The 69129-nt window shown below is 47.7% G+C and overlaps 6 protein-coding genes across 11 annotated transcripts in view; 3 read left to right on the top strand and 3 right to left on the bottom strand.

Moving 5' to 3' along the window:
- The window catches only part of PIGT (phosphatidylinositol glycan anchor biosynthesis class T), a 9895-nt gene extending 5456 nt beyond the window's left edge, over window positions 1–4439 (bottom strand). The window contains exons 1-7 of one of the 2 annotated variants that reach the window (XM_064573251.1): window positions 4205–4439; window positions 3478–3655; window positions 1533–1660; window positions 1127–1227; window positions 896–982; window positions 273–360; window positions 66–163 (exon numbers count right to left, since the gene is read on the bottom strand). In XM_064573251.1, the coding sequence (XP_064429321.1) occupies window positions 66–163; window positions 273–360; window positions 896–982; window positions 1127–1227; window positions 1533–1660; window positions 3478–3655; window positions 4205–4391 (867 nt within the window). In that variant the 5' untranslated portion in view covers window positions 4392–4439. The remainder of the gene's footprint in view (window positions 1–65; window positions 164–272; window positions 361–895; window positions 983–1126; window positions 1228–1532; window positions 1661–3477; window positions 3656–4204) is intronic. The other variant, XM_045885838.3, reaches the window with a different exon arrangement.
- Window positions 4440–10276: 5837 nt separating this feature from the next.
- On the bottom strand, window positions 10277–12402 carry DBNDD2 (dysbindin domain containing 2). The gene is made up of 3 exons (XM_045885837.3): window positions 12264–12402; window positions 11923–12060; window positions 10277–10943 (listed from the first exon to the last, which is right to left on the bottom strand). Exons 1-3 carry the CDS (start codon window positions 12400–12402, stop codon window positions 10738–10740), a joined length of 483 nt encoding a protein of 160 aa, XP_045741793.1. The 3' UTR covers window positions 10277–10737.
- On the bottom strand, window positions 12274–50970 carry SYS1 (SYS1 golgi trafficking protein). Of its 4 annotated transcripts, none has more exons than XM_054510128.2 (5): window positions 50892–50962; window positions 50062–50443; window positions 49609–49848; window positions 47926–47993; window positions 12274–12410 (listed from the first exon to the last, which is right to left on the bottom strand). In XM_054510128.2, the coding sequence occupies exons 3-5, from the start codon at window positions 49768–49770 to the stop codon at window positions 12404–12406; spliced, it is 237 nt and encodes a 78-aa protein (XP_054366103.1). In that variant the 5' UTR covers window positions 49771–49848; window positions 50062–50443; window positions 50892–50962; the 3' UTR covers window positions 12274–12403. The 4 variants fall into 4 exon arrangements, with proteins under 4 accessions (XP_054366103.1, XP_064429323.1, XP_054366102.1 ...); XM_064573253.1 differs by lacking the exon at window positions 12274–12410 and adding an exon at window positions 41094–42222; XM_054510127.2 differs by lacking the exon at window positions 12274–12410 and adding an exon at window positions 44001–44183 and having other exon boundaries at window positions 50892–50970.
- Window positions 12697–16645, top strand: LOC123852113 (translation initiation factor IF-2). Its single transcript, XM_064573504.1, has 5 exons — window positions 12697–12704; window positions 13409–13498; window positions 13770–14623; window positions 15026–15164; window positions 16074–16645. Coding segments are annotated over exons 1-5 (1092 nt in total). The 3' UTR covers window positions 16075–16645.
- TP53TG5 (TP53 target 5) lies at window positions 37575–39050 on the top strand. The gene is made up of 2 exons (XM_064573503.1): window positions 37575–37600; window positions 38356–39050. The coding sequence occupies exons 1-2, from the start codon at window positions 37575–37577 to the stop codon at window positions 38963–38965; spliced, it is 636 nt and encodes a 211-aa protein (XP_064429573.1). The 3' UTR covers window positions 38966–39050.
- A 13494-nt stretch (window positions 50971–64464) lies between the features above and the next one.
- SDC4 (syndecan 4) overlaps window positions 64465–69129 on the top strand; it is a 19883-nt gene continuing 15218 nt past the window's right edge. For both annotated transcript variants that reach the window (XM_045885833.3, XM_064573250.1), the window contains exon 1: window positions 64465–64604. In XM_045885833.3, coding sequence (XP_045741789.1) covers window positions 64536–64604 — 69 coding nt within the window. In that variant the 5' untranslated portion in view covers window positions 64465–64535. The remainder of the gene's footprint in view (window positions 64605–69129) is intronic.

The following is a 69129-nucleotide window of genomic DNA, read 5'->3' as shown; positions in this document are numbered from 1 at the left end:
AAGTGAGCAGAGGCGCAGGCTGGCCTTGGATGGAGGGTGACGATTGTGACTGGAGACCCGGGTACCTGGTTGTAGCTGGTGATGTCCACATAGACTCGGCTCTCTGAAGCCAGGGGACAGGGCTCTGTAAGGGTTCGGGAGAACATCCGGAAGAGGGACCAGTCTGAGGAGCAGAGAGGAGGTTGAGCGGGGGTGAGGACTAGGCCTGGTCTGCAGAGACAGGGCGGGACCAGTGATGGTAGGTAGCCAGCGAGGTGCCCAAGGCAGCCTACCTTTCTTCCCCTGTGCTGTGACGAAGGCATCGTATACCACGGAAAGGGTCTGCCTCAGCTCCCAAGAGATGCTGGTACAGCGCGCATTCTACCGCGAGGGCCAGACAGCAGCAGTCAGGACGCATCAGTCCCCACCCCCACACACCGCCGCAGGGACGCCCACCTGGGCGCCATCCCTCGTCTGCCATGGACCTTCCCACCCATCCACTTGCTCCCGTTCAGTACTGAGTACACGACCCTGTGCCCGCGGCGGTATGTGTACCAGCCGGAGAAACCGTCACCAACACCCGCAGGAACTGAGACTACTGTGACTCTCACTTGACAGAGGAGGAAATCAGGCTCGGGGAAATGAAACGACTTGCTCAAGGTCATGCCAGCTGAGCGACTAAGCTGGCAGTCACACGCACAGCTAGTGTTCTTCACGACGCTCCATGACACAGATTTACTGAACACCTGCCAGAAAACCGCTCCGTTTCCTTGGTGTGTGGCCAACGCCCCAAATAATCAGCATCCCAGCTAACACTTACTACCGGCACAGCGCAAAACACAGCAGGCTACGTGCTTTATCTGCACGTTCCCTCGGAGGCCCCGGGTGGCACCCGCCCCCACTCCCCATGACTTACTCTGCACACAGGACGGATATGCACTGCCTGGGAGTGGTAGCTGGTGTGGAATAAGCGATCGGCCTTCAGCAGCACAGACAGGCCTGCCTGGAGGAAGCAGGAAGAGATAAAAGGTCAGTGCCCTTCACTGTGGGACACGTGCACAGGAGGCCTGGCAGTCAGGCAGGGAAGGGCAGGCGCTGATGCCATTCTCGCGGGCTCCTGCGCACATTCGGAGCACTCTGGCCTCACCTTGGAGCTACAGGGCAAGAGCTTCTTCCACGGGGTGAGGTTCTCCGTGCAGACGACCTCTCGTGGCAACACAGCGTAGCGCAGGAAAGAATGATCAGTGCCTGAGGGAGACACGAGTCTGTCTGGGGTGGGCCCTGAGGCCCCACTCTTCAAAGATGGGGTGACTCCCTCCTGCTCGCCATGCAACTCTCCAGTACCACCACCCTAGAGGTCCTGGCGGGGGTGGGACCCTCCCTCCTTGGGAGAAGGCACCGCCGAGACAGCATGGTCTCAGGAAGCCTTCCTCCGGGGCCTGCACACCCAGGGGATTTAGGATCCAGCCCAGCTGAAGGAGCAGGAAGCTGAAGAGAAAGGAGGCAAAAGTTCGGGCAAGAGGAAGAAGGACAGGGCCATGGGGCTATCTCACCATTGGCCAGCCCCAGGGGTTTGAAGGAGGCAGTGGGAGTGACCGTGTTGGTAGAGTCGATGAAGTTCAGAGAGGCGCAGAAGATCCCCGAGAGGACATTACTGAGCTCCTTCCAAGATTTATCCACGCTGGATGGAGACACAAACCCACTCACTGGCGCGGGGCTCCCTCCCTCCAAGCCCGCACTTGGCTGCCAAACCGACAGCCTGGCTAGCTGATGGAGCTGCCATGGTACCACTGCCCTGCTCAGCTGCCTCCTGGGTCTCACCCTACCCACCCCTTCCTCCTCACTCTCTTCTGGACATGCCGGCATCCCCACAGGTCTCTGCTCAGGCGATCCCTCTTCCTCCTGGCGATGCCCTACTCACCCCTCTCCGCCCACCTTCAAAGAGGCTCCCTCCTCCAGAAAGCCTTTCCTGCCCTCAACCACAGCCTCGTCCTGTGCTGCCACGGTTCTGACTCTCTGAGCCTCTCATGAGGGCCCTCCTGGGACATGGCTGGGGAGCGGCAGCCTCTTGTTCTGAGCCTCTCTTCTCCTCAACTAGGCTGGGACAATCTGGGGACAGGGAACACGTCTGGGTCACCTATATACACCCCACAACACCATGTAAAGTGCCCCACAATTTCAGAGGCTGAGATCAGCCCGCTGATCCACTCTGAGGTGTGCCCAGCTGGGCAAAAGGACATACTTCCCTGTGAACACCCTGGGCATGAAAGTAAGTCCTGCCTCCACCCTCAAAGTAGGAAGTCCTACATCCATAAAGGCTCACTGAACAAGGAAAAACAACCATTCTAGGACCCTATAAAAACATTGAATTAAATTAGAAAAATATCACAACAGATTTGCTCTCTATATTAAGAACAGAAAGCATAAAACCAAAATTCTAAACACCAGCTCCACGTTACAGGCAATTACGAGCTGAGGGGAGACAGTGACAGCAAGGTGTGGGGGAGGGGGGAAGCAAGGGAGTGAGAGTTCAGGCAAAAAACAAAGGCTTGGCAAATGTCGAAGTCGCTGCTTGAGGCTCATCTGATATCATTTCAGTGTTGTCCTGGGGTTCTTCGATAATCCTCTGTGCGGTGCTTTTCAGTTGCTCCAATCGTTGAGCCTCACGTAAAGACTGCAAAGTTGAAGCCTGAAAGCTCTACCCAAGCCATAATCATGTTTCATGTAGTGTGCACAACACTGACCCACATAGCATTTCTTACACTTTGAAATTACTTGCTGATATTTAAATTTGCCAATTTTCACACTAAAATCCAGATTTCTGGCATCTCTTGAAAATGAGAGTATCTGATGACGGTAGGCCTCTATTCCCCCAGGGCCACAGTCCCCTGAGGGTGAGTGGCAGCTGTCCTCTCAAGCTGTCTAGCCTGCCATAGTCCCCACCACTCCCTATTAATCCCCCCTTTTAAAATCATGTTTGTGCGACTGGTTTCTCACAGTGGGATTGAGAGGAAATTGTGGTACAGCAGCCGTACCTAAACTGGTCCATCTCCCAAACAAAAGCTATTCCTGTAATGCTGAGATCTGGGATCCTGTAGGTCAATTCTAGCCCACAGATGTTTTGTTTGGCCTTCATGGTATCATCACTATCATTACCGTTATTATTATTATGTGAGTGAACGTCTTTTAAAAGGTCATCTAGTTTGCCGCAGACTTCTGCCTTACATCCAAGCAAGCTTCAAATTATTTGTTACCTGTCTCTGTGGATACATGCATGTGCTACCTCAGGTCTGGAAGTATCAGGGGAAGTGAAAAATACCGAAGTAAAGAATGCCACCCAGTGGCAATATCATTTATTACTTCCAATGCCACCTTTACCCCCCATGGAATTGCTGTCTGCTGGAACTGCTGCCCCCTAGGAGCAGTGGCACGAAGACTACACTGGCCACTGCCACATTCCCTCCATGGCCTGCAACAGGACTCAGGGTGGGCACTCACTCAGTGACGGAGTCTTGGAACCAGACCCAGAGCTCTGCACCTGATGGGGCCTGCAGGAAAGGTGGCCCCCAGTACCGAGTCCTCCAGAAGCCTTGCGTGAATGACAAGTGCAGCTCTCGTAGAGAATACTTGGAGATCAACTGCCCCAGGGCTTTGGGAAATAGCCTATAATGAGACACTGGAAGAGGGGAGTAGGTAAGTGAAGATCCTGGAGGACGGGTTCTCAGCCACCCCAAAGCAGCAACAGACCCCAAGCTCTGGGGCCGGAGAGATCTGAATGCAGGACCAAACTGCCAGTCACTAGCGATGTGATCTTGACCAAGTGCCTTTTTCTCTCTACATCTCCAACTTCTTCCTCACTATTTCTTACAGAACTTAGCTCTGTGCCTAGCACCCAGGATAAATGACAACGGCCAACAGCATCATCATCGGTGGTGTCGACAGAGGGCTTTAACTCAAGGATTAGAGTGGCAGCCTGGACCTGCGGAAAGAGCCCCTGGTCTAGGCGTCTGGAGGAGTCATTGCCCCTCCCCCGGCCTTAGTTTCACCACCAGTACAATGGGGTTCTTCAGTAACTATCCCATCCTTCCCCAAAGAGCTAGTTTGTCGAGCCCCCAGCCCAGGGTCCAGAACCCCTCCAAGGGACCAGGCTCCGCCCCCAGGGCTTGCCTCCACGCCCCCTCCCAGCGGGTGCCACAGTCGTCTTTCTCCACTCTCATCCTCTCACCTTCTTCCCGCTGCAGGTCCGAATCCCAGCGCGTGCGGAACTGGAATGTGGCGGCTACGTCCCCCGAAGGCAGCGGGGTGATAACGAGCTCCTCCCGCAGGGTGTCGCGTGGGGGCTCTGCATGCCCCCTGCCCACGGGCCCCAGGAGCAGCAGCACGAGCACAGCAAGCGGCAAGGCCGCCGCCATGCCAGCGGCTACTTCCGCCTCCCAGCTGTGCCCGCCCCCACGAAAGCTGGCCTCCAATAGGAAGAGCGTATGAGAAATGATTTCCGGTGCCATCCCGGAACTCGGGGTGAGGTTACCAGAGGGACGGCCGGGCTGGGTCCTTTAAGGCGGGTGGGTTTGCGGGAGCGCGGGAGGGCAAGAAGGGCGGTGGACGTCTGGCACGACTGGGGGCTGGAGTGAGGACCTCCCTCCCCGCCACTTTGGGGTACTCGTGTTCATTAGAATGTGCGTAATAATACCGAGCGCTGCCACTGCCGCTGTGCCTATGGAATAGTTGAGGACTGAAAAAGTCTTTTGCGAGGTCACATGACAGGGCTCGTGCGTGCGTCTTCCTCGGCTTCTGGTGCGTCCGTTTGCTCAGTCCTAAGCCTGGTGCAGAGCTTTCCTGTAAAACCCCCAAATAACTGGCCCCTTTATTATGAAAAATGTCAAACATCAGCAAAGTTGAAAGAATGAACACCTGTTACCCCATCACCTAGACTCCTCCATTAACATTTTACTATACTTGCTTTACCACATTTTGGTCTGTAAGTCCCTCAGTTCCTCTTATGTTTTGATACATGTCAAGGTAAATTGCAGATATAAGTGCACTTCTCCCCTAAATTTTTCAGCATGCATGTCATTCAATGAAGCTTAATATTTGTTTAGATTTTGGTGTAAAACTTACAAAGAAATGCACAACTCTGAAGTGCACATTCACGGAGTCTGACAAAAGCATACACCTGTGTAACCCAAACTTCTATCAAGATATAGAACATTCCAAAAACCCCAGAAAGTTGGTTAATGCCCCTTGCCAGCCAATCCCTGCCCCCTCCTACTTTCAGAGGCAACCACTATTCTGATTTTTCTCCACAATATAATCTGTTCTAGAGATTCATGTAAGTGAAACCATCATATCGTATGTATATTTTCTTGTGTAAGAGTTCTTTCACAGGAAGAATGTTTCTGAGAATCATCTATTTGTTCGCATGTATCAGCAGTTTGTTTTTATTGCTGTGTGGTTTCACATTGTATGAATATACCTTACTTTATCCATTCTCCTAGTGATGAACACCTGAACTCTTTCACGTCTTTGGCTGTTATGAAGTAGGTTGCTGTATAAGTTATTTTGTAGACATATGTTTATTTCCTTTGCGTAAATATTTAGGAGTGGTCAAAGGTCATAGGTAATGTTTAACTTTTTAAGTAACTGCCAGATCTTTTTCCAAAATGTATCATTTTATACTTGCACCAACAATATATGAGAGTTCTGGTTGATCCACATCCTGCTCAACATTTGTTTTTAATTTGGGAGGACTTTTTAGCTTTAGCCATATGGTATATGTAGTGGTATCTTACTGTGGTTTTATTTTGCATTTCCCTGTTACCTGATGATGTTGAGCATTTTTTCATATGCTTATTGGCCATACATACATTTTCTCTTGTGAAGAGTGTTAAAATCTTTTTGTACCCCCCCCCAACTTTTATATTGGCTTGTTTGCCTTTTTATTATTGAGTTGTAGGAGTTCCGATGTTAAATTCCTGCTTTGGTTTTTCCAGCTGCCCTATGAGGAACACATTCATTAAGGATTTTGCTTGTAGTCTCTCGGTAAAACTCACAACCATACTTCTACGAAGAGCCAAATATGGTGCCTGCCAAGATATACCCCAACCAACCAGAGAGGAAGTGTCAAAAACATGTCTTTCTGTCATTATGCCCTCATTCTACTTCCATCTAGTGTTCTTCTCCCATTAGACATGGAATAAAGGCCACAAGTTTAGATGTCAGACAAATCCCCACACCAGCTTTTAATCCACAGGAGCATGAGCAACCTGAGGGTCACTTTTCTTCTTCTGTAAAATGGATAAACCTACTTTCAGGGTGGTTGTTAAGGATTAGAAATTATTTTTATGTAGGATCTAGAATGTATTAAGTGCTTAATAATATTGATCATCATTGACTCAATTCTTGGATGTAGGGTCTATGATCTCCATTTTACAGATGAGAAAACAGGTACAGAAACTGAAATATTGCCTAAGATCACAGTGAGTCATGAAGCCAAGACTAGAGTTCACACCATCAACCTCAAAAAAAAAAAAAAAAAAATAGAGGAGCTACCATCATTATGATTATTTTATATTTCTATGCTTTGTCTCCTTTTGAAATTGCCTGTCCCCATCCTTGAAGACCCAGCCACCTCCAGGAGACTTACCTTCTCCCTCTCTAGTGTGCTACGGTCTTCTGTTTTCTGCTACAGCCTGTGTTCTCTTTCCATTATCTGTGGCCACATCTGCTCCTGGAAGAGCTCCTGGTCACCTTGGTATCCTTGTTGCCTCGGCAAGGAGGCTAGCACGCACGAGGTGCTCAGCAATGTCCGAACAAATAAGTCACAGCACAGTTGATACTGTCCCCACACCGCCATGCTGTTCAGTGTCGGGTTCTGTGCATTCTTTAGGGACTGCTACAGTGTGCACCTTCCAGGGAATCATCTCCTGAGTTGTGGTCCCTCCTATTTCCTCCACAGCACAGGATTCTACAGGATTAGTCTGTCTTCTTCCCTCTTCCCCAGAGTCTGTGACAAGTCTGCAAGAGACAGAAGGAGCCACGCTGTGGCTTGGAGACTGAAAGCGGGGCTGCTTGCCTCGGAGCTGCCTCCAAATCATCCTCTCCTCTCCAGGGGCACTCCGTGGCCTCTAGAAACCGTCAGCTGGAGATGCTGGCTCTGAAGGCTCGCCAAGCCCCTGTGGTTTGGCAGAAGAAGAGCTCATTGTCCAACCAGGAAGTGGTCCTGGAGTCTCAGCTGACCCTAGACCTTTCGAGGCAAGGCTGGGGCTCATAGCAGCTGAACTGGAGGCTCCCCAGAGGCTCACACACAATTCTGCCTCTCCAGAAGACTGGCAGGGAAAATGCCCCAAGCCCCACAGATCTTAGCATCACGTGCCTGGAGTACTAAGAGATTTGTTGACATATTGACAGCAACCAAGCTAGTCTAGCTTCCCATCATTGGCTCCGAGGGGAGTAGGGTGATCCTGGGAGCTGAGAAGCCATGTATAGCAGAGCCACGGAGCTCATAGGCTGCATCCCAGGTGCAGGTTCAGCCACAGTGAGACAGGTATTTGAGCTTTGCTACTCCAAAGGCAGGGAGAGGGCACAAGGACAGAGCCAGGTCCTTTGTGTGCAGCAAAGTCATAAGCACCCCAGAAAAACTGCAAAATTTCACATGAGACTGAGCCCCAGCCCAGTTTAGTAGATGATCTCAACTTGGACACAGAGGCTTTTAGACAAAAGGAGCACAAAACTCCCACAAGTTTCTCACCAGCGCTAGGAAAAGCCCTTAAGAGCTGTCACTTACAATGGCCTCCTGCAGGGGTGGAACCAGGCTGGGACTATGGGAAGACTGCAGGCCTGTCACTCACTCAGCCTGGGTGGCACAAAGAACTTTGGGATTTAGGCTGAAGGCCATTGATCCCATGGTGGTGTTTGATGTACAAAGAGAGGTGGAATGGTTTCTTTTTTCTGATGTGAGAAATGACTTGATGCCCCTTAAGGTTGGGTCCTAGAACCCTCCTTTTCCTTCCACTCCCCCTCCCTCCCTGGGAAGGCACACTTACTCACTTACCACCTACACATTGGTAGCTCCATCTATTTATTTCCCAGCCTAATCCTCTCTAAATCCAACACATGTGGGTCCTAGTGCCCTCACCATGGCCAAAACCAAACTTGTGACCTTCTTCCCAAACCTGGATCTCCCCTACATTCCACATCATCCTGTTGCACAAGGGAGAAACAATGGTGGCACCCCTGACCCCTTCCTCTCTCTCACCTACCTGTCAAATCTTTTGGAAACTGTCTCCTAAATCTCTCCTCATTCCTTCCACCTTTCTACATCCCGTCCACCTCCACGCTAGTCCACTACCCCGCTATGTAGTGTGGTTCTTGGTTCCCAGGCATCCATACTGGTGCTCTCCAGTGAACAGTCCACAAGGAGCCTCTCTCCCCCCACCCCCCATACCCCCCTTACTCCTTACTCCCCTCCTTGACCCCTTCTTATCCTTCCGGGCTCAGGTCAGATGCCACTTCCTCAAGGGAAATGCCCCCGTGACTGCTCTTAATAGGCTATGAACTCCTTCCTTGAACTGGTCATAGTCGCAATTTTGCATCTGGGTCCCCACTAGACTAGACTCCCATAAAAGCAGCACTTTTTTTTTCCCACTCTACATTCCTTGTTCAGTGTCTTACACATGTTAAACACTGACATTTAATTTAATAAATATTTATTGAATGAATGTCATTTTTTTTTTATACCCTGCCTCAACCCAGTCAAGCTGATCACTACCATTATCTCTTGCATGGAGTATTGTGTTAGGTGTCTGTCCTGAGCCTGTCCTCCTCCAGTATATTCCCCACACTGTGGCCAGAATTACCTTTTTAGCAAGCAAATGCAACCACTTGTAATCCTTCATTACTCCCCATAAAATTCAGATTCATTAACATGGCCCCTAACATGTCAACTGCCAGTTACCTATCCAAAGACTATTGTCCTCTTGTTCCTTAGAAACATAACCCTGGTTTTTATCAAGACAGCAGTGTGCTCTACTAAAGGACCACCCCAGCCTCTCCAGTAGCCACGGTGCTTCTGAGAGGTTTGAAAGGTAGTACGGAAATCAGATGCACTGGTAATGCAGTGACTTGAAAAGGTTACTGTCTTTCCAGAGGCCAGAATTTTCTTTCTTCCAGATAATGTTGTGTCTCTATGTCTATAAAATATCTGTAAGTGAAACCTTTCTCGGGTTAGCACGCTCTGGTCAGTGAGATGAAAGTGGACACGACTGGTTAGAACTTCCAAGGGCACTTCCTGAAGTGGAAACAGACAGCAGGCTGTGCTTTGCCTGTCCCCAGTTTCTAGGATATGATAGGCGGGGCTTCAACGGCCACCTCAGACAGGAGCGATCAATGGGAATTCGAGCCACGTGGCTGGGATGGCTGAGCAAAAAGAGCCAAAAAGGACCCAGGCGCCCAATAACTTCGGAGCAGCCACATGGTCCTGCACTTCAGACGTCTTTTATTTTTTTTATTTTTTTATTTTTTTTTTTAAGATTTTATTTATTTATTTATTTATTAGAGAGCGAGCGAGAGAGAAACAGCATGAGAGAGGAGAGGGTCAGAGGGAGAAGCAGGCTCCCTGCTGAGCCGGGAGCCCGATGTGGGACTCGATCCCAGGACCCTGGGATCATGACCTGAGCCGAAGGCAGTCGCTTAACCAACTGAGCCACCCAGGCGCCCTCAGACGTCTTTTATATGAGGAAATAAATTTTTATCTTTAGTCTCTGACCTTTTACTAGCAGCTGAATCGAAACTTGATACAGGCTTCCAAGTATTTCATGACTAACCTTTGTCAGTCTTACCTCTCTCACCTTCCTCTCGTCCCCAGATCCAACAGTTCAGCCCAGCTGAATGTTCCTTAGTCCCTCAGAGCTATTTCTCTCCATTTACAGTCTTCCCAAGCTGCTCTTGCTGCTTGAATTACAGCCCCCACTTGGCAAACTCCTACTCAGCCTCTGGATCTCAGCTTAAAAATCAGTTCTTTGGTGGCCACATGAGCTATTTTCTGATACCAGAGTTGTTCCTCATCATGCTACTGATTACACCGTGAACCGTGGTATTTACTTGGTTTTCTCCTCCAGAGACAGTCAAGTACCAAAGGCAGGGATGCAGCCTGTCTTGTTCAGAACTGTACTCCAAACGCCCAGCACACGTATTCAAGAGCTATTTCCTGAAGAGATGGAGCACATGAGAGATGGGGGGATGGTGTCGGTTAGATATAGTGGGTCTGAGATCTCTACAACGTGACACACGAAGGGGAGCGGTTGGTAGATTATTATTTATTATTTATACCGTGCCCTGTTCCCAAACAGGATGTAGGGGAGCAGGATGGCTGGAGTACCACTGCACGGGGAGTGCTACAGAGTTCACGTCCACTTAGAGACACTGGTTTAGGAGACTCTATCAGAAGACTGCGGAGAGTCTGGGGGAGGGAGGGGTGCTAAGAAAAGCAGTTGCATCTTGTCCTGCCTCATCTTCCATCTCCTCGCCTATAAGCCCTACCTTGGGAGGAAGCCAAAAACTGGTGGGAGGGTTGTAGCAGGAAAGGTTAGCAGTAAAGCAGGAGGGTTAATTCCCAGAGAGGTATGCCATCCCACTGTCCTTGCCTCCCGCTGGTGCCTACTGCAAGTAAAGAGTCTGGTCTTCTCCAAAGGGCTCTGGCTGGGCCTAGGGTCTCCTGTGGAGAAGAGCCAGCTCAGTCAGTCTGTAGAGGGAGGCCCACTGCTAGCTGCAAGCTCCAGGCTCTGCCCCTCCATCAGCCCCATCCTCTTCCTCATCAGACTGTGCCAAGGGCGTGTCTGCCCCGCCGTCACTGGGATTTGGGCTGTGCAGGTTGGTGGAGTCGTCAGAAGATGAGGAGGAGGTGCGGGACACAGTCCTGTCTGGCGTGGGCATTGGCAGGCTCAACTCCTCCGGGTGGTCATCCAGCCCTGCCCAGAAAAGAAGAGTTGGTCAGGGCCACAAACAGGGCTTCTGGGGACTCTCGGAGATGGTCCGGCCAGGAGAGGCTGAACCCCAGAGAAGGGCAGGGGAGTGACCAGTCACTGAGCCAGTCCACAAAGAGCCAGGTCTCCTGACTGCCAGTTCCTTTCACTTCACTACACCATGTCTGGGCCCTAGACTCAGGTCAATCAATTCAAGAGTTCAAGCTCTACCTACGTCACTTACTTGGTCCTGAGTGGCTCTGGGCAAGTCATTTTCTCCCTCAAGGACTGAATCTTCTCTAAAAATGGGATAGGCACCTACATTCCAGAAGGGTTTTGAGGATAAAATCAATCGAAGAATGATTATAAAATGTCTGGCATGCAGTAGGCCATCAATAAACAGCGGCAGCTTTAAATAAGAGAATATCTATTTTATGAGCTAAACATATGGGCTTTGGAATGAGACAGCCATGGTTTGAACCCAGCTCTTCCACTTTCAGGCTGTGTGACAACTTCTGAGTCTAATTTCCTCCTTTATAAAATCAGGATACTACCGCCTGCCCTAGTAGGACATTGTAAGGATTGAGTTAATTGAGCACAGTATTAGCAACCTTAAAAAAAAAAAAGTGCTCAGTAAATATTCATATGAAGAGGACTAAAACGGCTTAAGTTATCTAATATAAAAATTTATATTGTATATGATTTTAATTACATGAATTAATCACATTAATTTCACAAACACAAAATTAACAAAGGCTAAGGGGGGCTGAGGCATTCCCAGAATTTTAGATTGGAGATCTGTCACCCAGTTCCCCTCGGGGTCAACTTCCCTAAAATCAGAACAGACAGCTGTTTCATTCATAGAAATACCCATTTCCAACCCCTACATGTATACTTCTCCAGCCCTGCCTTGCAGCCTCACTTCAGAGCCTGCCACCCAGTTCTGGCTAACTGGTGCCCAAGTCCCCCAAGCCAAGGGCCATACCAGATGTCTGGGAGGCTGGTGGAGAGTCCTCACAAGGCAAGAACACATCTGCTCCATCCTGGTCTCCAAGGTCAATAAGTTCTACCTGCTCCAGTGCATCCACATTCACTTCCATGGATGAGATACTCCCTATGGGGGCTGAAGATCAAGAAGGGGGCAAGTCAGGAGGACGCAGGCCAGAGCCCCCAGAGCCCCTAGGATGGTCAAAGATATGTGTCAGGTCCAGAGACAGAAGTTTTGAGGGCCAAAAAAATAAGGGGAAGAGGCTCCCATGATTCAGGACCTACGAGACCTACCCCCCCACCCCACTCCAGGCCCTCTCCCCAGGACTCAGAGCTTACGTCTCTGCGACTCGAGATGCAGGTGGGACAGGGGGAAGACAAACTCCGTCTCCGGCTGTAAAATTTCCTCAAAGAATTTCTGCCGCTCCCGAAGACGGAGCTGCTGGCGCTCCAGGGCTGCCCGAGGATTTGGGTCCATGTCAGCTCCTGGGAGGTGGCAGGGCAAGTAGAGCTATGAAGTTGAGAGGGAACACAACGGGGGCCTGGGCTTGGGGAGCCCCTCTGCAGCCAGCATCCTGGCGTTGCAGCCTGGACACCACCGGACTTGGCCACCTCCTTCCCTTCCTTGAAACAAAGTCTGTTACTACAAACTTCAAGTCTCAGAGAGAGGCAGGGCTGAGCCTGGCTCCACAAAGGGGATGCTGGTTCCAGGCACGGCAAAAGAAGCTCCTCTGTATTCAGGGAACGGGGCCAATAGCCAAGACTCAGTATCATGCCCTGGTGAGAGGGGTTGGAGGGATTGGTCCAGCCCAAAAGAAGGAGGCACTTCTAACGGACCCAGCCACCCCTCGGAAGGCCATGGAAGACGGTGGGATGGGGACCTCAGGGTGCTCAAGTGCTGTAACTCTGGTTCATGCCCAGCCTTCAAAACCCAAAGACTAAAACACCCCCTCTCCCCCACATACCCTATCATCACCATCCCCTCCAAACCCTGCTCTTAAGTTAAAGACCTGACTTCCAGACTTGGCTCTGCCCCTCAGGAAATCATCTTTCCAGCCTCAGGCTTCCCATCCGAAAATGACTTAATAGTTCTTCCTGCCTCAAACTCAACCCAGCGGCTGCTGGTGCAGGTGCTCTGTAAAATGTAAAGCCCAGATACTGTGCTATTTAGAGGCGCCCCCCCATCTCTTTCTTCTCCGTACTCCCCAGGTCTTTATTTAAGCACCTCTCCTCTCAGACATCTCAGTCTTATATCCCCACTAGTCAGTGAGTAGCAATTGGAAGGGCGGGTCCTGGGTCCAATTCAGACCAGGCCCCTGCGGTCCCCAGTGCTGAGAGCTTTCCAGAACACCAGAGCTCTGGGCCAGCCCAAGCCCTATACTTCCACTCGCATTCACTCCATCTCCTTCCGGCAGCGCGCTCTGAGCCCATCACTGGAGGCAAGGGAGTATCTGGCTTGAGGACCAGCTCGTCATCCTCTGTAGCCTGCCCCCCTCGCTTAATCTGGACTCAGTGTCGGAGACCCCGGCCAGCTCCACAGGCGCTGCTGCGGGCCGCGAGGGGCTCAAACCCAAGTGGGCCAGCCAGGGCCAAAGACAGTGTGCGGAGACCTGGTGGCCATCGGCTGGCAACGGGGGAGGGAGGCGCTGACGCCGATTCCCGGGAAAGGCTCTCCGAGCTGCCGCCCAGGTCACAGCGCTAAAAATACCCGGGGCCCCTGGGGCCGTCTGCTCCAGCCCGGGCGGGGGAGGGAGAGAACGAGGGTGGGGGCGCCCACGGGCCGGGGGTGCCAGGACGCCCCCTCTCCCCCTCACCATCTCCCGAGACCTGAGGCGCTGTCCCCAGGGGCAGCGGAGCCGGAGCCGGGGCCGGGGAGAGGAAGGGAGTTGTTTACGCGACGAAAGGTGCTGGGGAAAAGACGAGGTCTGGAGAGCCCGGGGAGCCCCAGAAATGCAGAGCGCCCCGCCGGTCTCCGCCCCACCCGCCCTGGAGTCCGCGGGAGCGAGAAAATTCCCTAAAAAGGGCCGGGACGCGCCCGCGGGTGGGAGGGGGGAGGCGGCCGAGGGCCCAAGGGCGTCCGGCTAGTGCGGAGGGCCCCCAGCCCTCGCCCGGCCGCCGCCTCTGCGCCCCCGCCGCTGAGCCCCTACCTGCAGTGCCCCGCGCCCCCGCTGCCTCGGTCGCTCGGCTCCGGCGAGACGGCGGCGGGGGCGTGGGAGCGAGCCGCGCCGGGCGGGGTGGGGCTGCGCCGCCGAGGCTCCCGCGGGACGGCCGGGCCCTGGGAGCCGGGAACGAGGAAGCGGCGGGCGGCGGAAGTGGGGGAGGGGCGGCGGCGGGCACCCGCGCTCGCCTCCCTCCCGGCGGCCTTGGGGAGCCCCCTTGGGCGCGGCCGCTCGCACTTCCAGGCCCGGGGAAAAGTTCCCGGCGCGCATCCCTGCCCCGCAGCTGGCCGCGCTCGTCCGCACTCCGCCCGTCGCCGGGGCGCTCGGCTCCGCACGCTCAGATCCACTTGCTGCGCCGCGCTGGGCGGCGCATCCCCGCCGCGGGGACACGCGCGGGCTGTCGACCCACGCGCACTTGCTGCTGGCGACTCCCGGGCAGCCCCGCCGCAACGCACCCGCACCCTGGGCGAGAAGGCGCAGCGGGGAAGGAGACCCGCTGGAGCGGGGAGAGCATTGACCCGGTGCCGCGCATCAGGGCAGGTGCGCCGCGGCGGAGGGCCCCCGACCCTAGGACTCACCCGGCAGCCCCGGGTTCTGTCTCCGGGATCGCACCGAGCCGCCGCCCAGGCTTCCAGCGCACTGAGCGGGGTGGGCGCCGGGACGGGGCGGGTCAGGGCTGCAGGGGTGGGCCGCTGCGCCGCACCCCGAGACGCCGGCGTGGAGCCAAGTCCTCCAGGGCGCGAACAGGGGCGCTGCGCGTTCAGATTGGCGGGGGTGGAGGGGCAAGGCACAAACTGCGGAGCCGACGGAGGAAACGCTTGCCCCCCTCTCCGCGCCTCCTGCTCAAACCAGTGCCTAAGTGTCCAATCTAGCAGCTCCTGGACTGAGATTCTGTGCCCATTCTTTTCCTCCTCCCTCCCACCCATCCCCTTGTGCTCACAGCTCCAGAGCCGCGGGAACAGGACCGGGTCGGGGGTGTCTGTCGGGAATACTTCCGTGGGGTCATTCGTTCATTCACTGAACAAACATCCACGAGCAAGCCGGGAACTGGGAGTCATCCTTGGCACCTCCCTGTCCTGTGGTAAATACACCTCCATTCCCTGTTGATTCTCTTCCCTAAATAACTTTTCAATCCACCGTTCCTCTCTGTTTGCACCACCATCTCTCCCTTGGCTCCCCAGTAGCCTTCTATCTGGTGTTCCTGTACTCACTCTGGCCCTGCTACACTGCATCCCCCTCCCCCCCATAACACACAGCAGTCAGCCACCATTTCAAAACCCAAGTCTGCGTTCAAAACGCCACCCCCTGCTTAAATCCCTCCATTATTAGAATAAAATCTAGGTGCTGATATCTGAGCCGAGTCTTGAAGAAATAAGTTCAACAAGCAGAGAAGAGGGGGGATGGGCATGTGCAAAGGGATGGAGTCATGACACATTCAGGCTTCCCTGTCAGGGGACCAGCCCTGTACAGATACCCAAAACGCTGCTTCATCTATTGTTAGTGGGATCTCAAAACAACCCTGTGAGAGAAATACAGCAAGCAGCGTTCCCACTATTTTACAAGCAAGGAAACTAGTTTGTGGGAGGCAAGTGGTAGTCCCACCCTCCTGGGTTGCAAACCTAGCTCTGCATCTGGCCAGCTGTGTAAACACTTAATTTCTCTGTTCCTTGATTTCCTTGCTTATTAGGTAGGAATAATTAATCCCTACCACTTATGAGATAATTCATATAAAATGCTTAGTACAGGATGTGGGTACTTCGGAGATGCTCAGTAAACATTAGGTGTTTTGATTGTAATGGGCTCTGAGAAAGGGAGGAAAGTGCTTTCTTCTGTGAATTTCTGAAATTATAGGAAGTACACCCTAATAGTTAATACTTTTTATTAACTTATTATATATCTGTTGCTATTATAAGTGCTTTGCATATATTAACTCTATTAATCCTCTTAACAATCTTGTGAGGTAAATACTATTATTATTTCCATTTTACAGATCCAGAAACTGAGAGACAGAGAGTGAAGGGACTTGTCCAAGGCCATACAGCAAATAAGTGATGAAATTCAAATCCACAGTGGCTGCTTCCAGGGACTGTGCTTGTAACCTCTGCTCCCAGCCTGTTCCCTTTCTGTCCTGTTGCAGTTTCTATCTTCCAAGAAATGTTTTAGTCAGTTTGATTCTTAGTCCTCATTACTGGATGAAGTACTTCGTCCCCCTTCCTAGCACAGAGGAATGAGACCCACTCGGGAGTACAGTGGGTGAGAGCTCAGCTCCCAAAACCATTTCTCCCCGTTCCAGGCTTATCCCCAGGAACAGAACTCCATGGGTTGTTTCAACCTGTCCCCAAGATGGTGAGAGATCTGGAACTTCCATCCCTTCTCTTTGCCAGATAGTTGCCACATGAAGGGGTAGAGAGAGAAAAGCATCCAAGCTAGAGATAATTCAGGGGGCTAAGCTGGAAGGGTGTCAGGCAAGAGAAAGACCCAGGCAGCGGCCCCAGGAGCAGATGGCAAAAGGAGGTGGAAGGAACCATGGAAAAATAGATGGCTGAGACTTCTGGCTTCCATCCTGGATACAGAAAGCTGGGAAGAGCATCATTACCACACTAATCACAATTTTTAAAAATTGTTAGGTAGTCTATAAAATTACAACTTCTGTCAAACTCAGAGAGCTGAGGTTGCAGAGCAACCAATTAACCTGAATTCCAAAGAAGGACAGGAGCCTCCAAGAAGAAATGGGTTGCAGGCACTGGCACCCTTGTGAGGTGCGAGGAAGACAGGGCCTCCAGGCAGACGGGCGAGAAGAGTCATTTCCTTATGTAGATCCGGGTTTCTCTCTCATATCACATTCTTTCTGCCTCCAGAAAGAGCTACATAAAGAACTAAAGATCTCTGGAAATGGACAGAATAAAGGTAAATAGAAGAGACATTTTCCTGTTTTTAATCACCTTACAAGACAACTGACTATTAAAGCCAGAGAGTGGATGTACACTACTCTTTCGCTTTCGAAGTCATGGGGATGTGAAGTGCAGCACAGGGAATATAGTCAGTAACTCTGTGTGGTGACAGATGATAAGTACATTTATCATGGTGAGCATTTTGTAATGTATATAATTGTCAAATGACTATGTTGTACACCGGAAACTAATATAAAATTGTATGTCACTACATTTCAAGTTTTACAAGTAGCAATATGTTGTGGATAGATAGCATATTAAAGTAAAATGTATAACAATAACAATAGTCAAACTGATGGGATAAGTAATTGGAAATATACTCTTGAAGGATCCTCTGCTATATAAGAAGTGGTATAACATTATTTAAAGATTGACTTTGATTAATTGAAGATATATATTGTAAATGCAAGGGCAACCACTAAAAAAAATTTTTTAAAGAAGTTTAACAAGCCAATATGAAGATAAAGTGGGATTATAAAAATATTGGGAGGCATTCTCCCTGGGCCTTTTTGTGCTCAACGTGTCTTGTTGACTATGTCAAGATTGCAAGGATCTGACTTCTCTGTCACCTGGGCCCTCGCCCAGGATTGTTGATTGTTAATAGAGCTGGAGAGATCAGATCAAATCAAGGCAGGCTTGCTTACTGCTTGTTATAAAAGTTCTGGGCCTGGCTCCTTAGCCACAGTGTTAACTCACTGTGTATATGCTGTGCATCTGGGACCACCATATCGGTTGTTGGCCTTGGGGCAAAGGGAACAAACAAACACACAACTATGCTGCTGTTTGTGTTGTTTGGTGTGCTGTGAGTAACCAACTGTTTTGATCAAATGCAGTAAGTCTTATTGTCTATTTTTGGTACCCAATAGATTGATGTTTTTCCCTGAAAAAATGTAGTTAATCCAAAGTAAGGAAGAAAAAGAAAAAAAATGAGAAAAAAAAAACATGTAAAATATAAAACAAATAGCAAGATACAAGATTTTAATCCAACTGTCAATGAAAGACAACAAATTAAAAGACAGACTAGTAGAGTAGGAAGTAAAGCAAAAGGCAATAATGTACTGTCTACAAGAAACCCAATTTAACCATAAAAAAATATATGGGTTAAAAGTAAATGAGTGGAGGGCACCTGGGTGGCTCAGTCATTAAGCGTCTGACTTCGGCTCAGGTCATGATCCCAGGGTCCTGGGATCGAGTCCCACATCGGGCTCCCTGCTCAGGGGGAAGCCTGCTTCTCCCTCTCCCACTCCCCCTGCTTGTGTTCCCTCTCTCGCTGTGTCTCTCTCTGTCTCTGTCAAATAAATAAATAAATATCTTTAAAAAAAAAAGTAAATGAATGGAATGAGATACACCATATAAACAGTAATCAAAGCAAATCAGAGTGGCAATATTAATACCAGACAAATGTAAACTTCAAAAAGACTATTACTAGTGATGAAGAGGGATATTCATAATAATAAAAGGTTCAATTCACCAAGAAGACTCCACTATTATAAATGCGAATACATCTAATAACAGAGTTTCAAAATAGATGAAGTAAAAACCAATAGACCTAAAATAGAAAGAGAAAAGTCTATATTTCAGTTAGAGAATTCAATACTGCTCTCTCAGTAATCAATAAAACAAGTAGGACAAAGCAGGGAGGATATAGAAAACCTGAACACTAGCAACTGACTTGTTCTGACTGACATTTTTGTAACACTTTACCCAACAACAGCAGAGTAAACATTCTTTTCAACTGCACATAAAACTGCACCAAGATACACCATAGTCTGGGCCACAAAACAAACCTCAACAAATTTAAAAGAATTTAAATCATACAAAATGTTGATATGACTATACGAGAATTGAAATATAACTAAAAAAGATATCTGGGAAACACCCCCAATACTTGGAAATAAAGCACAACACTTCACAATAACCCATGAGTCAAAAACGAAGTCCACAAGGAAATTAGAAAAATATCCTGAATTGAATAAAATTGAAATGCAGCAGCCAGCCACCAAAATACCCCCAGTGCTCAGTGCCATTCGTTAGTCATACCTTTCTATAGACCTCTGCTACACTGGATCAAGGTTTCTCTATGTAAGAAATGGTAATGGATCCTGCCCAAAATTAGAATTAAAAAAACAAAAGACCACAGCTTCCATCTTGGGTGTGGGTCCTCTATTGCTTGGATCACTCACTCAGGGGGGAGCCAGATACTATGTTGTCAGCAGCCATGCAGAGAGGCTCACGTGGCAAGCAACAGAAGATTCCAGCCAACAGCCAGGAAGAGCAGAGGCCTGCCAGCAGCCACATGAGTGAGCAGGAAAACAGATCCACCAGCCCTGGGAGTGCCTTGGAAGGATCGCAGTCGTGGGCAGCAGCTTGCCTGTGACCTCCTGAGAGATGGAGGCAGGACCATTTGAGCTAGAGCATTCCTGGATTCCTGCTACCCAAAGCCTTTGAGATACTGAATACTTGTATCAAACTGCTAAGTTTGTATTGACATGCGGCAATAGATAACCAGGTAGAGACTCTGGTACTGGGGCAGAGTGCTGCCGTGTCAGCTCCCAAGCATGGCAGTGGCATTAGAACTGGCAACAAACAGAGAAGAGTGTAGTCAAAGTGCCTTGGAAAAGCTGCTGATAGAAGCCTCAGGCCTTTGATAAGACAACAGCCAGGGCGGACTGGTAAGCACTACTGGAAACTGGGGGAGGGGGAAGCTCGTTATGTCCGGACACAGAGGTTAGCAGCCCCATCACCTGCAGTAAAGAGGAGAATGGGGGGGTACGCCTAATGAACTGGGTGATCTAGCTAATTTCCAAGCAAGGTGGTGAAGGTGCCACCTGGTCTCTTATCGCTGCCGATGGTAAAATGCCAGCAGGGAGAGAGGAGCTAAAACAACAGTTCCCAAGTGACAGCGAGGCTGCCTCCGGGGAGCGGGGGGGGGGGGGGGGAGCATTTGGCAATGTCTGGAGACGTTTTTGGTTGTCGAAACTGGAGAGGTTGCTATTGGCATCTAGTTCGTAGAGGCCAGGGATGCTGCTAAATATCCTCTAGTGCACAAGACAGACCCCTCTCACCACTGCCCCCCACACAAAGAATCATCCTGCCCAGAGTATCAGTAGCGTCAAGGTGGAGAAACCCTGAGCTAAAAGGCAGCGCTGTTGAATTTGGAGGAGCCAGGACTTCACGGTAGGAAATTCTCAGCCTCTCCAAATGGCAAATGAAAGTAACATTAAGAAGTGGATTCCTAGCAAACCTCAAAGCCAGGGCATTGAAAACATCCAAAACAACATGGTCTAAAACTGAAACTGAGAGGGGCACCTGGGCGGCTCAGTCGTTGAGCGTCTGCCTTCGGCTCAGGTCATGATCCCGGGGTCCTGGGATCGAGCCCCGCATCGGGCTCCCTGCTCAGCGGGGAATCTGCTTCTCCCTCTCCCTCTGCCACTCCCTCCACTTGTGTTTTCTCTCTCACTCTCCCTCTCAAATAAATAAACACAATCTTAAAAAAAACAAAAACAAAAACTGAGATTATGGCTACAAAATCTTGAGTTTATATCTCAGGAAGAGGCAATGCCTCAGAGTACTATTCAATCAGATAAAAGATCTCTAAAGAAATTATAGGTGTGCCTCACAGATCCTCTGAATCAAACAATAGGGATTCTAGAAAGCTTAGGGGTGTTGTGTTGTCCCTTAGCCATTTCAGCAGAAGCCTAATGCAGAGAAGGGCTTATCTCAAAGAAATTGTGGGCATGGCTTTTGTCTAATAGAGTGCCCTGAATAAGATTCAGAGTGACCTACAAGTTCTTAAAAGGATAATATATCCAGAAACATCTCCAGCTTGGATGTATAGGGATAAAGAGAGTATAAAATAAAAACAGGATTTTTGGTTCTGAACAAAATGGAGTAGATGCATTCCTCTCTATCCCTCCCACTAAGTACAGCTTAAAATGCTAGACATTATATCTCAAACAAAGAAGGCAGACCAACCAGGAACCCTAGTAGGTTTTCTTTTTGCTAGGGTCTGGAGAAGCCTGCAACCTGGAAACAGGCAGTTAAAAATTGTTCCCATGAAAAGCCTGTTTTCTCCTGTCAAAGGACTGAGAAAGGGGCACCCTAGCAAGACAGAAATCTTCTGACATTAAATGTCCCACTCCAGCAATACTAGAGGAAAAACCACTCCCAGCCTCCACTAGCAAAGACAGAGGGGAAAGCCAGACTTCAATGTTTGTCTTGTAACAAAGGTAACAGGACACTTCCCCCACTTCACCTCCAGGTGGTGTTAGAGGAGACCCGTGGGAGCCTGGCCTTCATCACTGCCCAGCAGTAACAAATACCCCTCCCCAAGAATCCCTCCCCATTTCCATGGTGTCAGAGGAGGCCATGTGGGGAGCCACACTGTCATCCCCATCCAGCAATAATGAGGCACCACTCCCTTCCCCCAGTGTAAAGGAGGCCAAGTGTAGAGCCTAGATGTCCACCTCTGCCAGCAGTCATGAGATAACCCTCCCCTTGCCCTACTGGTTGGTATGAGTGGAGTCATGTACCTAGCCTCAATTTTCACTCTCACCTGGTGGTAAAGAGTTGGTGCCCCCTGTCTCACTGGCCCAGGTCATCTGAGGCCTACTAAAACAGAAGATTTAAATGAGATGCAGAGTCTCATAACATAATTTCCAAAATGTCCAGGTTATAACTGAAAATAATTCAACATACCTAGAACCAGGAAAATCTCAATTTGGATAAGAAAAGACAAACAATAGATGCCAACAAATCACAGCATTGCTGGATTTATCTGACTCTGATTTTAAAACAATCACTATAAAAATGCTTCAACAAACATTCTTGAAATAAAATAAAAAATTAAAAAAAAAATCTCAGGGGAAAAAAATAGAAGATGTAAATAAAATAGAAATCTTAGAACTGAAGAAAAAATTATTGTGCTGGGTTGAATAGTGTTCTCCAAAAATTCATGTCTACCCAGTACTATAGAATGTGACCTTATTTGGAAATAGAGTCTTTGCAGAAATAATTAGTTAAAATGGGGTCATACTGGATTAGTGTGGGCACTAAATCCAATAACTAGTATCCTTTAAAAGAAGTCTATGTGAAAACACAGAAGGATACTCAAGGGAGACCACCATGTGAGATGGAGGCAAATACCAGGATGATAGGTCTATAAGCCAAGGAACGTCAAGGATTGCTGGCAATCACCAGAAGCTAGCTAGGCATGGGGCAGATTCTCCCTTAGAGCCTCCAGAAGTAATTAACACCTTGATTTTTGGACTCTTGGCCTCCAGTACTGTGCGAAAATAAACTTCTATAGTTTTAAGCCATCAAGCCAGTTGTTACAGCAGGCAGGTCTAGGAAATTAATACAGAAACCAAAATTCAAACAACAACAACAACAACAAAAACCTTACTGGAGAGGCTCAATAGAAGAATGGAGATAACGTATGAAAGGATCGGTGAATTTGAAGAGAGAACAGTAGAAATGATCCAATCTGAAAAAGTGAGAAAATTATAGTAAGAAAGAAACAAAGAAAGTATAGAGCCTCAGGAACCTGTGAGACAATAACAAAAGATTTAACATTTGTGTCACTGGAGTCCCAGGTGGAGAGGAAAAGGAAGTGAAGCTGAAAAAACATTCAAGAAAATAATGGCTGAAATTTTCCCAAATTCAACAAAGACCTGAACCTACAGGTCAAAGAAGCTGACTGAATCTTCAACATAAACCCAAATAAATCCATGATAACACTTTCGAAAAATTAAGTCAAAGAAAGAATCTTGAAGGCAGTTAGAGAAATGATATCTTACCAATAGGAGAACAACAGTTCAGTTGCATCAGGTTCTCATGATCCATGGAGGCCAGAACAAAAGTGGCACAACATTTTTAAGTAGTGAAGGAAAACACACAACATTTTTAAGTAGTGAAGGAAAACAAAGTCAATCCAGAGTGCTTGACAAAGACTCTCTCCTTGATCAAACTCTACCCCGGCTCCTCTGAGCCCTCTTTTCAACGAGGCCTTAACCTTGGTCTATAAAGACTTGAACAAACACTAATATAGTTTCTAACAGCTCAAGGCTGAATCCCTAGGATGACCCCAGACCCCTTAAAGTGTCTGCCTAAGAAAACTCAAGGCTGCCAAATGAATTCACTGTTTGTTCCAGCCAACCCCTGAAAACAGGGTCCCTGTCTCCCAACAGCAAGATACACATCTTCTATGGGAGGGTAGGAGCTAGCAAACCTAGATGGGTTTCACGTGGACCAATATCCCCTTTCTGCTTTCTGTAAATTTTCACTTCCTTAACTCTACAGAGCACCCCCCCCACCCCCTCCTTGTTCTCAAATTCCTTTAAGATGCTGAGTCATCTCTGTACAAATCAAAGTTGAGTTCAGTTCACACTGGATACTTTTTCCTATTACAACAGTATATTACTGATCAAAATCTGTCCTTTCTACTTTAAATAATTTGTTTATCTCTGACATGCTGTACCCAGCAAGAAGACTTTTTAGGAATGAGAAATCAAGACATTCTCAAATGAAAGAAATACTAAAAGAATTTGTTGTCTGAAGACCTACCCTAAAAGAATGACCAAAGAGGGCACCTGGCTGGCTCAATCTGTGGAACATGTAACTCTTGATCTCAAGGTTGTGAATTTGAGCCCCACATTGGGTGTAGAGATTACTTTAAAAAATAAAATCTTGGGCGCCTGGGTGGCTCAGTTGGTTAAGCGACTGCCTTCGGCTCAGGTCATGATCCTGGAGTCCCTGGATCGAGTCCCGCATCGGGCTCCCTGCTCGGCGGGGAGTCTGCTTCTCCCTCTGACCCTCCCCCCTCTCATGTGCTCTCTCTCATTCTCTCTCTCAAATAAATAAATAAAATCTTAAAAAAATAAATAAATAAAATAAAAAAAATAAAATCTTAAAAAAAGAAAGAAAACACCATAGATTAAATAAAAAACAGAATCCTAAAAAATGTTCAAGTAATACAGGAAGGGTGGAAAAATGGAACAGAGGAATGAAAAACAGAGGAAACGAACAATAAAATGGCAAACAGAAGCACTAAGATACAAATAATTACATGAATGGGAAATGGCCTAAATATATCATTTAAAAGTGAGAGAGACCTGCAATACAGAATATGAAAAAATGACCCAAATATAAGCTGTCAACAAGAAATTCACTTCAAGTATAATGACATAGATAAGTTGAAAGTAAAAGGATTGAAAAAGATATGCCATACAAACATTAATCAAAAGACCGCAGAATCTGCCATCTTAATATCAGATAAAAGAAAATCACCAGGGAAAAGAGGTTACATTACATAATGATAGCAGGGTCAAACCATGAGGAAGACAAAGCAATCCTAAATGTATAGGAATCAAACTGATAGAACCAAAAGGAGAAACAGACAAATCCACTATCAGAGTTGGAGACTTCAACACATCTCTAAAATACGGATAGAGGGGCACCTGGGTGGCTCAGTCAGTTAAGCGTCTGCCTTTGGCTCAGGTCATGATCCCAGGGTCCTAGGATTGAGCCCCGTATCAGGCTCCCTGCTCAGCAGAGAGCCTGCTCCCCCCTCTTCCTCTGCTGCTCCCCCTGCTTGTGCTCTCTCTCTGTCAAATAAATAAATAAAGCCTTAAAAAAATAAAATAAAATACTGATAGAAATACTAAGCAGAAAAGCAGCAGAATATGTACTTAACAAAAGAACTTAACAAAACCGTCATCCAAAAGGATGTAATTGACATTTAGAGAACACCCAACAACAACAGCAAGACACACATTCTTTTCAAGTGTGCATGGAATATTCACCCCAACAGACAATATCCTAAGTCCAAAGACAACCTCAAGAGACTTAAAACAATCAAAATTATACAGTGTGTGTTCCCTTGACCACAATGGAATCAGATCCAAATCTGTAACAGAAAGGTGACAGGAAATACTCCAAACACATGGAAATTAAACAACATACTTCTAAAAAAATCTAGGGGTCAAAGTGAAGATCTCAACCTTTTCTAAAATTTAGCTGAATGCAAAGTATCAAAATATGTGGGGCACAGTTAAGGCCATGCTGAAAGGGAAATTTACAGTACTAAATGTTTACTTTCAAAGGAAGAAACACCTCCAACTAATAATCTAAGTTCCTGCCTTAAACTAGAATCAGAAGAGCAAAAATCCCAAAGAACTGAAAATAGAAAAACAATAGAGAAAATCAAAGAAAAAGCTGGTTCTTTGGAAATATCTATAAAATGGACAAACATCTAACAAGATTGACAAAGGAAAAAAAGAAAGAGAAGTCCTAAACTGTCAATTTCATGAGCGCAACAGAGGATATCCTTATGGGCTCCCAGACATTAAAGAGACAATAAGGGTCTATGAAGAACAATTCTACACACATAAGTTTGGCAATTTAGATGAAAAGGACTAAATCCTCAAAAAGTACAAACTGCCAAAACTCACCCCAAAAAAATAGATCATAAAAATAGCTCTATAACTATTAAAGAAATTGAATTTGTAGTCAATGCAACACAAAGACACACACACCTCCCTCTTGAAAAAGAAATATCCAGCACCAGATAGTTTCACTGGAGAAATCCACCCAATACCTATTAGAAGGATTAATTAGAAGAATTAATACCAATTCTATACGATCTCTTTTAGAAAATGGAATAGGAAGGAACACTTCTCAATGTAATTTTAAGAGGTTAGTATTACCAAACCAAAAACAGTACCAAAACAAAACAAAACACAACACAATAGACACATTTCATCTAAGTTATCAAATTTGAGGGCATGGAGTTGTTCATGATATTCCTTTATTATCCTTTTGATGTCCCTAGGATCAGTAGTGGTGGCCTCTCTTAAATTTCTGATATTGATAATTTGTGTCTTCTTTCTTTTTTTCTTGGTTAGGTTGGCTAGAGTTCTGTTGATTTTATTTACTTTTTCAAAGAACAACTTGTGGGGTTCATTGATTTTCTCTGTTGTGTTCCTGTTTTCAATTTCACTGATTTCTGCTCTAATTTTTATTTTCTTTTGCTTGCTTTAGGCTTAAACTGCCCTTCTTTCTCTAGTTTTATAAGGTAAAAGTTTAGATTGATTTCTGATCTTTCCTCTTTTCCAATATATGCACTAGTGCTATAAATTTCCCTCTAAGCACTGTTTTTACTGCACCCTACACTTTAGATAAGTTGTCTTTTCACTTTCATTTAGTTAAAAAAGTTTTTTTTAAGATTTTATTTACTTGTTTTTGGAGAGAGAGAGAACATGTGAGGGTGGGGTGGAGGGGTGGGAGAGGCAGAGGGAGAGAGAGAATCTCAAGCAGACTCCCTGCTGACAGCAGAGCCCTACATGGGGCTCAATCTCATGACCCCAAGATCATGACCTGAGCCAAAATCAAGAGCTTAGCCGACTGAGCCACCCAGACACCCCTAGCTCAAAATATATTTAAGTTTCTCTTGAGATTTCTTCTGTGATCCATTGTTATTTAGTAATGTATTGTTTAATCCCCAAATATCTCGGACTTTTCCAGCTATGTGTTATTGGTCTCTAATTTAATTCCATTGTGGTTTGAGAACATACTTTGTATGATTTCTATTCTTTTAAATCTGTTCAGGTGTGTTTTATGGCTCAGAATGTAGTCTATCATGAATGTTCTATTCTTAGAATATATTTAGGCCATTCACATTTATTTTTTTTTATTTTTTATTTTTTTTAAAGATTTTATTTATTTATTGGAGAGAGAGTGAGTGAGAGAGAGCATGAGAGGGGGGAGGTTCAGAGGGAGAAGCAGACTCCCTGCTGAGCAGGGAGCCTGATGTGGGACTCGATCCAGGGACTCCAGGATCACAACCTGAGCCGAAGGCAGTCGCTTAACCAACTGAGCCACCCAGGCGCCCTAGGCCATTCACATTTAAAGTGATTACTGATATAACTGCCATAACAGCGATCATGTTTATAACTGTTTTCTATTTGTTGTACTTGTTCTTTATTTCTTTTTCTTTCTTCCCCTCTTTTTCTGCTTTCTTTTGTTTTGAGCATTTTATGTGATTCTATTTTTCTCTCCTTTCTTAGCCTATCAATTACACTTCTTTTAAAAAAAATTTAGTCATTTCCCTAGAGTCTATAATATATATTTACAACCATTTTAAGTCCACTCTCAAATAACACTATACCAGTTCAAGGGTAGTGCAGGTACTATATAAAGGACCCAGAGCCCTCACAAAAATAGACACAAAAATCTTCAACTAAATATTAGCAAAAATTCAATCCAAAAATACATAAAAAGAATTAAACACCAAAATCAAGTGGGATTTGGGGCACCTGAGTGGCTCAGACAGTTAAGCCTCTGCCTTTGGCTTGGGTCATAATCCCAGGGTCCTGGGATCAAGCCCCACGCCCTGGGATCGAGCCCCATGTCGGGCTCCCTGCTCAGCAGGGAGCCTACTTCTCCCTCTCCATCTGCCTCTCCCCCTGCTCATGCTCTCTCTCTCTCATAAATAAAAATTAAAAAAAAAAAAAAAACCCAAGTGGGATTTATTCAGGCATGCAGGCCTAGTTCAACATTCAAATATCAATTAATATAATCTACCATAGTAATGAACTAAAGAAGAAAAAATCACGTGACCATATCAACTGATGCAGAAAAACCATTAGGCAAAATCCAATGTCCATTATTATAAAAACTCTCAACAAACTAGGACTAGAGGGTAACTTTGAACTGGATAAAGAGCATCTACAGAAAACCTACAGCTAACATCATATTTACCGGTGAAAGATAAGATCAAGAACAAGCCAAGGATGACTGTTCTCATCACCTTTATGCAACATGGTACTGGAATTTCTACTCAGCAAAATAAGACCAAAAAAGGAAATTAAAGGCATATAGGTGAGAAAAAATATTTCAAATCACATATATCACAAAGGACTCATATCTAAAATACATAAAGAACTCTCAAAACTCAACAGCAAACAAATAATCCAATTAGAAAATGGGCAAAAGACAGATTTTTCATCAAAGAGGATACAGCAGTGGCAAATAACACATTAAAATATGTTAAGCATCAATAGCCATTAGGGAAATGCAAATTAAAACCATGATGAGATAGCACTCCATACTTATTAGAATGGTTTTTAAAAAATAGTGACCATACCAAAAGCAGGTCAGGATACAGAGAAAACAGATCATTAATATGTTGCTGGTGGGAATGTAAAATAATATAGTCACTATGGAAAATAATTTGTGGCTTCTTAGAAAACTAAGCAGACACCATATGATCTAGCAATTGCACTCTTTGGCATTGATTACTGAGAAATGAAAACTATGTTCATACAAAAACCTATACATGAATGTTCACAGCAGCTTCACTTGTAATAGCTCTAAATTAGCAACAATTCAAATGTTCTTCAATGAGTGAATAGTTAAACAAATTGTGGTACATTCCATACTATGGAATAAAACTCAGCAAAAAAAAAAAGGCGGGGGGAACAAATTATTGATACATGCAACAACTGGGTTGATATTGAGGGTATTTTCTGAGTGAAAAAAAGCCAAACTTGTAATGTTACATACTGTAAAATTCCATTTATATAACATTCTTGAAATAACAAAATTATAGAAATGAAGAGGGGTTGCCAGAGGGTAGGGTGGGAGGAAAGAGGGGTGGGTATAGCTACAAAGAGCATGAAGAAGCCTTGGGATGGTACAATGGTTCTGTATCTTGATTGTGGTGGTGGTTACATAAATCAACAAGTGGTTTTGGTGTTATAATGTAGTTGTGTAAGATGTTACCATTGGGGGAAAATGAGTGAAAGGTCATAGGACCTCCATGCATATATCTTTTTGGGATTTTCTGTGAATCTACAGTGATTTTTTAAGTTTATAAAAGGAACTATTGATACAGCAACAACCTGGACAGATCTCAAGAGCATTATGCTGAGTGAAAAAAGCCCATCTCGAAAGGTCACATACCGTATGATTCTATTCACATAACATTCTTGAAATGACAAAATTATAGAGATGGAAAACAAATTACTGGTTTCTAAAGATTAGGAATGGTATGGCGGGGAGAGGGGCAGATAGCACAAGGGAGATCTTAGTGGTGATGGAACACATACACACAAGCGAATGCATGTAAAACTGCTAATATCTGAATTAGGTCTGTGGATTGTACAATATCAATTTCCTGGTTTTCATATTGTATGTATTGTGAGGTGCCACCCCTAGAGGAAACTGTACTACTTTTGCAACTCCCTATAGATCTATAATCATTTCAAAATTTACAAAAATAATTGAGAAAAATTAAAAGAGGCCTTTGAACCTCAAAATTTTACTGGCAGGAAGCATGTTGAGAAAATGACTCAACTGCAAATGTGCCCAAAAAAGAAAGGATAACTCAGAACAAAAAGTCCAAGGAACAGAGTCAAAATCTTAGTAGGATTTTGTGTAGAAATCAACAAGCTGATTTTAAAATTCATAAGGAAAGAAAAATTTTGAAAAAAACAGAAGGGGTGCCTGGCTGGCTCAGTCAGAAGAGCATGCCACTCTGGATCTCGGGGTTATGAGTTTGAGCCCCATGTTGGGTGTAGAGATTCTTAAATAAATAAACTTAAAAAAAAAAGAACAGGAAAGTTAGAGAACCCACTATCTAATTTTGAGTGTTATTATAAAGTACTATAGTAATCAAGACAGATTATAAGACATACTATAAAGGAATCCAGATAGTATGATACTGGCAAAAGGATAGATATATAAATCAAATAAACAGAACAAAATCTAGAAATATATCCATACATATATGGTCAATTGATTGTTGAGAAAAGTGTGAAGGAATTCAAAGGAAAGAGGACAGTCTTTTCAACAAATTGTGTAGGAATAACTAGATATCCATATAGAAGAACGTTGATCCATACTTTACACTATATACAAAAATTATTGCAAAATAAATATCCAAGGACGCATAGGTGGCTCAGTCGGTTAAGCATCTGCCTTCAGCTCAGGTCATGATCCCAGGGTCCTGGGATCGAGTCCTGCATCTGGCTCCTTGCTCAGCGGAGAGCCTGCTTCTCCCTCTGCCTGCCGCCCCCTTGCTTGTGCACTCTCTCTCTCTGTCAAATAAATAAAGAAAATATTTTAAAGATTTATTGATTTATTGATTTATTTGACAGAGAGAGACACAGTGAAAGAGGGAACACAGGCAGGGGGAGCAGGAGATGGAGAAATAAATAAAATCTTTTAAAAAAAATTAATGCAAAATGAGTCATTGACCTAAATTTAAAAACCTGAAACTAAAATGTTGAGGAGAAAACAGGAGTAAGCCTTAGTGATTTGGGGCTAAACAAATATTTCTTAGATATGACACCAAAAGCATAATCCGTTAAAAAAAAAACAAACTGATAAACTGGACTTCATCAAAATTAAGAATCTGCTCTTCAAAAGGCAGTTAAGAAAACGAAAAGATAAACCAGAGACTGCAGAAAATACTTGTAAAATCATATGTCTGACAAAGGGATCCAGAATTTACAAAGAACTCTCAAATTTAATAGTATGAAAAACAACCCAACTTTTATTATTTTTTTAAGTAGGCTCCATGCCCAGTGTGGAGCCCAACGTGGGGCTCCAACCCATGACTCCAAGATCAACACCCCAGCCGAGATCAAGAGTCAGATGCCCAGCTGACTGAACCACCCAGGCACCTCAAAAACAACTCAATTTTTTTAAAATGGGCAAAAGACCTGAACAGACACTACACCAGAAGAGATAAATAGATGGCAAATTAGCACATGAAAAGATGCTCAAGATTATTAGTCATTAGGGAAATATCAATTAACACTGCCCTGAGATACCACTACATACCTACTAGAATGGCTTTTTAAAAAACACACCCTGGGATGCCTGGGTGGCTCAGTCAGTTGAGCAGCTGACTCTTGGTTTCGGCTCAGGTCATGATCTCACAGTCGAGAGATCAAGCCCTGCATCAGGCTCTGCGCTCAGTGCAGAGTCTGCTTCAGATTCTCTCTCTCTCTCTTTCCCACTCATGCTCTCTCTCTCAAAGTTAATTAATTAATTAACTTAAAAAACACAACCTAACAGTACCAAGTGCTGCCCAGGATGTGTAGCGAATAGACCTGTCCCACACTGCTGGCAGGAATATAAAACAGAATGACTACTTTGGAAAACTGTTTGGCAGTTTCTTACTAAGTTAAACGTACCATTACCATATGATCCAGTAGTCCCACTCCTAGGTATTCACTCAAGTGAAATAAAAACTTATTCCCACAAAAACCTGCACACAAATGCTTTTGGTAACCTTATTCAGAACTGCCAAAACCCAGCCCAGATGTCCTTCAATGATTAGGTAACACACAGTAGCGTACTCATCAGTGAAATACTACTCAGCAATGAAAAAGAAACAAACTACCGCTACCCTCTGAGATGTGCTCATCCAGATTCTTTCTGGAATCTGAAAAAATTCCAGATTCAAAAGGCTCTGCACTGCAGGATTCCATTTATACGATGGTCTGGAAAAGGCAAAGCTATAGGGCCTGAAAAACAAATCAGCTATTGCCAGGGCCGGGAGGGGGAGGGGGTTAAGAGCAAAGAGATTACATGAGGGAACTTGAGGGGATTACAAAACATTCTATATGTTGATTGTTGTGGTTTGCACTTGTCAAAACTCATGGAGCTGCTCACTAAAATGGATGAATTTTACTGTATTAAAAGATATCCCAATAAACCTGACTTTAAAGAATCTAAAGTGCAAACTATGAGAGGAAACAAACAAAACAAGAGTGGAACCTCACACCCTATGGATGGCTGCTATCGAGGAAGAAGAAGGAGGAGGGGGAGGAGGAGAAAGAGGAGAAGGGGAAGAGGAAGTAGAGGAAGAAAATATGTGTTGGTGAAGATGTGGAGAAAGTGGAACCCTTGTGCCCTGTTGGTGGAAATGCACAATGGTGCAGCCGCTATAGAAAACAGCATGACAGTTCCTCAAAAAATTAAAAATAGAATTACCATATCATCCAGCTATTTGTGGGTATATACCCAAAATAATTTAAAGCAGGGTCTTAAAGAAATATTTATACACCCATGTTCCCAGCAGGATTATTCACAATAGCCAAAAAAGGTGGAAGCAATCCAAGTGTCCATGGATAGATGAATAAACAAAATATGGTATACAAAAGAATATTATTCCACCTTAAAAAAGGAAGAAAATTCTGACACAGGCTATGACATGGATGGCCCTTGAGGACACTATGCTAAGTGAAATAAGCCAGACACAAAAAGACAACTATTGTATGATTCCACTTACACGAGGTACTTAGAGCAGTCACATTTCTAGAGGCAGAGAGCAGAAGGGTGACTGCCAGGGCCTGGGAGGAGGGGGGAATGGGGAGATGATGTTTCATGGGTATTGAGCTTCAGTTTTGCAAGATGAAAAAGAGTTCTGGAGATGGATGGTGGTGATGGTTGCACAACAGTGGGAATGTGTTTAACTCTACTAAACTTACACTTAAAAATGGCTAAGTTGGTAAATTTTATGTTATGTGTATTTTACCACAACTAAGGAGAAAAAGAGTGGTGGTTTTCCACTCAAGAGCCTTGGAGTTGGTCCACAAGGCTGTGTGTCATTGAATAAGTCTCTCTCCCCACCAATGGGTTTCCTGTGATGGAAGGACCAAACAAGATGGAACATGGAAAATTGCTGTGGGAGTCTCTGCTGGGGTAGAGTCTGGGCATGGAGAACTCCCTGCCCTGTGGGGGTGGAATGCTCAGACAGACACCACTTCCGAGGGAGGGGACCACATGAGGGGGAAAGCGTGGACTAGAGCAGAGTGGCAGGGCCGGTCGGGCCAGGCCCCCAGCACGAAATCTAGCCACCTTGCCTTGGCTGCCAGAGCCCTTTCAGGGGGTCCCTGGGCCCTCAGGACAAACTCCAAGCATCCTGGTGGTAAAGCCCTGGTCAGCCACTGGCACTCTTGGCCCCTCTTTTCTACTCTAGCAACATATAACTGTCCATAATTCTTTTCCACACCTATGTTTTCAAAATTCCCTGTTTTGAGAATGCCCTGCCTACCTCACACCCTTTGCCTGGCCAACTTCTACTCCTTCAGTCCTCATTACATTTAAGTGTCTACGAAGACTTATCTGACCTCCTCAGGCTGGTCCTCTGTAGTCCAACAGCCCCTAGGGTTACCTTTGTCATTGATAATGCTGTTTACTTCACTTTTTCAAAAAATACTTATTGTGACCTACCAGGCTCTGGGGGTTTATCAATGAATAGAACAGACAAAACTCTCTGCCCTTGAAGAGCCTATATTCTAGTAGTACCTCCCCCCCCGGGCCTGTGAACTTCTTGAGAGGAGTCATGCTCTGCCTATAATGTGGCTATCCTGAGTGTGTAGCACACGGTGGGTCCCCAGGCCCTTGGCACCCAGGGGCTAAGTGGCAGTTGTAGATGATCCTGATACAGCCCACCAGAGTCCAGGTGGTAAGGGCTGAAATCGTGCTGGCAAGAAGAGTGGTGCCTGAGCAGGAAGAGGAGCCAGAAGTAGTGGGTTGGACAGAAGGGAGAGGGAGTGTCCCCCACAGCTTCCCTCTCGAGTCACCTCCAGGTTTCTTCCCTGGGTACAGCACGTTAACCTCCCCCCTTCACCCTAATAATAAAGGACATTGACATGGACAAAGCTGTTCTGTAGCCTCGGCTTGGTGTGTCACCCCTAAAAGGCAGAGCTAAGCACCCCCTGCACACATACACCTCTCTGCCCTAGAGGCAGTACAGTGGAGAGTTCGGTTCCCACGCTCGGTTGGGTATCAGACTGGCTGACTGACTGGGGTGGTGCCAGGAGGCTGTTCTTCACAGGCCCTTCCACTCATTGCTGCGGCCAGCTAGGCAGATCCTTCCGAGCAGCCCTCGTCTGTCCCAACACTTCACCACCACCCCCTCCCTGCCCCCATCTCCTGCCACGCCAGTCTGCCCTTCCCTCACCTCCTTCAGGTTCCTGCTCAAATCTCATCTGGTTGGCGAATGCTGCCCATTCCAGCCTTTTTAATACTAGCAAACCTTCTACCTTTGCTCTCCCTCGGCCCTCGGCCCTGTTTACTTTTCTCCCCACACTTATTTCCCTCTGACATGACAGTGGTGTGCTGGAACTGACTCATAAGGGCTTGCAAAAGCCTATTATGCTTCTACGAACTCTGCTGACTGGTCGTTAAGCATAGCGATCATTAAAAATCAAATTATACAAACTTAATCAAATTAATGATGTTATAAACAAAGGTGAAAAACGCTCAAACTCATCACTTTCCAATTGTTTGCTACCTTTTGCTACTATCTATGTTCTTGAGAGTCTTCACATCTGGAGAACTATAGTAGCTGTAACGGTATGCTACCGTGCACTTCCATTCAACTCTGCCTTCAGTGGCATCACGCTGGTAGCTTGAAATCAGCCCTGCTAGGAGTTTTTGCCCCAGAGACACAGGTACTTGTAATAAATCAGCTTTTGATTTATTATTTTGTTGACTGTCTACACCAGGGTTTGATCATGGGCCCAATCTAATCCAACACTATCTTTGTAAATAAAGTTTTATTGCAACACAGCCATGCCTACTCATTTGCTTAGCATCCGCGGCTGCTTTCACACTACAACAGCAGAGCACAGCAGCTGCAGCGATACAGCCTGCAAAGCCTGACATATTTACTATCTTGCCCTTTACAGAAGAAATTTGCTGACCCCTGGTCTAGCCTTAAGAGACAAATGGAGGAGATGTTAATAATACAATTAAATGTAGGGCACCTGGGTGGCTCAGTTGGTTGGGCGACTGCCTTCAGCTCAGGTCATGATCCTGGAGTCCCGGGATCGAGTCCCGCATCGGGCTCCCTGCTCGGCGGGGGGTCTGCTTCTCCCTCTGACCCTCTTCCCTCTCGTGCTGTCTCTCATTCTCTCTCTCAAATAAATAAATTTAAAAAAAAATCTTTATAAAAAAATAAATAAATATAAATAAATAAATAAATAAATAAATAAATAAATAAATAAATAAATAAATAAAAACTCATTCCTACCTGGCAATAATGAGCTTGAGCTGAGGAAAAACTAACCCCTTTTAAAGTGAGCATGTCTTGGGCGCCTGGGTGGCTCAGTTGGTTAAGCGACTGCCTTCGGCTCAGGTCATGATCCTGGAGTCCTGGGATCGAGTCCCACATCGGGCTCCCTGCTCAGCGGGGAGATTGCTTCTCCCTCTGACCCTCCTCCCTCTCATGCTCTCTGTCTCTCATTCTCGCTCTCTCAAATAAATAAATAAAATCTTAAAAAAAAATACAATTAAATGTAAACACATATGTCCCGTCTATAGCTAGTACATTGTAAATAGCACACCACGAAAAAAATTTGAGAAAATACACCTCTGGTATTTGAAAACTCTGATCCAATACAGCAGATAACTTGATATGTCATTGATGAGTGAGTGAAATTCAAACATTTTTATTCTTTCACTTTTGTACTTTCTTCTTCCTCTTTAGTGTTAAGTAAAAATGTCAACATTTGTTCATCCACTGCAACCACAGTTTGGTTATGGTTATGAGTTAGGCAAAATCCAAGAAAAACATACTTTAAGAATGAACTGGCTCTTTGGAATTTACAACAAAGAGTACTGTAGAATTTTATTATTTTAGATTTCTATCAGTACAATTTATAATACACACACACATAGATGAACATTTTGTTTCAGAGAGCCAAATGTTAAACATTTACAAGCACACACACTGTTTTGTTTTCCCTCCACTAGAATGTATGTTCCTTGAAGGTAAGAATTGTCTTTTATTTCAGTGCTTAGAATAACAAACGTAGCAGGTGCACAGTCAACATATGACACAGATGAACAGATGAGTGTAGTTGGGAATGCCTGGTTTCATGCGTTCACTGTCAGACCTTAAATTTCCAGCTCCACCATTATCCAGCTGTGTGGCTTTGAGTAAACTACTTAACCTCTTTGAACCTTGGCTTCTTTATTTAAAAAGAGGAGATAATTCTCTTACCTCACAGGGAGGTGTTGACAATATAGGCCTCTGTCTGGTACCTACTAGGTTTTTCCACAGATGGGGAGTTTCCTCCTCACCCTCCACCCCTGCCACACACATATTCCTTGGAGACCCAGCCCTGCTGCTGTCACAAATTTCAGTGATGTCACAGCTCCCCTCCCTGGGAGCTCCAGCACAGCCATCCTGATGGCCGGCCTGAGTGCTGGCCGAACTGAGAGGGGCAGGGAGCAGACAGTGCCTGGTACCAGTCTTGCTCCACCTGTCCTTGAGGTCTCACAGCCCCAGTATGAGTCCATCAGCAAAGAAGAGGCCCAAGAATAGAATGGTTTCCAAGGTTGGACTTGGGAGTGGACACAGAGGGGGTTGGACCACACCCAGAGCAGGGGCCATCCAGCCTGGGGTGGGGCGGGGAGGGAGAGGTGAAGGGTGAAGGGAGGTCAGGAGAGTTGGAATGGTTTCCCCATTTCTGCCCCCAAACCAAGGTGACAAAACTCCCAAAGGGTGGTCAAACCCATGGTCAGCCAAATGGAGAAGCATAGTGGAGGCGTCTGGGGGGATTCCTCCTGTGTTAGTGCACTCTCTCCTTCTGTCTCTCAGATACAAGATGAAGAACCACAGGACAAGATACCACAACCTGTCAAAGTAATCAGGCGGAACCGACTTAAGATGGTGAGATGCCCCATTTTGGTCCTTCCTAGTTGCCAGGCTTGTAGTGACCCAGGAGTCCCCAGGCCCAGCACTGAATGGAGTTGAGCCAAAGTTGAGGTGGGGTGTGGGAGGCTACCCCAGGAAAGCTGAAGCTTCTGTTTTCCTGGTTTCTCGACCCTGGCAGGTATTAAAAAACTTGTCGCTCTTGAAGCTGCTCAAGAGCCCAAACCCCCGGATCCAAGAACTGCATAGCCTGGCCAAAAGGTGTTGGAATTCACTGCTCCGAGTTCCGAAGATCCTTGGGATCTCCACTGGGTGAGCTCGGCACACTCCTGGCCCCCACCACGGACCCAATGACTATCTTTACTACGAACAGGCACTGTTTCACTTTGTGAAAACCTAATTTTCACAAAGGCTCTATGACAAAGGTATTGATTACCCTATTTGACTAGTGGGAAGCCGAGGCTCAATAGACGCAGTGACTTGTCCCAGCTAACAAGACTGGTAAGTGGCAGAGCTAGGATTTAAAGCCATTCCTGCGTGATATCAGAGTTGTGGTCCTAACCATGGTCACAATCATCCAGTTATGGGACTAACCACCAACTGGGGCACCACCCAGGTGCCACTCCTCCTCCTCACCCTCAAATCCACACAACCCAGAGATTCACCTGCAGACCAGTCATCTTGCTGAGACTCGGCTTCCTCATAAATCACGTCAGAATATTAAGAAAGTTGACATTTATTAGGCACCTGCTAAGTACTTCACAAGTATTTCCCGTTTAGTTAATTCTTCACAGCATTCCTATTAGGTAGACAGAGTTACCCCAGTTTTACATACGACGAAACTAAAGCTTTGAGCGGTGAAATGACTTGCCCCAAATCAGGCAGATGGTAAGAGGCACAAGCAAATTTGAACCCCCGTTTGTCGGTCTTGAAAACCTGTGCTCGCCAAGCCACTCTGCCACTTCACTGCCTCCTACTTTGTGGGGCTGGTGTGAGGGTCCCGGGCCTGATGCACAGCAGACCCTCAACGGTGGTAATAATCAGCGGTGCTGGCATTACGTGGAGCCTGGGTCCTCGTGCCGCTCCACACACACTCAGCTAGGACAATGCTGTGCTTTGCAGAAGATTCAATCTATTACACACACCCTTGGGGCAAGTGTCCTTCTAGCACTAGAAGGCTAACGCCCCCTCTCGGAGCTCCTTTCTCTGAGCTGGCCGCCTCGGAAGCGCAGGCAATCAGTTAACACCGGGCTGGAAGGGCCAGGCCTCTCTGGTCCCATAGCTTTCCAACCTGTTTAAGGCAGCAGAACCTCTCTTCAAGTATCCTTCCTCGGGCCCCAATTGCGTTGGGCAGAAAGGTATCCCGCCTCACCCTGCCCCTCTCCAGGGTGGGGAGCGCATTTGAGAGGTCTCCTCAGAACCTTAAGGTTTCTCAGAGCACAGTTTGAAAACACTGGACTAGTTCACCCCATCAGCTGAAACCCAGAGAGGCGGACCCCTGGCCAGTGGCCCGCGCAGACAACATCTAGTCCTCAGTGTCCTAACCACTGGCCACTGCCGCTCGCCTCCCCAGCCAGGACGACTCCTTCCCCTGGCCATTATCACCTCCCCTGCCTCCAGGCGCAAGGCCTCTGGTGGTGAAGTTTCTTTTCCGGGGCTCTCCAGCTTTCCCCCCTGAGCTGGCTGCATAGCGGCAGTCTCAGGGCGAGGCTGGGGGACCAGGGCCCTCATCCTGCTCTGCTGACTGCCTTCCCTCCCTGTGCCAGGAGCAGCAGCGTCTGCGATAGAGTGGAACAAGATAACGAAGAGCTCCAAGAGGCTGGGTGCCCCAGGAAGATACCGGAATTAGAGTGCCCAGGGGAGCCCCCGGTGGGGTTGGCGGGGGGGAACAGGGCGCACCAGCCGCCCGTGGCAGCGCACCAGAGCGAGGAGCAGGTGGAGCCTGAGCTCCCAAGGACATCAAAGGGTCATGACCTGACCGCTTGCCCTGGAGCCCAGGGGAGGCAATCACCCACTGGGGACCCCCGCATTGTCTTCCTGAAGACCTACCAGCACAGAACTCCCCTGGGGGACAAGAAGCAGATGGAAGCAGCTGACCAGTGGGTCTGGTTTGAGGGGTTGCCCACACGAATCCACCTCCCAGGGCCTCGGGTGATGTGCAGATCATCCGCCCTGCGCTGGGTCAAGCGCTGCTGTACCCGCTTCTGCTCTGCATCACTTGAGCTACCTATGTGCCATCCATACAGAGTATGACAACACCACCGCCCGGCCGGGGTGAGACACAGGCAGAAGCCAGGCTTGGAACTGGGCCCGAGTCAGAGGCTCAGGATCCAGACTCTTGGGGGCTGTGGCTAGCTAGCAGTGCTAGGGGGAGACCCCTCCCTCAGGCCCAGAGAGGGGGAAACCATTGGTGGAGGCCACACAGCAGGGTGGTGGCTAGGCTGGGGCCTCTCAAGATCCAAACAGGGGCTCTGGGGAGGGGCACTGGAAGTGGGGGTTCTGAGGTGGGTCATCTCACTGCCTGGAGGCCTCAGGAGGGTCCACAATTGCTATGGCTCAGAATCTCAGTCAGGAGTCTGAGTAAGGGAGTTCAGGGATTTCCAAATGTTGGGGGAAGGGGGAGCAGTCAAGTAGAGCTCTGCCATATCCCATCCCCTCTTAGACTAAATCACCACCCCACGTTTCATTTATTTATGCTTCAAATAAGATTTACTCTGAACAAAAAGTTCCTTAGCAAAACAAGAAAGAAAACAAAATACTCCACCCTTCCATGAGGGAACTGAGGTCCCAAGAGAGGAAGGCATGAAGGGCTTGGGGGTCCGGCTGAAAAGGAGGCTTCCCCTTCACAAAACCCAGATCCCCAACCTGCAGGATTTTAGCGGGCCCTGGTCCCTGAGCCCTCTCCCCGGGTGGCAGCGCCCCCTGGCGGCCTTCTTAGCTCCTAACACCGAGGTCTCTGCTCACAGGTGGCGTGACCTTGGACGGGAGCCAGAGGTGTGAGGTGAGGGTGGAGATGGTGCAATCATCTAAGCGGGAGGGATGGGCGGGCAAATTCACGAGTCTACCAATAAAATCTCCCATTGGGAACTGAAGAATAGTACTGCCGGCTCTGCCTGTTTGGGGCTGGAAAGGAGGGAGGGAGGAAAGGGGCCCTCGACTGAGGTGGGGAGGAAAAGCGTGCATCACCATTTTAGGTTTCTTCCACCCCATTCCCAGGCCCCTAAGGTCAGTCTAGAACGTGGCACACAGAAACCAGCAAGCTGCACCCCTCCCAACCCCTGCGAGCTGGCCTCCGGAAGAATACACTTTATGAAGTCATAGAAGGTATTTTCTGGGTGCGAGATGCTTCACAATGGCCCTGCAAGCCAACAAGATGAGAGACCGTGGCGCCGAGACAGAAGGTGACTTGGCCAGGCTCACGCGACTAGGAAGTGGAGGGGCCAGAATTCTAATCTAAAACTGGTGGCTGCTCCCCATTCCATTTTCCGAAGAAAGGAAAAAGGCACAAGGGAGCATCCATCCAGCCAGTCATTCACGTGCATTGCACCTCGGTTATTGCAGCGTCGGGTGTCAACAAATGGGTGTCAGCTTGGCCTCGAAATGTGTCCCGCCTGGGTCGAGGAAAGCACCCAGTCAGGCCCAGTGTCAGTACTTCGACTCTACAGCTCCCGTGCGACACGACACGCTCAACCCCCAATCCCAAGTCCTGGTCGACCCCATTGGGTCGGGGTCGCCCTCTGTCGGCAGGAGCCATAGCCCTGAACGTGCAGCTGGGGAGAGGAAAACCCAGGGAACCCGGGCTTTCTGGGGAGCTTCCCCTGGAGGCAGGCTGCGCGGAGTGGCGCCCTCAAGAAAGCAGCGCAGGGATCAAGGGGTGCAGAGCCTTCCCGGAAGGAACCCAGTCGGTGGTGGAGATGCCCGGTGCAGGAGAGAGGAAGATGGGAGGGGTTCCCCCGAAACGCACCGCGTTAGCCCTGGGCTGCACCGCCAGCCTGAGCCTGCCGGCGCGGGGCTTCTCTGGGCTGCCCTGCCTGGCTCGACTCCTGCGAGCCTACGCGCGCCTCCCCCGCGTCCGCCCACCGCGCCGCTTCCCGCTCCGCCTCCACCCCGCAAGCTCCACTCCAAGCTGTCTTCCCGCTGGTCTTGCACTCCGGCCCACCTCCTGGGTAGTCGCCATTTCGGTTTCCTTGCTGGACATCATCAGTTCCATCAGTCTTCAAAAATCACCCCTACTCGGGTGCCTGGGTGGCTCAGTTGGTTAAGCAACTGCCGAAGGTCATGATCCCGGAGTCCTGGAATCGAGTCCCACATCTGGCTCCCTGCTCAGCGGGGAGTCTGCTTCTTCCTCTGACCCTCTCTCCTCTCATGCTCTCTCACTCTCTCTCTCTCTCAAATAAATAAATAAAATAAAATAAAAAAATCAGCCCCACTCGCTCTTTCACCCCCAGCACCCTCCATTCCATCAACCTTTCCGCGAACGTGTGTCTGTGCGCGCTATGCAGGCAATCAGGGCAGCGCGCTCCCAACCAAAACACACCGGGTTGGTGACCCCCTGCACTAGTCTTCCTGGGAGCCCCAAATGGGAACCTGAAAGGCGTGGGCCTGGGTAAGATTGGCAGCTTCCACTTTGCCGCAAAAGGAGCCAGAGTTGGGCCCAAGAACAGCAGTTGGGTGGGCTGTGCTTGCGTGCTGAGGCTAGGATCCCTCCCGTCCAGAGCGCCGCTGGGGGGAGGGGCAAGGATGCAGGCTACAGTGTGAATGACTCCCAGCTGTGCACTCTTTCCAGGCTTACCACCCCCACCCCCCGACCTGAGCTGGCACTTGGGCCTCAGACAACCTGCCTCCCACAGTCCCATAGCTGGGGCCCTCCCATTACCACCTTCCCTGTGCTTGACTACTACAATCTGAGGCTCCTCCTCTGGGCTCAGTTAGATCCTGCTTTGGGCAGGAGGCTGCAACAGATCTCAGTGATCAGAGGACACCACCCCCAGAAACAGCTTCCTGCCAGTTAACTGGGGGGAAAATTAAAGTGTTTGATTCAGAGTGACTTTTAAGAAGTCACATGACCTCTCTGAGCCTATTTCATCCGTTTATAAAATAGGGATACTAGTATCAATTCCACAGGGCTTCGAGCAAATCAGGCTTGATGTAGGTGAAGCCAGTTTGTGGGGTGTTGGACAAATGTCTGTCCTTTTTTTCCCTGCCTCCTCCCTGGCCCTGTGCCACAATAAAGCTCCTTGTGTCTCACTTATGAGCACCCGCCTAACTGCTCACCTTGAAGGGAATTAGCTGCATGTTAAAAAGCCAATCTTATGTTCACATTCACAGCCTTTTGCTATAATGACATCTGGATTCCAGAAACTGCCCCTCTACTATTCTGGATCACTTACCACTAAACATGATTGGAACGTGAAGATGATGATGAGGCTGTTGAGGCAGAGAGGCCTAGCTTCTCACCAGCTCTGTGATGTTAGGAAAAGTTGTTTATTCCTAATCTTCAGTTTCTCTGTCTGCAAAATGGGAAAATAATGGTACCTATCTCACTGGATTAAGTGAGAATACACAGAAGTGTATCTAATCTTCAGTTTCTCTGTCTGCAAAATGGGAAAATAATGGTACCTATCTCATTGGATTAAGTGAGAATACACAGAAGTCACTCTGCAATGGATGACACAAAGGAGCGCACTACTTGGTAGCTGCACCTGGATCACAGGCAAACCTGTTCCCCATCTAACAGCTGAGAATACTGAGGCTGGGAAGAAAGGTGTCTCCTCTGTAAAAAGAGGAGAGATGGGGCAGTAGCCCAGTAACTGTAACTGATTAGATTTCTGGATCACTTCCTACACACCAGGAACTGTGCTAAGCTTTACACTAGGTATCTCATTGAATCCTCACAACACAGGGAAGTGCTAGCTTACCTCATTTTACAAACAAGGAAACCAAGGTAAGGGGAAGTCAAGCAGCTTATCTAAGTCCTCACAGCGAGTAATGGGACCCAGGATTTAACCTTGCACTCCACTGCAGCTCTCTTAAGTCCTATAGCCTTAGGGCCCTGCTCTTTTTTTTTTTTTTTTTTTTTTTAAGTAGTTACCACACCCAGCATGGAGCCTAGCACAGGGCTGGATCTCAGGACCCCGAGATCAAGACCTGGGCTGAGATCAAGAGTTGGATGCTTAACCGACCAAGTCACGCAGGTGCCCCAGGCCCCTACAATTGTCTTGCCCATAGAGTAGCAGGACAGGGATCTAAACTCTTAGCAACCTCTACCCATTCCTGTCTCAATGCTGTTTTCACCACCACTTGCTACTTTCCTACAGAAAACCTCAAGCAAGGCTTTAATTCCCTCTCCACAGAGGGCCTCTCTTGTGCCCTGAATCTGCCCATACTCCACCTGCCCCTGAAGCTCTGTGTTCCTTGTGCTACGGATACAGGGAGGAGATCCATGTCTGTGCACGGCCTGCCCCCTGGGACTGCCAGAAGAAGCTACTCTTATCAGGGAAGTCACTGAGCAGCTGAAAGTGCTTCCAGGAAAGACTGTTTGGATCGTGCACCCCATAGGATTCATGGGGTCCTGGAGCTTCCCACCCCACCCCCTGGTATCTGCTGGCTGCCATCCCGGCCTCCATTTGGCTCTGATCTGGACAGGGCTGCCTAGAACTGGCAGCTAGGGGCACCCTCTGAGCTAGATATCCTTTTCTCCTTTCCCAATTTCTCTTCGGGTCATAACTTTTCTGAGTACCAGTTATGCACTAGTCTCCACTTCTCTCTCCAAATGGAAGTTGAGGTAGTGGAGGGGTAGGGGTGTGGGAGATAAAAAAGGTGCAGGCTTCAGACCCCCTAGGAAGTCAAGAGATACACCAACTCAGTGTCGGGGTGGAGATAACTTTCCCTTATCCTTTGGAAATAAAAACATTTCCTACATTCATCCATTCACTTGGGAATCTGTGGCCATATTTAATATACTGTCTACCAGTTCTTCTAAGAAAGCTCACAATGTTTACAAAGCACTATATATCCTTTGTATTTAAAGCAATACAGTGGAAGGCAGAGGTGACAGTTTGTAAAATTAATTAAAGAACTTGCACGTCCTTTAACTATTAATGTCTTCAGAATGAGTTTATTGTCAAAGCCAGAGCCCAAATCCTGGGTCTGCTAGTTCCTAACATGTAACCTTGGGCAAATGCCTTAGTTTCCTCATCTGTAAGATATAGATGGTATTTCCTGCTTCTGAGGGTTGTTGTGAAGATTAAGAAAACAACGTGTAAAACACTTAGCCCACTGCTGGACATCTATTAAGCACAGCTATTTATTACTAAAATGATAAACAGGGGTGCCTGGGTGGCGCAGCCGGCTGGGCATCGGACTCTTGGTTTCAGCTTGGGTTGTGATCTCAGGGTCGTGAGATAGGGCCCCACATCAGGCTCCACACTCAGCACAGAGTCTGCTTGGGATTTTCTCTCCCTCTCTCCCCCTAAAATAAATAAATAAATCTTTAAAAAATATATATTAAAAATAAAATAAATAAAATGACAAACATGTCTCTGCCACTGCCCAGTTCTCTCTGGAACTTGCCTCTAGACAGTGCTTTTATTGTTATTTTAGAAAATCATTATTTCGGGGCGGCTGGGTAGCTCGGTCGGTTAAGCGTCTGCCTTCAGCTCAGGTCAGGATCCTGGGGTCCTGGGATCGAGCCCCGCATCGGGCTCCCTGCTCAGTGGGGAATCTGCTTCTCCCTCTGCCTCTCCCCCCCACTTGTGCTCTCTCTCCCTCTCAAATAAATAAAAAATTTAAAAAAATCAAATTTCATTAAGGTCACACATTTTTTCACCCCCCAACTGTCTTCCGGCTCCATCACTGTATATTGTTGGAGAAAAAAAAAATTGGCTCCCCTGACTTCTGGCAATTTCCAAAAACCAAATTACCACTCAAGGGGCAAAGATTTATCATTAGAGAAGATATGCAGAACAGGCACAGGTCTCTGAAGGAAACTCCCCAAGATGTGTGCCAACACAGATGGAGCAACCAGCCCCCAGCTGACCAAGGGAGACAGCAGCCACATGACGTGTGCTCTGGTGACCTTCCCCAAATAACGTTAGCCACATGCCTTTGTGGTTTGTGGTGTCGGGGGAAACCCACTAACCCAGGGGAAGTCACCTCAGTTGGTCTTATCTCCTGGACCTGCAGCCAGGATTCAAGTCCCATTAACAAGCTGCTTTCTTCCAGCTTGGCCACAGCAACACCCTCCCCACCCCCCCGCCCAGGCACATTCACTCTTAAACCTTCATCCTATCAGCCACAGCAACACCCTCCCCACCCCCCCGCCCAGGCACATTCACTCTTAAACCTTCATCCTATCAGCCTCACCTCCCTACTCTGCAGGGCTATGCAAAAAAATTTCGTGGGCAGAGAGCAAAACTCATCTGGGAAGCCCTAACACTACAAGCTGAAAGCTGCCCACACTCTTGGGCAGATTCCCAAGGGCCCGAAGAGGAACACCGATGGTTTCAATACAGAAGTGGGTCTACACCAAGTGCGTTCCACTGAACACATTCAGAAATCACCGGTCAGAAAAAGGAAACTCAGTCATGGCAGTTCACCCAAGGCAGAGCAGAGGTGGCCGCAGATGGAGGGGGTAGGACACAGGAATTCCCTGCACTTAGTATTTTAACCAAATGGAAGGACAATCTGGGGTCTAGAAGAGAAGGTGGCCTACTCATTCTCTATAGCTTCCCTGTCTGGCTGTGCAGGGCTCTCACCGGCCCAACCATGGCAGGACAAAGGAAGCACAGGCAGAACCGTGGAAAATACTGTATTTATGTACATAGGAGGGACAGCTGCAAGCCCCTCACAGAGGACATGCCACCCCAAAAAGAAATCTTAGCAGCAAATTCCTATCTCCCTCAGCACTATCAGCGCAACCCAAGTTGGAAGGCTGGGCTTCCTGTCTCTGGGTACCCATCATACCCTTCCCACCGCAGAATTCCCAGGAAGGCAGGAAAAAGGAACTACTGCCAGAAGTGAGGTCCGGAGGAAGCTGGGGTGCCTAGTCATTCCTAGAGAAGAGGCAGTGACTCTGTCACGAGGGGGGGACCAGGAGCGATGCTGGGACTCTTCTCTGGGTCCTAGGGCCTGTCTGTTGAACGCTGGCAGCAGGTGGGGACCCAGCAGAGAGAACTGGAAAAAAGTCAGTCATGGGTTCATGGGTGTGCGCACACAGGCGTGTGGCAGGACACAGGTTGTGTGTTTTCCTCGTGCTTGATGCCTCCATCTGCTCCTCCTCTCCCTGACAGCAGCCTAATACTTTGTACCTCTGTCTTTCTGTGGCTACAGATCCAGAAACTGAGCGTTTCTCCAAACAGAATAGCTGCAGGTCAGCTACATGGCAAAGGTAACAGCTGTCCCGGGAAGGTAAGACAGATGACTAGAAGAGTGGTTTGCTCCAATCAGATATCCTTGATTTGGTTCTTTTTTAAAATAACAGGCTGGTGACAGGTATGGTGGCTCAAGAATGACATGGTTCCAATTCTGTTATTACCCTGACAGAGGTCCCCTTGCTGACCTCCCAGACAGCAAGGCTTCAGCCGACAGAGGCCATTCTTGCAGTTGTGGTCCTGACTGCTACCTGCCTTCTTGAAGGGGCCTCACTATCTCTCCCACACCAACAGAGACTTCACATTTCCAGGGTTCCTCTCAGACCTGGGCTGGACCTCGACTGGAGGGTCTGAGCAGCCCAAGGTGTTGGGGGGTGGGGCCAAGTGCCCAGCCGGGTGTCCAAAGGACCCGATTCTAGACATTGGATTTAGGGGCTGAGTTGAGGGGGATCTCCTTGAGCTCCGTCCGCATGCACAGGTACTCCCCGATGACAGCCATGAGTGCAATGCACACGGCTTGGACCAGCCACCAGGTCAGCGCCGAGGGGAAACGGGAGCTGTAGAACCAGCAGCCCAGGAGGTGAAAGAAATGGACAGTGACAGTGAAATCCAGACACTGCTTCCCTCGCCGGATGAAGTACAGCAAGCCCAGGGCACTGTGGGGAGAGGACAGCAGTGAGTTGTCACTGGGTTGTCCTGACCTTAGATCATTTGGGGAGTAGAGACAATTAGGATAACAGCATAGTGGTCAGAAGCAAGTAAGAGAAGTGTGAAGCAAGGGTTACATTATTAGATGCCTAGAGAGAGCTAGCAGGTAGCTGGGAGGGAATCAGGCTGGGTAGAAGAAAAACAAAAGTACAAGCTTGATGAGAAATAGTAACTGTCACTCAGGGGAATCCCAGGGACTGGTGGGGATTGCAGCACCCTGAAGCGTACATGGGCCATTGAAACTGGGGACAACAAGCTGCTTGCAGCTGGGCAAATCCTCACGCTGGAAGGCTGGCCTGGAATCAAATGATCTTTCCATTTTTCAAGAGAAGCCAAAAATCTGGATATTTTTTTTTAATATATAAAATATCCTGAGTTTCAACTAAGTGGAAAAACGTTTTAAACACCACTTGTGGAATGCCAAACAGAACATATCTAGGAGCCAAATTCAGGTCACAGTCAGCCCACCCATTTTCAATCTCCAGTGTAAGGTCAAGAACAGTAATATGCAAGGTGTTGTTCTAAGTACTTCCCATGAATGAATTCATTTAACCCTTACAACTATGAGATAGGTAATATTATTTGCCTCATTTTACTGATGAGGAAACCAGGGCCTAGATAGATCAACTTGTCGAAAGTCACTAGACTTAGTGGGAAAACTGAGATTCAAAGCCAAGATCTTAATCACTATGCTAAACTGCCTCTCAAGAGGCAGGCAGTGGTCACAAATGGCCTTAAATGTTACCCAGTCAAACCCCTCAGGTGTACCAACGAGGAGCCCAAGGCCTAGACAGGAAAGTAATTTGGCCAATGGCACATGGATCAAGAACAGAACCGACTTCTCCTGACTACCGGTCCAATCCCTTCCTCACCTCGTTCCACAACAGGGAAGTGATCTGAGATGGAAGCTATCCCACAGGCAGCATGCAGAGTGATGTTAAGAGCTTTTCAGCTAAGGCAAAATCGTGATGGAAGGAGTCCTATAATGCAGCCAGTCCCAGAACTGGCCTTTGCCACCCACTTTCATCCACCACTCCCCAGGAACAAGTGCCAGCCTGTCTCATGTCTGGATTTAGGAAGTTAGTTCCAGTGTTGGGACCCCAAAAGCTGGAGAGCAAAACTGGTGATACTCACCAGGTGAGGGCGTTGAGGATGAAGGACATCATGGAGAGCCGGCCTGGTGGGGTGGAAAAGCCCAGGATCTGAGGGGGAATCACAAATGGAAATATGCTGGGAAAGTGACTTGGCTTGGCAGAGCTCTAAGCTCCAGGACCTCCTAAGGAAAAAGCATTCTTCCCAGAGCACAGAAGACCACAGGGCCCTGCGTCTGTATGGCAGCCTATTTCCAACAAGGTGCTTTCACAGACATCCACTATGGTATCTCATTTGACCCCAAACAGCGCCGGGAAAAGACTTACAAAGGAGAAGCAAAAGTTCAGAGACATTAAGTAACTTGCCCAAAGTGATACAGTAAGTAAACAGCAAGAGTACGGACTATTACAGGGTTCGGCAAACTGAGGCCCCACCAATCAAACACCTAGTTTTGTAAATAAGGTCTTATGGAAACCCTACCACACCTATTTGCTTAGTACTATCTCTGGCTACTTTTGCACCACAATGGTGGAGTCGAGTAGTTGTGACCTAAAACCTTTACTATTTTGCCCTTTAAGGAAAGGTCCGCCAACCCCTGGTCTAGAATCCAGGTCTCCAGGTTGTGTGCATGAGATGGCTCTTCAACAAAACCCAGGATTCCCACAGGCCCTTCCCAGGAGGACAGAGGCTCCTAAGAGGCTACTACTGGGCACTCAGTGTGTGTGCAACTTCCACCACTCTAGAGACAATACTACTGAATACCATCTGCCCAGCACTGTCAGTTTACAAAGGCCTCTGACTTTCATAATCTCCTGTAATCCTCACAACAACCTCGCAAAGCTATTGTTATCATTACTGTTATCTCTTTTCAGATAATACCTTGCCCAAGGGCTACACAGAGAATAAGCAGCAGGGGCAAAGATTCCATTCCCAATCTCCTGGCTCCGAAAGCTGGGCTCATTACCATACAACACAGCTGCTTCTCAGATGCAACCATCTCATAGCCCTCCATTACTTGATAAAGCACTTTCATCTTCCTAGGTCCTCTGGGGTCTCTGGGCCTCATAACATTTTGCTAAGAATTATTCTGTCCAGTTTCCAAAAGAGAAAATAGCCTCAGAAAGGTGAAGCAACCATGGCCCAAAGTCCCATGGCTAGTATATCTGGACCTAGATTGGACGCTAAATCTTCCTCAATCCAAAGTACAGGCTCTTTGTATTGCAGTCCACGAGCTCTGCCATTGGTCTCATGATTTTGCAGACAAGAAAACTGAGGTTTAGACGGGACAACACTTGCCCCACATCACACAGGTAGTAAGCGTAATTTTAACTGAGGTCCAATCCCATACTCTAGGCAGTTTCCATAATACCCCCATGAATGCTCTTTTATCCACCCCCCCTCCAATTTGGCACCTGAGAATCTGGGGCCAGGAAAGTGAAGTCACTTTTTCAGAGTGTCAGAGAGGAGATGCATCAGGTTGCCTGGAACACAAGCTTATTCTTTATGATATCCAGATCCTTTCCTTTGTACTAATAATCTGCCTCTGTTGTCAGCGGTTTCATTTTATGGATGGGGAACCTGAGGCTCAGAAAGAAGAGGTCCCTTTCCCAGGGTCACAAAGTGAGATGGTGGTCCAGCCACGTCTAGATCCCGGGGGTGGGGGTCGGACAAACAAACACACCCCGCGAGGCCGAGGCTCCGCCCGCACCGGCCAGGGGACCCTACCTCGGCGTCGAACATCTGGTCCAGCGAGGGGGTGCTGCGCACCAGCCCGTCCACCAGCGCCAGCCACAGGCCCAGCGAGCCGTAATAGACAGTCTGCATGAGGACGATCTGCGACAGGATCAACAACGGGTCCCACACGTAGCTGCGGAACTGGCCCGCCATGCCGGCCCTCGGGGCCCGGCCGCCACCCGGGGCCTGGGTCAGCGCCGCCGCGCCATGGGTCCGGGGCCGCCCTGGCACCTGCGAGGACACACGCCGGGCCTCAGCCAGCCGGCCGTCACCATGGCAACGCCGCCCCGCCCGGGAGGAGGGACTGGGACAGAGGCGGCGAGCCCATTCCGGGAGTGGGGGTGAGGGCGGGGCGGACAGACCCATTGCCAGAGTGAGGAGAAATCCTGCCCATTCCGGCTGCTCAGGCCCGCCCGTCCGCAGGCTCCTTTGGGGTTCACTCACCGGTGACGGACTCGAGGGTCGAAGCGTCCGAGCGCGGCCCAGTCTCACCGGTCGGCCCCCGAAACAGCGCTGACAGACAGGACCATGGAGGAGTCGCCCTACCGGCCTAGAGAGGCAAAGGTCCAGCGACGGCGGAGGCAGCTGCAGCGACGGCGTAGGAAGGAAGCGTTTCCGGGGACGGCGGTGGAGGGGGCGGGGCCGAGAGTGCGCAGGCGTAGTGGGTGCAATCTTTGGCCAAGCCACCTAGACCCGCGTACGGGCCGCCGGGAAGCGAAGTGTGCACATGCGCAAGATGAAGAGTGAAGGCGAACGGAAGTGAGGCACGAGAGCGGTAGAGCTTGCGTGCCCTCTACAGGGGAATCTTGAAGAAAAGCGGGGCAACCTGGAGAGTAGGGAGAGGGGTGGGCAAGAACCAGGGAAAGATGTTTAGGAATTACGGAATCTCTAAATGTAGATTCTGTTTTCTGTCTGCTAGTTAAAGTCTGGGATAACTTTAAGTGAACCAGCCAAGCCCTTTCAAACAGGGCTTTGCCACTGTTCCCGTTTTTACAGATGATTAAGGGTCGGAGAAGGAAAGCAACATACTGCCTCAAATACATAGAGTTAGTGGCAGTCAGGAGTAGAATTCACGTGCCAACATCGCAGCGCTGATTTCGTGCTACTGAGTGCCAGGAGGGTTTGGACACGTACGAATGGGACAATCCCTGCCCTCTGACCCAATCTAATTATTAGGAGGCAAAGTAGTGGGTGCTTTATAACGTGGGTATCCGTTTATATTTATATATACATATATATTTAAAATAGAAAAAGGACAGGTTCTGAAGTCATACCTGGAAGCAGATCTGACCCCGCCTGCCACCGTAACTGTTTTGTCTCCGCCTTCTCCTCTGAGTCCACATAGTGTACACAGTCAGTAAATATTTGCTGAATGAGTCAAAACAGAGAAAGAGTAACAGGAAATTGATGAATCACTTTATTCCTGTCCCAGCCGACACAAACCCCTCAACTTCATTGAGCCTAGATGCCCCTTCTCCAGAATGGAAAAAGGGAAGTAACTGATTCCAGGGAAAGAACGTGGGTTTTAGAGCCAGCTCTACTAGCTGCTCGACTAGCAAGCCACTTCCCTCTTTAAACCCCAGCTTCCCTGATTATGAAATGAGGACTTAAGACATGATTAACGTTTGCCAACATTCAATCTACCCTCCACAATTAGTTCCCCATTAAAAAAACTTATCAAAGACACATGTAACTGCCAATCAGAACTTCTGAACAGCATGTGATAATCATATTACCACCTTGAGTTGATACAATTCCAGACAAAGTAAAGAAACATGAGACTTTATCAAGAGTAAGTATGTGGTTTCCCTTATCATTTAGAAATACTGTAAACAGTTCCCTTGGACTCCAGTTTGGAAGTCATTAAGGCCCAAAGATTTCTGAGGTGCTTTCCAGCTTAACCATTCTTTTAGGCGCCTCAATTTGGATCAACAAAAATATATTCAAATCCCTCTGGTCCACTGATTACCCATATGATCTACTGTTTCTGAGAAAACATCTTCTGCTTATCAAATACGTATGTGATCTTGTTTTATCCTCACAATCTGAGAAAGTGGATATTATCCATCTTTTTTAAAAGTGAGGAAACGGGGGCACCTTGGTGGCTCAGTCGTTAAGCGTCTGCCTTTGGCTCAGGTCATGATCTCAGGGTCCTGGGATCGAGTCCCACGTCTGGCTCCCTGCTTGGCAGGAAGCCTGCTTCTCCCTCTCCCACTCCCCCTGCTTGTATTCCTGCTCTCGCTATCTCTCTCTTTGTCAAATAAATAAATAAATAAAATCTTTAAAAAATAAATAAAAGTGAGGAAACGGAGGCTTAGAAAGGGAGTGTGACTCTACATAGGTAAGGCAGCTCATAAGAAACTGAGCAGGAATTTGAACCCAAGACACCACACTCCAAAACCCAAATAACCATTCCCGAAGGGGAAAAAAAAAAGAGCGAAATAAGTGGTGGAGTAGGGAGAAGCCCAGGAAAAGTGCTTGAGAGGTCTGACTCAGTTCCCGAAAGCAGCTTGGTCTTCCTTCCAGGTGCCAGAACATTTGGCTCCCCCTGAGTCAGGACCCCACTTGAGTCACAGCTGGGCCTTCTCCACCTGTCACCTCCCACAAACAGAAGGCCCTCCCTACCCATTCTCTGGCAACAGAAAACACAGGTAGCCTGAGGCATTAGGGCACTGAATAGCTGGGATCTGATGTCATTCCTGGAGCCTGGAGCTTGCCTCTGGGAAAGCCCCACGGGCCTGCACGACAGCGTGTTGCAGTTTCCTTTTACCTGTAGGATTTCAGCTCTTGAATTCCCATCTTTCCCAGCTTGGGAAATGGGGCACCATCCTCTGTCTTAATTTGGGTAAAACAAGGAAACCAAGAGCTGGGGAAAACCACAGTAACTCCCTTAGCTTACCTCCTTGGCCCATTTTGAGAATCTGACCACAGGAAGCCTGGAGAAGAATGATCACAAAGCCTGAACTAGGGCCCCAGTGACCTGCCATGTGACCTTGGGGCAAGTCCCTTGCCGGGTTTTAGTATGCCAAAGTATAAAATGAAGGAGGAGAATTGGACTCCAACTTCCAAATGCAGTCCCTGGCCTTGTGCCATCTGAATCAGCTGAGGAACATATTATGTTGTCAGATTCCCAGGCCTTGTTGCAAACCAAAGTCTCAATCTCCAGAAGCAGAATGCAGAAATCTGGACATTTAAAGAGCTCCCCAAGTGATTCAGAGGTACAGCCAACATTTGGTAATTACAGAACAAGATGATCTGTAATTGACCTCAAACCAAATCCTCCTTCTAACAGAAAATTGCTCTGTGACCTTGCCATGTCCATGGCTCTCTTTAGGCCTCAGGGTTTTTTTCCATCTGTAATCTGAGGGGGTTGGACTAGAATAGTTGATCTCCAAGGGCCCTTCCCACGCTGCTGGGTTTGTGGTTCCAAACTTATGAATGAAATTTTAAACTTTAGGTCAGAGACTGAATGACAAACAGCCACAGCTGGGACAAACTGTCCTCCGGGTGCAGAGAAGAGGAGTGCCTCTGGTTACTTGGTCACTTACGTCACTTCTACGCTGAACTCCCACTGTGGGTTTATAAGGTCAACTCTTGTTTGAATCACTTTCCAGATCTACGCCTCCCCCCATAAATCCCTTGGGGGATGTCCTCATACAAGTCTGTGGGCTTTGAGCCCCGCTTATATTCGAATCCTAGCCCTACTACTATCTTACTGGGTCATCTTGGGGAAGCTACTTCATTTCTGAATCTCCGTTTCCTTCTCTATAAAAATGGCGATGAGACTAGTACCCATGACCTGGGCTGTCCTGAGGATCAAATATGTGCTCACCCTACTAACTACCTGATAGGCAGTCAGCATTATGTAAACGTTAGCAATATTAATTATTGTTATTTCTTCCCTTGGAATGCGTGAGTGGTAACACCTGATCTCTCAGATTTATGGGAAAGATCTAAGTGGATGTCAGAGTAAGCCCAGTGCCTGGCACACAGTAGGACCTCAGTAAAGGCAGTACCTTCTTTTCTTAATCCCACCCCACCTGCAGGGTTCTCCAACTCCCTCTCTCCCTTCCTCCTTTGCTAGGCTGCCCGCTCACGTGAAACCTTTCAGGGAATGTTTGATGAAAACACTTCAGGAGAGACACGTGTCTCAGGGACAGATTATGCAACTCTGCGCTCACACTTTTCGGAAACTCCATGTGGGAGGTTGCATTTGGCCGTCAGTCCTCTGCATGGGTTCTGGCCAGTGATTTCCTCGCTCAGAAGAGAAACTGGAGAGAAAGAACTCATCATTGTCTGTTTTCTCCTTCAGACGAAGAACACTTCGTTACCCAGAGTATTTTTTTTTTAGAGAGACAGAGAGAGAGAGAGAGCAGGAGCAGGGGGTGGGGGAGGGGCAGAGGGAGAGAGAGAATCTTAAGCAGGTTTCATACCGAGCGTGGAGCCCGATGCAGGGCTCGATTTCAAGACCCTGAGATCATGACCTGAGCCGATATCAAGAGTAAGACACTTAAGTGACTGAGCCACCCAGAGTATTTAAGGGCTGTGTGTGACTTTGAGGAACATTTGCTGAGTTACCCACTGTATGCCAGACACTTACATGATCTTACTTGATGCTTATTTAATTTCTAAAACAAGCTTGTAAATTGTAGATACAAGTAATAGTCCCACTTAGCAGATAAGGAACCCAAGGCTCAGAGAAAGGACACCATTTCCCCAAGGCCACACTGCCAGTGGGAAGTAGAGCAGGAACTCCACCCCAGGCCAACCTGATTCCACATGCTACCTCTTCCCAGTGCACAGTGGGAAGTGCACTGGACATTACAGTTCACACAGTGCTTTCACCTACACGATCTTTCTATCATCCCAACAGCCCTAGGGAGGTAAATGTGTACATTTCCCCATTTTACAGATGAGGAACCTGAAGCTTGGAGGAGGAAGCTAAATGGTCAGAGCTTTTCTGCAAATCATCTCTCTATGGAGAGCAGATGCTGCCAGGGATCCCAGCAGGTGGCTGGGTCTCCGGGAGTATTATTTCTCTCTCTCTCTCTCTCTTTTTTTGAGATTTTATTTATTCATTTGACAGAGAGAGAGAGAGAGAGAGAGAAACAGAGAGCCCAAGCAGGGGGAGCTGGAGAGGGAGAAGCAGGCTCCTGAGCGGGGAGCCTGATGCTGGGGCTCCATCCCAGGACTCCAGGATCATGACTTGAGCCACAGGCAGACGCTTAACCGACTGAGCCACCCAGGCGCCCTGGTATTGTTTTCTCCTGAATAAAGAACTCTTTTTCCAGAGGTTGGTTACCAGGTCTAAGACACCCCTGGAGGAAGAAAGGTGAGATTTTCTGAAAACAGTTGCTCCACTCCCCAGACTTCCTGGTCCTGCCGTGTACTATATTCTCTGCTCCTCCCTAGAAATCATTCCTTGCTCCGACGTGAAGAATTCAGGGCTTTATTTTAAAAAGAAAATCTATTTTCTTCACCTCCCTTTTCATCAATCAATAAATCAATCATTTGATAAATATTCACTGAGCATTTACTATGTGCCAGGAACTGAATAAAGTAAATAAAAAGAAAAACTCCGACCTCATAGAGTGTATATTCTCACGGAGGAGAGAGACAATAAATAAGTCAACCAGCAATGTAAAACCTACCATCCGGTCATGAGAAGAGCTATGAAGATGAGGGTAAGGGGGTGAGAACAATGTAAGAAGGAGGCTGAGAGGGATTACTTCAGAAATGGCAGTCAACAAAGGCCTCCCTGAAGAGGTGGCATGTGAGCAGAGATGTGATGGAAGTGAAGGATGAAGCCAACTGGTATCTGGAAAGAACATTCCAGAGAGAGGGCACGCAAATGCAAAGCCCCGAGGCAGGAATGAGATTGGCATGTTCTTGGAATTGCAAGGCCAGTGTGGCAAGGACAGGGAGAAGCGGAGGCCATGACCATCCGCCCTTGCCCAAAAATTTCCAGCCTACAATTCATCATCACCTTACCACACCCTGGGAGCTGTGTGGGGTGGGCAGGTGGGGGAAGGCAGGAGGGATGAGAGGAGGAAAGCAGATTCATCCATTCACTCATCCAACAAATATATTGAGTACTTACTACGTAGCAGGCCCCGTGCAAGAAAACAGACTTAGTCCCTCCCCTTGGGGAGCTTCTACACAACAAAGCCAGAAAACAGAATTGGAATGGTAGAAATATAAGTTGTAGTGAATGCTGGGAAGGAAGCGATGTCAAAGAAGTTGGGCAGGAAGACAATTAGGCCTCAGGGGAGGGTCTCTCTGAGGAAGTGGTAAAAGTACTAGACTGTAAAGATGGGTAGAGTTAGCCTGGGCAAGGATGTGCCAGGGGAAGGAGACAGGGTTTGTCACAGCCCCATCATCATGGGAGGAATCTCATTTGTTGGAGGAGGAAACAGACCCGTGGTGTGGGTGGATTGCCCATGTCCTAAGTCAAATGGCTGAGGAGGGTTCAACTGACATTCTTTACCTCACTGCCCCATTTCTGCTGCACCGACAGCTTTTGCTGTTTGCAAAGAGCAGATTCTGATTTCTGACGCATCTAGAAAAATAGTTGCACTATCTCCACCTTGACCAGATGTTGGATGGAGGCTGGGCGAAAGGAGCTCAGGGGGGCAGGGGAAGTTGGGAGGAACAGGAAAACTCAGCTGGATGTTGGTAAAGTGGGGTTCAAAGCGTCCTGCTTTGCTCCCTGCACTCCAGCCCCAGGGCTGTGGCGTGTGCATCCCATGGTGCTATGCCTCCCACAGGTAAGTGCTCAGATGATGGTCTCTGTCAAGGACGCAGAGGAAATAGGGTGTATGGAAGTAGCTCAGGGCTAGAAACCATCTGGGTTTACATGAAGCTTTGTAACCTGGACAACTCACTTCACCTCTCTGATCTTTATTTCCTCAACTATAAACTGTTTGTAATAATACCAGCCCTGGCTACCCTCTGGGACAGTTTGAGGTATGTAAATTCCTTTGAAGAACTGTCTAGTACTCTGTGAATGGTTGGGATTTTTATTATCTGTGCTTTTCTCTAGCCGTCAGAGTAGGGGACCGCAAGGGAAGCTCAAGTTAAGTATGCAGGAGGTTCTCAGGGACAAATCTCTCAATCTCTTTTCCAGCATCTTCCTCTCTGCTCCTGGGGATGGAACACTTCAAAATGTTTTTGTGGGGATAATGAGATATCACCTCACACCAGTCAGAATGGCTAAAATTAACAAGTCAGGAAACGACAGATGTTGGCAAGGATCCCGAGAAAGGGGAACCCTCCTACACTCTTGGTGGAAATGCAAGCTGGTACAGCCACTCTGGAAAACAGTATGGAGGTTCCTCAGAAAGTTGAAAACAGAGCTACCCTATGACCCAGCAACTGCAACTACTGGGTATTTACCCCAAAGATACAAAGGTAGTGATCCAAAGGGGCACATGCATCCCAGTGTTCATAGCAGCAATGCCCACAATAGCCAAACTATGGAAAGAGCCCAGATGTCCATCGACAGATGAATGGATAAAGAAGATATGGTATTTATATATATGATGGAATATTACACAGCCATCAAAAACTGAAATCTTGCCATTTGCAACAACATGGATGGAACTGGAGGGTATTATGCTAAGCAAAATAAGTCAGAGAAAGACAATTATCATATGATCTCACTGATATGTGGAATTTAAGAAACAAGGCATAGGATCATAGGGGAAGGGAGAAAAGAATGAAACAAGACAAAACCAGAGAGGAGACAAACCATAAGAGACTCTTAGTCTTAGGAAACAAACTGGGGGTTGCTGGAGGGGAAGGGGGTGTGGGGAATGGGGTAAGTGGGTGACAGGCATCGGGGAGGGTGTGTTGTAATGAGCACTGTGTATTACATAAGACTGATGAATCACAGACCTGTACTCCTGACACAAATAATACATTATATGTTAATTAACTGAATTTAAATTTAAAAAATAAACTTAAAAAATGTTTTTGTGGGGAGAACAGGAATCAGAGCTATCAACTCAGTGGGACAACATAGTGAGACTGAATCAGAGAAACCTGATTTAAATCCGGTATTAGTCAGCTGTTGCTCCATAACAAACAGCCCCCCCCCCATCGCATTGCAAACAGCAATGACATGTATTTCTCAATCATGGGTTTGCAGGTCAGCTGGGGCAGCTTTGTTACAGCTTTGTTGTCATTTCTCCTCTCTGAGCCTGTTCTTCCATCTGTAATATAGAGGTAACACTACCAACTTCATGGGATCAGAGTGAGGAGGATGTTCAACACTCCCTTCTAACTAAAGATACCCTCTGTTCAGGATACATTACAAGGCAGGTGATGTTTACCCTCTAGGCCGACTAGTAACCCAAGAAGCAGTTTGACCTAAAAATCCTCACTCTGGGAAACAATGAAGGCCACTGGCTGTGCCAATCCGACTGACTGCTCCCCCCAACTCAAACTAGAAAGAGAGCGAGTAAATCCATCAAAGAGAGAGGGGCACACATCCAGGAAGAAGAGACACCCTCAAATAAAGACCATGCAGGCTTTGCAAGCTAGAGGTAAGATGGCCAGTCCCTGGAGTCATCTCAGTTCTTGATGTCTTCCTTTCTGTTTTAGTCTTTAGCCCTCCTGTATCCTTCTAATAAGCCCCAAGCCCTTTTGTCTTAAGGAGTCTGGAGTGAGACATGATTCTTTGCAACTGCAGTAGATGCACATACAGAGAAGATGTACATAAAGTTGCCAGCACAGAACTTGGCATATGATAGGTCCTTAGCCACTGGTGGCTACTGTTCCCTAATCAGGGAGCTGCTGGAGAGCAAGGGCAGTGTCTCATTCACCAGGATTTTTCAAAAAACCTCTCATAGAGAAGACGTTCATCAAATGTTTATTGGATAGATGAGCAAATGAGTGAATACCTGTGTCTGAATCTCTAAGGACAAACATCCAAATGGCATTCATTCATTTATCTATACAACAAAGATTTACTGGACACTGACCTGTGCCAGATCTTGGGCAAGATGCTAGGGATCCATCCACACACAAGACAATGTCCCTGCTCTCATGGAGCTTATATCTGGTGGGAAAAGAGATGATAAACAAGGAAAACAATAAAGACATGATGTCAGGTGAGGAAAGTGTTATGACAAAAAATAAATAAATAAATAATGCAAAGCAAGGAGAAAATGAATGGAGAGGGTGGGGCTATTTTTAGAATTCTTTACCATCCCTCCAGTGGGTGCTGACTCACCATGTGGGCCTTGGTTTGCCTGTCTTACAATGGGAGCGCTGTTGGGGTGAATGGTCTGGGAGGGCCCTTCCTTGTCCAGTGTTCCCAGGTTCTGCAGTTATGCAGGGCAGAGGCTGGGCATTCCATGGCCTCTGGAAACTCCAGGCTGTCATTATCTGGAGATTGAGAGAGATTTGCATGGAGTGAGGAAGACCAAAGAGGGTTGGCACCATTCTGGGAGAGAGAGCCCCACGCCCACTCTCTCAGCTGTTCTGAAAATAGTGACATGATTACCTGTTACTTACTTTGTGTGAGGAGCTTTTGGCAAGAAAGCTCCCCAACTCAAGACTCTTAGAGGAAGACCTCTGTGATCATAAAAACGGGTATCATTTTTTTGTGGTGGGTGTTGTGCTAAGCACCATACTCTCAACGTGCACAGCTCCCAAGTTACTAAAGAGAAACCGAGGCACAGAGAGGTAAAGTGTCTTGTCTCGGGTCACACAACGAGGATTATAGTCCAGATCTCTCTGACCCTGAAGCCTGTGCCCTTAATATCCAACATAAGAAAGAAAGGGATGTTTGCCCAAGGAGAGGGGCAGATGGAGTGACAGGGGTCTCAGGGGAAGGAGAGAGGAGCGCTAGAAGGAAAAGGTGAGAAGGTTTTGAGAAGCCTTCCAGGAGAGGAGGCACTTGAGCTGGGCCATTAAGGACAGGGTTAGTTGTAGTTTCTTGGGTTGAACATCTCTGGATGCTCCAGGTGTATACCCAGCCTCGGTGACCTCTGGCCTAGGATGCCTGAGAAAAGGGAGAGGGGCAGTTTTACCCCAGTTATAGGCCAGATTTCAGCCATCTGCTGCCTGTTGACTCCCCGAATCACTTCTCTTTGCTTGAAAGGAAGCTGGGAGGAGGATCGGTGTGTGGCCCATGCTATCCCCCAGGCTCCCTCCACCTCAGAGGTAGAAAATAAGGAAGCGCCATAATGTAGGGGGCATGGACTTGGTACCCAGCACTTCACCTTATTTCATCCTCCTAATTACCCCAAGAGATAGGTCTTTTATCCTCCATGTCACTGAGGAGCAAAGGGACTTTCAAACTTTCCTCTAACTGGCAAGTGCTGGAAACAGGATTTTAATCAAGAACCTCTGGCCCTGATACCCGGGTGGTTTTTGTTTGCTTGGTTGGCTTCTTGTTTTGTTCTGTTGTGTTTTACTTCAGTCCCATGTAGGGAATTAGGGACATCAATCCAGTTCACTAAACCTTTGATTACTGCATTTTGTTTTGTGGGAGCCAAAGAAGAACCCATTAAGACGTCTTAAAAGGCCTCAGGTTCTGCTCAAATTGTTTTTAACCTCTTGGGGGTTGTGAAGAGAGAATCTGAAGTTTCTTGCCCCAGGAATTTGCATAGAGACACATACCCTATGGAATTAGTGACCATCCATGTTCCCCCTTGTCCGCAATCCAAGAAGCACAGGTTAAAACCCCACAAATCTACAAATAAACACATTCAAACATGTTTCATGCCTTCAGAGAAATTCTCAGAACTCGAAGGGGAAATGAATTCCTTTGTTTCAGGAGGTTGGGATGGTTTTATAGAAGAGCTTCTGCTGTCTAAACTGGCAGTATTCAATTTTTTTTGTTAGTGTGCTTTCCAAATGATTATTGAACAACTATGTACTTCCTGGCACACTTTTAGTTGACAGCTAACCTTTTATCATCGAGAGTTTAAATAGTTGCAAAGGCTACAATTTATGACATATTATAAATTCATACACTCAAAAATAAATGTTTATGTCATTCTTTTAAACGTGTCCAGTTGAATTAAATATCCTAGCAATTTGATACCCACAACCATCGTTTTAAAAGATACATTAACAGGGGCGCCTGGGTGGCTCAGTCCTTAAGCGTCTGCCTTCGGCTCAGGTCGTGATCCCAGGGTCCTGGGATCCAGCCCCGCATCGGGCTCCCTGCTCAGCGGGAAGCCTGCTTCTCCCTCTCCCACTCCCCCTGCTTGTGTTCCTTCTCTCGCTTTGTATCTCTCTGTCAAATAAATAAATAAAATCTTTAATAAATAAATAAATAAATAAATAAATAAATAAATAAATAAATAAATAGATAAATAAATAAATAAATAAATAAATAAAAATACATGAACAGAGGGGCCTGGATGGCTTAGTGGGCAGATAGAGCATGTGACTTTTGATTTCTGGGTCATGAGTTTGAGCCCCATGTTGGGTGTAGAGATTACTAAAATCAATCAGTCAATCAATCAATCAATCATGAAAGGTCTCTTCTCTAATGGAAATTTCCCATCATTCTTTTTTCTATTCAAACTCAAATTTCCACCCCATGTTTCACCACATTAAAATTTTACCATATGTATTTTTTTTTCTAATTTTAAGTAGGTTCCATGCCCAACATGGAGGGCTTGAACTCATGACCCTGAGATTAAAAGTCCCATGCTCTACTGATTGAGCCAGCCAGGCTCCTCACCAATAATGTATTTTTAAATGCTTAAATAGCTTATTGATAACGCTATCATATTTCTCTGCCTAAAAATACATATATGTAAATGGAATCATTATTTTACCTTCTTTTTTTTTTTTTTTAAAGATTTTATTTATTTATTTGACAGAGAGAGAGAGACAGCTAGAGAGGGAACACAAGCAGGGGGAGTGGGAGAGGGAGAAGCAGGCTTCCCACCGAGCAGGGAGCCTGATGCGGGGCTCGATCCCAGGACCTGGGATCATGACCTGAGCCGAAGGCAGACGCTGAACGATTGAGCCACCCAGGCGCCCCCATTATTTTACCTTCTATGACCAAAAACCAGCTTTAAAATTTTCAATCATTACAATTATCGTAAAAATGCAATTGATCAAAACAGTGTAAATACATTACAATTTTTTGAAGTCCTAAAAGGGTTTTTAATGGTTTTTTGGAGATATAACTGAAATAAAATAAACTCTACATATTTAAAGTGTGCAATCTGACATATGTCTACACTGGTGAAACCAGTTCTACAAATTTTGATAAATAATTATTAAATAAAAAAAAGTAAAACTGGGGCGCCTGGGTGGCTCAGTCGTTAAGCATCTGCCTTCGGCTCAGGTCATGATCCCAGAGTCCTGGGATCGAGCCCCGCATCGGGCTCCCTGCTTGGCGGGAAGCCTGCTTCTCCCTCTCCCACTCCCCCTGCTTGTGTTCCTGCTCTCGCTGTGTCTCTCTCTGTCAAATAAATAAATAAAATCTTAAAAAAAAAGAAAAGAAAAGAAAGCACAGGCTCACAAGCGCCTGGGTGGCTCAGTCGTTAAGCGTCTGCCTTCGGCTCAGGTCACGGTCCCAGGGTCCTGGGATCGAGCCCCACATCGGACTCCCTGCTCAGCAGGGAGTTGGCCGCTCCCTCTCCCTCTGCCCCTCCCCTCCTGCTCATTCTCTCAAATTAATCAATCAATCAATCAATCTTTTAAAAAATTTTGTGTCACAAGGAACTTCACTTTAAAATACATTTACATGAGAGGCGCCTGGGTGGCTCAGTCGTTAAGCGTCTGCCTTCAGCTCAGGTCATGATCTCAGGATCCTGGGATCGAGCCCCGCATCGGGCTCCCTGCTCCTCCGGGGAGCCTGCTTCTCCGTCTCCCACTCCCCCTGCTGTGTTCCCTCTCTCGCTGTGTCTCTCTCTCTGTCAAATAAATAAATAAAATCTTAAAAAAAAAAAGTAAAACTGGTTAATGTTTCCTCCCCCATTAGTCCACGTGTCCCTGGAGGGCTACTGTTTGTGCAAGAATGAGAACAGGCTTTGGCAATAATATTATTCCTACTTTTAATTATTTATAGCTATCAAGCAGGGGTGTACGAGAGTCAGATTCTACTGGTTCAATTTTTAGGAAATTTGTGGATGGTACAGGCACCCACAGAGGCTAGGCACCTTAGGGAACATGACCATTACTAAAAATTAAATTGTGTCAACTTACAATTAAGCATATTAAAAACAAAGGAAATACTTTGTACTCAAGACTCATTACTTCCTAATTACTTCACTATATCTTATTGTTATCTATGCTCTTGATATTATTTGCGCCTATTATTTTGCACTCTATGTGGTAGAAATACTGCTGGTCTCTAACCAACTCCATGTTCAATGACATCACACTGGGAGCTTGAAATCAGCTAAGGTGGGAGTATTTATACCACAGAAATGGGCAAATGGTACAAATTAGCACTTCCTGCTTCCCCTAATCTATTATTAAACATATACTAGCACACCACTGGCTGTAAGAAGTTGGTGGGAACAAAAGGAGTTTTGTTATAGTGATGTGTTGACAGATAACCAAAATCGCATAGTGATCTATCACCAAAAATTATTTTAACGATCTATGTACTGACAACTAGATTAGGCCCTCCTTCAATTGTGTGGAAAGCAAGGATTGCAAAAACCATCCGACTTTGGAAAGTATTTCTTACTCTGACGTGAAATTCACTCATTTTCTCAGTTTATTTCTCAATCCTAGGGGAGTAGCTGGAAAAAATTGCTTACCTTTAAATCCGTGGGGTAAAATATGGTCGGCATTTGAAACTTGCTTTACTGTCAAGGATCTCTGGAGCATGATATTTTCAACCTTTGATAATAATTAAGGGGGGGAAGAGGAGAGATCGTTCCCAACTCTCTACTCCACGAAGTGTATGAATTCACAGTTTGCCAACAGAGGCCAAAATACTCTGATTATTAAGCCATGCCCCTGCCTTAGAAAGATACATATGGAAATCAGTCAAGGTGAGAGAGAAGTCTAGGCAAATTTGGTACTTGACTGATTATCATAGGATGCTTCCCCCTAATAATTCCAACAGTATCTGTACCTGGGAGCCCCAGAGGATTCCCACCTCCATTCCTTCCCTATTGCTTGGGAGAATTGCAGGGGTAAGGCAGACACACAACTTTCTTTTACAAAGGGTGGAAGCAGATCTGAGATAGACTTGCAGACTAGTTCTGAAAGAGATCAAACTTTTTCTAAAGTTCCAAATCCGGAAAACGAGTCCCTTGAAGCAGAGGTCAGCCATCCTAAGACCAAAAAGTCTGCCCATTGGTTGTTTTTGTTCAGCCTGCTGCTAAGAATGGCTTTTACATTTTTAAATGATTGGGGGAAAATTCAAAACAAGGATGCTTTCCTTTCGAGCTACGATGCCGGAGTTTGGAGTTTGAGTTAAGTATTGCAAGAGACCGAATGGCCCGCAAAGACGAAAACATTTAGCTCTTTAAAGAAAACGTTTACTGACCCCTTAAGGCTATGCATGTTCACGTCCCGTTTGGAATGTGTTCCGTACCCTCCGAGGGGAGCGTTACCGGGTTTAAGGAGGGCTGGTCTAAACTGAAGCCCCTGGGCAAGTCCCTGTCCTCAACTTCCCCGGGTATAAAACGGGGTTAGACGCAGTGATCTCTGGGGACCTGCCTGGCAGGGCATCAAAGAAATAAACGGGACAGAGACTCGGGGTTGATCGGGAGCGGGCGGGCGCGCGCCGGGCGGATCCCTCGGGGTTTCCAGCCGCGTGGGCGGGCGCAGCGCCCCGAGGCCCAGCTTTCGCAGGGGAATTCCGGGCGGGGTGCGGCGGCGGGGCGGGGCGGGGCCGGGGCGGGGCCGGCCACCGCCTATAAGACGGGGCCGCACGCCCGCCCGTGCCACTCGCCTGCGCGCCCTGTGCGGACCGCGGTACCATGGCTCTCGCCCGCCTGCTTGCGCTGCTGCTGCTCCTCGTGGGCGCCCCCGCCACCGCTGCCGAATCGGTAGGAACTGGGGGACCCCGGGGGGCGGCCCGGTGCCTCCTTTGTTCCTGGGGGCCTGGAAAAGGGGGTTCAGGGGGCCGCGCCTTCCCCAGCTAGACGCCGAGGCCGGGGAAACTTTGCTGGAAACTTGGCTCTGGGGTCACGGGGAGGCGCCGGGCCGGGGTGGCTCCCCCGCGCGAACGTGCGCCCCAGCCTGTTGCTCTTCCCGCCTCCCCTGGCCTCGGCCCCGCCGCGCGCTCCAGGCTCGGACGTGACTAAGCCGGTGTCACCTCTTCTCCCCCCACACTCGCGCCCTTCCCTGGTGATCTTGGGGCAGGCTCCGAGTCCTGGATCCCCCCTGCTCGCCCTCCGTAAGCTCCCACAGCTGCGGCTCTAGAATCCTACAGGGCCTGGGGACGAGGGGGCTGCGTGTACTCGGAACGGGGAGGGGGTTCGGGTGTGCGGGGGCCATGTTTCACACACCGGGGAGTGAAGAACTGAGCCCTGACCTCAGGTCTGGCCCCAGCCCTGCCACTGGCTTGTGACAGAGCAAGGCCCTGCCCCTTTTGAGTGTCAGTTTCCCCATCTGCACAACGGGCTTGGGGGAGCGCCGCAGGAGATGACCAGTGCTTCTTTAGGGTCCCTACAAAGTTGGGACTCTTGATACTTCAAGAGCGGACGGGAGGGATGGTTTGGGCTCAGCACTTCATCAAAGAGTTGAACCTCTGCGTTCTGCGAGAATACTGTTTATTTCTGCTGAACTGCGCACGGGAAATCGGAGTACCCACCTTGAGTGGGGTAAAGGGGTTTGGGGGAGAGAAGGTCTCAGCCCCGAGAAGCTCTCCTCACTGCCCGCTGTTCCCTGTCCTAGTTTACAAAGCCGTAGGCCACCAGAAGCTCCATTCATCCCAGCGGCCAGTGGGGGGAGGAGGGTGGCAATTTCATCTAGGAGGTTGGGTGGACGGGAATTGATGGGAGAGGCTATCGGACCCCCCTCCAAGAACCCCAGCTCTGTGCCCCCTTCATGCCCTTAAGACCCCGTTTTTAGGGGGAGCAAGTCTGTGGAGTTTAATCATTGTCGATTCCTTTATGGGACTTCTTTTTCTCTGGGCTTAGGGAAAAGTCCTGTCTGCCTGGCAGCTTCTGTTGAGGAATGAGACCCTGAGAATAACCTGCCAGCACAATTGCAGGCCAGCAGTGATGATAGCAAACATTTAGCGCTTATGGTGTGCTTTATGGTGTTCTAATAGCTTTTTACTGGCTGTTCTAAGGGCCTGTCAACTAGCTTAATTCTGACAACCCGGCAGTTTACTGTTCTTAAATTGGTCCTGAGGCTGAGGAGGTTAGCTGACTTACCCAAGGTCGCACAGCAAATAAGGGTCTGAGTCATTCAAATTTAGGCAGCCAGGCTTCCAAGTTCCTGCTCCTATGATAAGCTGCAGTCTGATGTTTTCTGAGTGGCTGCCCTTGTCCCATCCTCAGGTAACTCAAGAGTTTAGAATCTGTTGAGATTGGGGGCTGGCCAGCCTCAGGAAATTCTGAGGTGGAAGGAAACGGGCCCAGAGTGAGATAATGACTTCCCCAAACTAAGGGCAACCTGACCGAAAGGTTAGTGTCTGAGCCAGGACTCCAACCTACACCTGCTGCTCCCTGGTACGATGCTCTGAACTAGGCGCTGAGAGATGTGTTGGAGTCAAGCAGCTGGGGAGACAGCTGAAGGAATGCCAGGTTGGGTCCTGTTGGCCTGGGCAGTGTGTGGGGGGAAAAAGAAAGGCCCGGGAGGTTGTGAGGTCATTGCGTGGACAGTCACATGGCAGTCCCGGTTCAGGGGCTGCTGAGTCTGCAGGTGCTTCAGGGTGAGCAGCAGACAGCTGTGTCCTGGGGGCCATCGGAAGGATATGGTTTGGGGAAGGGCAGCTGGGTCAGCCCTGCGCATGGTGACCCATCAGCTGGGGAGAAGTAGGCCCTGAGCAGCTGCTTCCGGAGAGAGGTGTCCTGGCGAATGTCACAGACCTTCCACCTCTAATTGGGTCACAGGGCTTCCCCCTTTCCCTCCCCTGTCCCCTTCCTGCCAAGGTTGTGGCCGGAAAAATCAGACCTAGTCATAGCTGAATAGATATGATGGAGAGGTCTGCCTTCTTTTTGCAGGTGGAGAAAACAGGCCCAGGGAGAAGGGATTTTCTTTCTTTCTTTTTTTTTTTTTAAAGGTTTTATTTACTTATTTGACAGAGAGAGACACAGCGAGAGAGGGAACAAAGCGGGGGCAGTGGGAGAGGGAGAAGCAGGCTCCCTGCAGAGCAAGGAGCCCGATGCAGGGCTCGATCCCAGGACCCTGGGATCATGACCTGAGCGGAAGGCAGATGCTTAACGACTGAGCCACCCAGGCGCCCCGGGAGAAGGGATTTTCTGATTGCAGTTATGATTTGTTGAGTGCTTTCCAAATGCCAGGTCTGGTGCATTTTATCCTCACGAAAAGCCCAGCATGTGGGGATTATATTATGCCTACTTTACAGATGAGGGCACTGAGGTCTCCCTCCAATAGTGCTACTGAGGCCCTCCCCAAGTTTTAGGTTTAAGCCAAAGGCCTGCCCTCCCCTTGGATGGTACCCTACCCCCACCCCGAGGGCTTGGTGCCACAAGTTTTGGGAAGGGAACCCAGTCTGAGCAGCCAGCCTCTTCCCTGGCAGGGCTTGCTATCCCAAACCAGTTCTTCCTGTCCAGCTGGGAGCATTCCCCTGAACTGCCTTCCTGCCACTCCTTCTCCAGCCAATTAAAGATAACCTTGTTTGGGGAGCCAGACCACCCCCCCAGAGGTGTTGCTCCCCAGAGGCACAGCCTGCTGATGTGGCACCAGGCCCAGTGGGTTCTGGGGAAGTGTATTTTAGCTTAGAGATGTTTCTGGTCTCCTTGAGAATTCTCTCCTTGATTGTACCGAGGTAGCAGTGGGGCAGAAGCCCAGGGGCTCTGGGACCCTTGAGTGGCCAGTGAGAGCTCTTTGGAATTCTTAGAAGCCCAGAGAACCACTAAGGATATTTGGGCCATGGTTTAGAGGGTTCTGTGAGGTTGATATTCCCCCATCTGTAAAATGGGGTTTGAAACAAATGACCTTGAATGCCATTTTCAGCCCAAGTATTCTGTTAATAATTAAATACCTACTCTTTGAAAGGGACTGTAGAAACCTTAGACATCTAAGGCATTCTCTCCCTTGAAGAAACTTAGTTTGTGAGATAATTAATACATATATCCCACCAAATTCTGAGTCGTAAGCCCAGCCCTCCCCATCCCCATCACACATACCACTTCCACCCACACCGGGCGAGGGCGTGGGGGTGGGAGGATTTCTGCTCTATTCATCTTCAGTGAAATACTTGTCCCTTAGTTAGTACTCAGGAAATGTTTGTATGAATGAATAACTTCATGCATGTAACTTCCTTCTAAAAGGTGCATTGAGGTTATTTATCACTAATAGGAAGGTCTTCCAGGGATATTGTGAGGTAGGTTTTATTATCTACATTTTTACAAGAAACTGATGCTCAGAGGTAGACAGTGGCTTGCCAAGGTCAGAACCAGGTCTCTCTGATAATACAAGGAGTCTGGTTTTGAGCATCTTCAGAGAACATTCCATATGAGGAAATTGGCTGGGTTTGAAGGCAGATAACTTGAGTTCTGCTTCTGAACTGCAAGGTGACCTTGAGCAAATGTGCCCTACCTCTGGGTTTCCGTGTCCCCAACTCTATAATAAGCCCACCTTGGACTAAAGCCCTCCAAGGGTCCTTCCTGCCCTGAAAACACACCCGTGGGGGGAGGGATGCTTTCTTGGTCCCCTTGGTAAAGATCCTAAACAAGAGGAGAAGCTGGGGGGTGGAGACATTCAGCTCCCGCCATCCCCAGCTCCTGGAAACAGAGGGCTTTTCCAAGGACTTGGAGTGCTGGGCTGTCCTGAATGAGGAGTCATGGAGAGCCAGGCTGGGCTTCCCGCCCCAGTTCCCTCTTGGGAGGAATTGGCTCCTAGTTGTTCTCAGCCTCCTGGACTGCTGGGTGTGATTTCCAAATGACCATTTAAAATCGGGGGAAGGGGCTGGACAGGGCCTGTGATTCACTGGAGGAGAGTGGTGGCTGGCCTGAGTCCCCCATTTCCTTTCAACCTCTTGGCTCATAGGATGACTCTGGTGGGGGTGTTGGAATGGGCTCCAGAGTTTACCTTGTCCTCTGAGAGCCCATTAAAGATAGTGTCTCAGCGCCCCAGTCTTTGAGGGGATGTACAGGAAATGCTAGTCCTAGGCCTCAGACCTTCCCAGTGCCTTGCCTACGGGTGGGCTTTGACAGGGTGCGAATTCAGCCAGTCTTCAGAATTGGTCTTCGGACCTGTGCAGAGAAGGTAGCGTTTTGTTTGCCTGAAAGCTCTTGAGCTCCTAGAGCAGGGCTGGGGCAGCCCACATACGATGGCACACCTCAGGAACCTCTGATTTCTCCGATGCCCTCTTTTTGCTGTCTGGAAGTGGCTGGGGCCCGGCAGACCTAACTTGCAGGGTTGTGAAGTCCATCC

This window comes from Mirounga angustirostris, unplaced genomic scaffold (genome assembly GCF_029215605.1).
Source record: "Mirounga angustirostris isolate CCGP_5_RB_7025 unplaced genomic scaffold, mMirAng1.0.hap1 SCAF_10, whole genome shotgun sequence".
NCBI classification, from domain to species: Eukaryota; Metazoa; Chordata; class Mammalia; order Carnivora; family Phocidae; genus Mirounga; species Mirounga angustirostris.
This window is presented reverse-complemented; position numbering and strand designations above follow the sequence as displayed.

Excerpts from the sequence above, each read along its gene's own strand:
- LOC123852113 (XM_064573504.1), top strand. Across the intron at positions 13,499-13,769 it reads CGCGAGGGGCTCAAACCCAA|GGGCAGCGGAGCCGGAGCCG; the intron begins GTGGGCCAGCCA and ends CGCTGTCCCCAG. Across the intron at positions 14,624-15,025 it reads GGTGCCGCGCATCAGGGCAG|CTCCAGAGCCGCGGGAACAG; the intron begins GTGCGCCGCGGC and ends TTGTGCTCACAG.
- SYS1 (XM_045885835.3), bottom strand. The coding sequence starts at position 49,770 with ATGGCGGGCCAGTTCCGCAGCTACGTGTGGGACCCGTTGTTGATCCTG. Across the intron at positions 47,994-49,608 it reads ACCAGATGTTCGACGCCGAG|ATCCTGGGCTTTTCCACCCC; the intron begins GTAGGGTCCCCT and ends ATTCCCCCTCAG. Across the intron at positions 46,740-47,925 it reads ATCCTCAACGCCCTCACCTG|TGCCCTGGGCTTGCTGTACT; the intron begins GTGAGTATCACC and ends CTCTCCCCACAG.
- DBNDD2 (XM_045885837.3), bottom strand. The coding sequence starts at position 12,402 with ATGGACCCAAATCCTCGGGCAGCCCTGGAGCGCCAGCAGCTCCGTCTT. Across the intron at positions 12,061-12,263 it reads GCATCTCGAGTCGCAGAGAC|CCCCCATAGGGAGTATCTCA; the intron begins GTAAGCTCTGAG and ends CTTGATCTTCAG. Across the intron at positions 10,944-11,922 it reads ACCAGCCTCCCAGACATCTG|GGCTGGATGACCACCCGGAG; the intron begins GTATGGCCCTTG and ends TTTTCTGGGCAG.
- TP53TG5 (XM_064573503.1), top strand. The coding sequence starts at position 37,575 with ATGACTTGCCCCAAATCAGGCAGATG. Across the intron at positions 37,601-38,355 it reads TGCCCCAAATCAGGCAGATG|TTTCTTTTCCGGGGCTCTCC; the intron begins GTAAGAGGCACA and ends CTGGTGGTGAAG.